The sequence below is a fragment of the Homo sapiens genome, chromosome 11 (assembly GCF_000001405.40).
Source record: "Homo sapiens chromosome 11, GRCh38.p14 Primary Assembly".
NCBI classification, from domain to species: Eukaryota; Metazoa; Chordata; class Mammalia; order Primates; family Hominidae; genus Homo; species Homo sapiens.
Window position 1 is genome coordinate 43,176,903 of NC_000011.10, and position 72,089 is coordinate 43,248,991.

The 72,089-nt window shown below is 39.3% G+C and overlaps 2 annotated features.

The window, feature by feature from the left end:
* Window positions 35,045–35,645: an enhancer, noted in NCBI's record as "H3K27ac-H3K4me1 hESC enhancer chr11:43233497-43234097 (GRCh37/hg19 assembly coordinates)". NCBI's record gives its function as "activates a minimal SCP1, AML or CMV promoter by ChIP-STARR-seq in naive H9 embryonic stem cells {active_cell/tissue: H9 hESC(naive)}" and the evidence as "EXISTENCE:reporter gene assay evidence [ECO:0000049][PMID:30033119]".
* Window positions 35,646–36,245: an enhancer, noted in NCBI's record as "H3K27ac-H3K4me1 hESC enhancer chr11:43234098-43234697 (GRCh37/hg19 assembly coordinates)". NCBI's record gives its function as "activates a minimal SCP1, AML or CMV promoter by ChIP-STARR-seq in naive H9 embryonic stem cells {active_cell/tissue: H9 hESC(naive)}" and the evidence as "EXISTENCE:reporter gene assay evidence [ECO:0000049][PMID:30033119]".

Consider the following 72,089-nt stretch of genomic DNA (forward strand, 5'->3'; position numbering starts at 1 on the left):
CTGTGCATTTATCCAATTTATTGAAGGCTTGAATAGGACAAAAAGGAGGAAGGAAACAAATTCACCCCTTTCACTTCTTGTCTGCCTGTTTAAGCTGGGTTATTGGTCTTCTCGTACCCATGGACTGGGATCTATGTGATAGACCCTCCTAGTTCTCAGGCCTTCAGACTCAGAATGGGATTACACCACTGACTACACTGACTATCCTGTAGCTTGTAGATGGCAGATTATGGGACTTCTCAGCCTCATGTGAGCAAATTCCTCATGATAAATCCATGTGTGTGTCTGTGTGTGTGTGTGTGTGTGTGTGTGTACTCTAAATGCGATTAGAGATAAGGTGGTTTCATCTTGCGATATATGGACAAGGAAAAAAAACCCAGACTTTTCATTAAGCTCACAGTGCACCCTTTGCCCATAGCTCCCTCCTGCCTCCCTTTTTCCATCCTATATCTGTTCCTTCCTTCATCCTTCAACCTCAAAAGATTCTTTCCTGGTCACTCTATGAGCTCATGCATGCTCACTGTCCTCAGGACTCACAAAATCATGGAATGACAAAGTCATATGAGTATTATAAAGGTCATCTAAAGGAAACCACCCATCAGAGATACAATAATGCTCTCTACAAACACCCTTCCTAAGTGCTCATCCAGACTGGCTTACACACAGCGCATGATAAGAAATTCACCTCTCTATTAGGCCTTCCAACTTATCGTTGGTCAGCTCTGTTAGAAACTTACATTTAACCCAGACCTATCTCTCTGTAGCTTCTACCCAGTCCCTGTTTGTAGCTTTGTCTTTTGCAGGCTCACAGTATGAGCTGACTCTCCTTTCAATATCACAAATCTTCAACTTAACTCATTGTGCATGTATATCCTATCCCCACAACCAGATTAAAAGCCGCTAACAAGCAGTCTCCATGTTTCATGTTCTTTGTGCCCAACAGGTGCTTAATAAATACATACCTAATAAATGCTGTAAACACTTCTTTGCTATGTTGGCTGTTTTCTCTTAGTCTAGACTCATCCCATTGGGGCACCTATAAACAATTTCTTCCTCTGTTCAGGTGCTTAACAGCCAACTCACGTAATGCTGAGTAAATAGAAAGAGAAAAGGAAGGAAGAAGAAACATTTTTTAAAATTCCATCTTCAGGTGAACCAGGAGGCAATTTTCTTTTGCAGGCACATTATTTGCAACCCTGACAGTCACACATCAAAGTAAGGAAAAATCTAAGTGCTGTCCATTTCCCTCACAATATGCATGGGAGATCACATTATGTCCTGCGGAGCTATGAACAAATGGGAAGAAGTAGAATATATCCCTAATTGCTGTTTGCTTGGATTATTTTGAAATTGGTCAGAGGGCTTTCCACTTTGCTGAGCGCTTTATACAATACATTTGAATTTTCACTGAATATTTAAATGTCTGGTTCATATTCAAGTGTTTGACAGCTGGTTGAGCTTTTTTTTAAACCAAAGAAGATAAAGAGCCCCACACTTCCTGTAGAGTATTGAAGAAGGAATTGTTTGACTAATTTAATACTGTCTAAGGCAAAGAAATGCAAAACTGGCCAGATTTATAAAATATTCTGATTTTTTAATATAAGAGGGATAAGCATTTTGTTTGTTTTGTATGAGGGTTGGGGAAGTAATGTGATTGGAGACTGTATTCATCAATATTATGCAAATAATAGACATCTGATCATATCACTTTGGAAGAGAATATTAAAATGGCAGTTTTCCTATTGTCTCAGTTTGAACTAAAGCCCCAGATTTAAGAAAAAAGATGCCAGCTACAACCACACTAGAAAGCAAGGTCCTAGGTATGCAAAGAATATAATCCAAAACAAGTCTTGCAAATCTTAACCCAATAGGCTCAATCAGCCAATTGAGGAGTGATTGGGAAACCTTCGGTGGATTCTGTGGCAGTCCCAAGTTCATGGGGAGCTTCAGGAGAAATACTTGGAAAGCTTGGAACTTGTGAGAAAACAAAGATGGTAAACTGAAGCATGCCTAAAAAGAAATCCAAATACAAGAGTCTGGCCAGCCTAATGGCAGAGTGAAGAGTGAGGCTGTTTTGGAAAGAGTTGCACTCTTGAAGTTTGATGAAAGAGGGAGCATGCCTCCTCCTACAGTTTGCCTGATGCCTCCACCAACCCTAAGCTTCCTTTAAAGGGATTTCATCCAAAATAACCATTTGAGGTGTATATTAGTCAGGGTTCTCTAGAGGAACAAAACTAATAGGATAAAGTATAAATATGGGAGTTTATTAAGTATCAACTCACACAATCAAAAGGTCCCACAATAGGCCATCTGCAAGGTGAGGAGCAAGGAGAGCCAGTCCAAGTCCCAAAACTGAAGAATTTGGAGTCCAATGTTTGAGGACAGGAAGCATCCAGCATAGGAGAAACATACAGGCTGGGAGACTAGGCCAGTCTAGTCTTTTCACATTTTTTTTCTGCCTGCTTTATATTCTAGCCATGCTGGCAGCTGATTAGATGGTGCCCACCCAGATTAAGTGTGGGTCTGCCTTTCCCAGCCCACTGACTCAAACATTAATCTCCTTTGGCAACACCCTCACAGACACACCCAGGATCAATAATTTGCATCCTTCAATCCGATCAAGTTGACACTCAGTATTAACCATCACAAGGTGGAAGGTGAGATCAGCAGAAAGGGGCTAACCCTGAACTGGTAGAACTCAGAGTTTGAGGGCAGGGGTTGATCATTGGTGCCCAGCCACAGTAGCACTGCTGGCAAAAAAGAAACGAGGTGCATCAGAGAAATCTTTCCAGATGAGGACAGCCCCATCCTTTCCTGGCCTCCAACCCTGGAGGAGCCAGAGATAGCACGGTTAGTGGGCAAGGGAGAGGAGAAAAGCAATATGAAGAAGTAGATGACCATGCTCCTTCCTTGATGTAAGCTCAAAGCCTGCCTCAGGCCTGAGCTAAGGGAAGAAAATAATTTCATAATCAGATGAAAACGTGAAGTTGATATTAGACTGAACTAGACATTTATAACTGAAAAAAAGAGATAGAACATTTATATCCAAGATGGATGAGAAAGGCAATGCTACCTAGCCAAATCTCATTTGGAATCTTGGAAAAAATGACTCAGTGGAGCAAGTTTAACAGAAACTGGTGAGAAAGAAAAGTTGCTTTCTGCTCGTGACCACCACCAAGTTCAGGGGGGGAAATGTGTTACTTACAAGTGTCTTGCTTTAAAAAACAAATAAATAAAATTAAAATTAAAAACTACATGATTGATTTTAAGATAATCAAATCCTCACAAGGCATGTGTTTGCATATCAGGTCCCTGCCAATCTTGTGAACTCCATCTCAAGCTAACCCCCACCTACACCCACACAATAACTCCAGCCAGGTAGATTTCTGGAAGCTTCTCAAAATATAAGCTGCTTATCACCTCAGGCACATACTTTTCCCTTTGCCTTTGAATTGCTTGCCTCTTCTCATCCTCACATGGCTAATTTCTCCTTATTCTTGGAGTGCTTATAGGCAACAGAAACTAGCAGAAACAAGCAGAAAGTGAATTCATTGGAAGGGTAGAGGGTAGCTCACACAAACAAATACTAAAGAAACAATTCATTTAAAACACAGCTGGAAAAGAACAAAAGCCAAGGGAGTCCAAGGAATTAAGATGGAAGGAAATGATGGACAAGCTCTTCCAGAGGGTGAATCATCTTCAGCTGTTTTCATTTTGCTTGTTCACAGGAGAAGAGTCAGTGCTAGGCTGGGACATAGGCTCACCCCTGACTAGGAGAGGGCTGAGTACTTGCACACAATGCAGAAGCAAAAATTCCTCCCAAGAAAATCGGGACACAATTACTACAATAATGGTAGGCAGGCAAAACAACTGAAATCCACTCCACTTAAGAACGACTTTAAATGTTTCTTCCTTTGCCAGTTAATAGCCAGCAACCTTTGGGTAGATTGCTTACAGTATCTCTGCCTCAGTTTTTAATCTCAAAATGGTAAAAGTACCCACCTCATAGGATAGCTGTGAAGATTAAATTAATAAATACATATAACCCACTGAGCACAACTATTGTACACAGGAAGTATTATCTGTTATTATCTTTTCGGAAAATTTTCTATGATCACCTTGCCAGGTCAATCTGTTATATTTTCTTATCCCATCTTACATTTCTCCTTTGAACACTCAGCATAAGTGAACTTCAGAATTATTTGTGTAAAGGTGTCTATCCCACTAGGCTGTGTATGTATATATGTATTTGTATAATTTTTAACTGTGTATATCTCATTGGCTCTATAAGGGCAGAGGAAATAGTCATCTTTTCCAACTTGTATATGTTTCCAATGCATAGGTCATAGCAGAGTACCGTAGACTGACAATGGACCCCAAAGATATTCAGGTCCTAATTCCTGGAACCTGGGAACATTACCTTAAATGAGAAAAAGGACTTTGAAGGTATGACTAAGTTAAAGATCTTGCGATGGGGAGGTTATCCTGGATTGTCTGAGTGGTCCCTAAATGTAATCACAAATGTCTTTATGAAAAGGAAGTAGAAGGAGATTTGATACAGAAGAAGAGAAGGCAATGAGATGTCAAAAGCAAGAAGTTGGAATGATGTGAAGAAGGAGTCACAGGCCAAGGAATGCAGGCAGCTTCCAGTAGCTAGAAAAAGGCAAGGAAGCCAATTCTCCCCTAGAGCCTCCAAGAAGGAACCAGCCCTGCTGGCACCGTGGTGTTAGCCCAGTTAAACTGATTCTGGACTTTTGACCTCCAGATTTATACAGGAATAAATCTGTGTTGTTTTAAGCTACTAAGTTTGTGGTAATTTATTACAACAGCCATAAGGAACTAATACATAGGCACATAAGAAATATTTGCTGAATAAATATATGAGACTTTGCAAACGGCAAAAAGAAGCCAAGCATGATGGCTCATGCCTGTAATCCCAGCACTTTGAGAGGCCAAGGCGGGCAGACAGCTTGAGCTCAGGAGTTTGAGACCAGCCTGGGAAACATGACAAAACCCTGTCTCTACCAAAAATACAAAAAATTAGCTGGGCATGGTGGCATACACATGTGGTTCCAGCTACTCGGGAAGCTGAGGTGGGAGGAATACTTGAGCCTGGAAGTTTCAAGTGAGCTGCTATCGCACCATTGCCCTCCAACCTGGCCTACAGATGAGACCCCATCTCAAAAAATAAAATAAAGAATAGCAAAACGAGTGGAAATAAAAACCAGCATGGAAGCTGAAGTATGAGAAGTCTTCATGATGTAGATAACTCTGAGCAATTTATTTTGGTCCACACCTCTCAAATGTCATGATAGGTGGATCAGTTAAATACTGCACATCCCTGTGTTTGTCAAAGCTCTTAGTTGCAAGCTGAAGGAGTTACCACTGGCTGATTTAAGCAGGCAAAAGGAATTTATTGAAAATATTGTGTTTATTTCAGATTCACCAGGATAACTGAAGTACTAGTTTCAAGCCTAGCCATGCACCTTGTTCATTGCAACATGACAGCCCTGTAGAAGTCATGCAGTCAGAAGAAACATACTAAACATGCTGCACAATTGGTCTGGGGAAGACACCATTGGCACTGCACCAAACACAGCATTGCATCACAAGCCCAGCTGGCACCCAATACTGGCTGCCACCATTGTTACTGCAGTTTCTCATCTCCCTGCAGCACTGCAGCTGGAGAGTTCCTCAAGAGTCCTAAACTACAAGGAAGTCTAGGAAAGTAAGGACTGGACATTTTTAGTGTTTGTAATAAGAGGCATCTCAAGCACCTAACAAGATGCAAAATGAGGGCAGGGGAGATTCCCCACCGAAAAAAAGATTCAGGTGATGAGGAACCACAACGGAAAGATAAATGGATTCTACCATTCCATATCCAAAGCTTACAGTAAACTTACTTTCAAGCACTGGAATTCACCATGAATTCCCAAAATTAGAATGCGTACTCATGTAGCTAATGACCTTCTGTGTCCAATCACTTTTAAATTCGAATTAAAGCAGGTAACAAAATATTGAAGCTATTGAGGTTAAATATGTCCTCCTCAATTTCTAAATTAAATGAAAACATCTTGAGGAATTTTTAATGATGAATTTCCTTACTCAGATTGCCAAATGACATGATCAACAGAGAAAAGCCTGGTTTTGTTTCTCCATCACACTGCCCTATTAGATTGAATTAGAGCCATATTAACTACTTGTCAAAATGGTAAAAGATAATCTTATTTGGAAGCAATCAAATAACTAGAGTTTGGGTAGATATAAAATGTCACTATAATAAAGGAAGTATGGAAATCCTAGACCTTGGGCTATCAAAGTCTGCTACTTAAAATAGCCATTCAACTAATATTTTGCCTTTTTCCATATCAGAAAACTGGCTAATCACTGGGAATTTTTTTTTCCTGCTTAAGAAGGAATTCCTGAAGGAATGTATATTCTATGGAGGGTTGAAAGGATACTGATATGTAAAAAATGATTATAATAATTATAAGATATAGCGGGTGCCCTAACAGATGTGTTATGGTTTGAATTGTATTCCACCCAAGATTCATGTGCTGAAATTCTAACTCCTGGTGCTTCAGAATGTGACCTTATTTGGAAGTAGGACCATAGCAGATGTCACTAATTAAATTAAAATGAGATCTTACTGAAGTAGAGTTGGCCTCTAATCCAGTTGACTGTCATCCTTATAAAAAGAATGTCATGTGAAGAGACAGGCATGCACATGGGAAGAATGCTATGTGAAGGTTTGAGTTATACTGCAACAAGCCGAGAAACTTCCAGAAGTTAGGACAGAGGCCTAGAACAGATCCTTCCCCATCATCTTTAGAGAGATCATGGCCCTGCCAATACCTGATCTTGGACTGCTAGAACTGTGAGAAAATACATTCCTCTTGTTCTAAATCACTCAGTGTGTGATACTTGTTAATGGTAGCCTTAGAAAACTGATACAAGATGTATGGGTCAAGTGTTCTGTGACCACATGGGAGGGACAGATTCATTATGGCTGAGGATCTGAAAAAAGTGACCTCAGGGAAGGTGCCATCAGTTGCATATATGGAAAAGCGAAAAGGATTTCAACTGGCAGGGAAAATATAGGTTAAGAAAGGAGCGTTATATTAGTCTGTCCTCACACTGCTATAGAGATACTACCTGAGACTGGGTAATTTATGAAGGAAAGAGGTTTAATTGATTCACAACTCTGCATGGCTGGGGAGGCCTCAGGAAACTTACAATCATGGTGGAAGGTGGAAGGAGAAGAGGAAGCAAGGCTCATCTTACATGGCAGCAGGTGAGAAAGAAGAGCACAGGGGGAACTGCCAAACAATTTTTAAAACCATCAGTTTTTGTCAGAACGTCCTCACTATCACGAGAACAGCATGGAGGAAACCATGCCCGTGATCCAATCACCTCCCACCAGGTCCCTCTCTCAACACATGGGAATTACAATTGGAGATGAGATTTGGGTGGGGACACAGAATCAAACCATATCAGGCATCTTTTCTCCTTTCTTAAGGAGAGTCTTTTCACTTTCACAACTCCCAGGAGGACATGGGTTGAAAAGATACGTATTGGGTATTAAGCTCACTACCTGGGTGATGAGATCCATACCCTAAACCTCAGCATCACACAACATACCCATGTAACACAAACCTGGATATGTACCCCCTGAGTGTCAAATAAAATTTGAAATTATTTTTTGAAAAAGACACTCCTTCAGAACAAAACAAATATACAAAAGAATGAAAAGGAATTCCCCAGAAAAATTTTAGAGAACCAACTTAAAATTAACTATGGATATTATGTATCTATTTATTCTTCTCTATGAACTAAAAGCCTAATATTATAGTGCAGGGCCCATTATATTTGATAAACAAATACATGAATAAATGGCACAGAAGCCAAAATATACTTTTATGTGGGATTGGAATAGACATGAACAAATATGAAGGTATATTCTATGTATTAAGTATACAATATCAGTAAAGAGGAAAGTGAAATTTAAAAATTCACTAGTTCAATTTTCTTGAGGGAGGAGTTTTTGTAAATAAATATGAATCCAAAGCATTTAAAATCTTGAGGCATAACTCGTTCTACCACCCTCAACAAATAAGCAGCAATGATATAATAATCACTCAGAAAGGACCACAGGAAATGCAAAATGTTGATTTAGTGCAGCTTTAATAATTACAAATTAGGCATTCTTGCTATGAGACTAGAGTCTCACACTAAATCATGAAGAACATTTTTGTAATTTGGAAAATTTATAGCTAATGGAGTTGAGTTCCCATAACACATTCTGTCTAAGTTACAGAATGCCTAGCACAAATGTCTACAGATGGTCCATTCATTGATTTCACAAATATTTATTGAGAGAAGCTCTGTGTTGGGCATTGACCACAACAACAGATAGTGTTCCTAAAAATATTTCAAAGTAAGAAAGATAAATTAATTATGCGCTAAATGGAAACACTGATGCATTTAGACTACTAGGTAACTACTGAATTCATTTTTTAAAATTAAAGAGTTAGTTCATACCCAAATTAATCTATAAATCCAAAGCATTGCTAATCAAAATCTCACCATTTATTTTTTGTAAAATGGATATGCCAATTCTAAAATCCACACACAAGAGTAAAGAGCCAAGTATAGTGGAGATAAGTTTGAAATAAAGTAGAGACAAAAATGGGAGACTTGCCTTACTAGATATTAAAATACATAAAGCCATAGTTATTAGGGCCTGGTGCGGTGGCTCATGCCTGTAATCCCAGCACTTTGGGAGGCTGAGACAGGTGGATCATAAGGTCAGGAGTTCAAGACCAGCCTGACCAACATGGTGAAACCCCATTTCTACTAAAAATACAAAAATCAGTCGGGCGTGGTGGCGCGTGCCTGTAATCCCAGCTACACAGGAGGCTGAGGCAGAAGAATCGCTTGAACCCGGGAGGCAGAGGTTGCAGTAAGCCAAGATTACACCACTACACTCCAGCCTGGGTGACAGGGCAAGACTCCATCTCAAGAAAAAAAAAAAAAGAAGCCATAGTTATTAAGGTAGTGCAGTTTTGCTTAATAAAGAACCAACATACCAATGGAACAGAATAAAGATGCCAGAAACAGCTGTACACATAAGGAAATTTGACATAAAATAAAACTGGTATTTTTAATTCCTGGGGAAAGGATAGACTATTCAGTAAATTGTGTTGGAACAATTGGTTTTCCATATAAAATAAATTATATCCCTTTATCAGATAATACACAAATTTTTATAAGTTTCAGGATGGATGAAAGACCAAAATATAGAAAGCAAAATTTTACAACTATTAAGGGAAAAAATATAGAAAAATATCTTTATGACTTTAGGGAAGGATTTCTTAGATAACATAAATTTAACCTCACCAAAATCAAAATTTCTGCAAGATCAAAGCCACAATATACAAAATTAAAAGACAACCAACAGATTGGAAAGAGATTTTTGCAACATGTTTGACAGAGAATTGATTATATGAAAAGATACTGTTAAGAAAATCAAGACCTGCCTGAGAAAAACAGGTTTGAGAACTGCACATTCCAGGTGAGAAACCTCCAGCCATCTGGGTTGGTCATTCTCTTCAGAACTTGCAGAGAGGTGCATTTCAACAGAGCTGGCACTGCAGTCACCCCCAAACCTCTGTTAGTTTGCCTTTTTTTTTTGTAAATAGAGACTGTGTCCCTCCTTTCTGCTCTCTCTGAGGGAAGGTGTATTAGCCAAGATTCTCTAGAAGGACAGAACTAATAGGATAGTTATATATGTAAAGGGAGGTTTATTAAGTAGTATTAACTCACATGATCACAAGGTCCCACAATAGGCCATCTGCAAGCTGAGGAGCAAGGAAGACAGTCCGAGTCCCAAAGCTGAAGAACTTGGAGTCTGGCGTTCAAGGACAGGATGCATCCAGCATAAGAAAAGCATGTAGGCTGGAAGGCTAGGCCAGCCTAGGCTTTTCATGTTTTTCTGCCTGCTTTATATCCTGGCTGTTCTGGCAGCTGATTAGATGGTGCCCACCCAGATTAAAGGTGGGTCTGCCTTTCCCAGTCCACTGACTCAAATGTATAATCTCCTTTGGCAACACCCTCACAGACACACTTAGGATCAACACTTTGCATCCTTCAATCCAATCAAGTTGACACTCAGTATGAACCATCACAGAAGGGAAAGAGGAGCTACCACTCTTTCAAAACCTAGGGAGCGAGGACTCAAGACAATGATTAGTGAAGCTGAAAGATGCCTGTAAGAAGATCATATTGATATTTTAATTCCTGGTAGGATATTTACTTGACCACTAAACTTACCAATCTGCTTTGTTACACTCTTTGAGTGGGAAAAGAAAGGACTGAGAGAGAGGGTGTGATGGGATACAGGAGGGCAAAGAGAAGGCCAGGATTCCTGCATTTCCATCTTGAGTTCAGATTTCCAAGAGGACTCAGATTTGGGGTTATGGTCTTGATGGTGACAGTTACATCATGAGGCAGAGGCACATACATTAAAGACATGATCCGTGATCATGCCAATTGAGGGCCAGTGGAAGATGTATTCAATCATTCAAGGAGCATCCAATGCCTTCTAAAGCTGCTTGGGAGTGAGGCCATCATCAGCTCAACCTGCTGGAGTTATTCCTTGCCCTGTGGAGCCCACCTCAAATGCCATTTAGAGCCCAACCAGGAAAAAAAAAAAAACTAAACCTCAACACCTCAGGAGCAGTAGAACAGGGCAGAATCTGCCTCATTTATCACTCCCGTCTGCCCCAACATCCTACAGTGTGTAAAATTAGGCAATGTCTTGCACATACACACCACTCCAAATTCCTAGAGCTGCAAGTCTCATCTATATAGAAGGAAAATATGGAGAATTTTTAAATCAAATAGGAGATTTAGACTTTAAAATACACAGAGATAAATCTCAGAAAATGCAACAAGTCTGTTCTAATAATGGAATATGGCTGAAAAGTAATGAAGATGCCAAGATACTGTCCCAGTGGAAAAGGAGCTTTCAATACAGTACAACTGGTACTAGTTAACAGAAAAAAAGTGAAACCATTTGGGTTTATATCTTGATGAGCTGAAATTCCTCACTAAAACACCAGTACTTGGTGTCTGTGATATATAAAGAATATTTATAATTAATCCAAAAAAATATCTGCAAGAAAAATGGGTGTCTTGATTATCTAAACTTAGTTGCTCCAAGCAATTATCATTGCTTTACTTTTGATTCTGTAGTTTTGGCAGAGCCCAGTGGGGACAGCTTGTGTGTGCCCCATGTGTCATTTGCTGTGGCTGAAGTGCCCAAGGTGGCTTCTTCACTCATATGTCTGGCACTTTAGCTAGGATGGCTGGAACAGGAGGGAGGCTGGAAGGATGTCTCTCTCTGTCTTTCTCTCTCTCCTCATAGCCTCTCCACATGGCTAGCTTGTACTTCCTCACAGCATGGCAGTCTCAGAGTACTTGGATCTCTTACATAGAAACTGGCTTCCTCTAAAGAGCAAAAGTAGAGCTTGCCTTGCTTTCTTAGGCCCAGACTGGCACAGTGTCAATTCTGACACATTCTATTAGTTATTCTAGAGAAATTTGTCCACATTGTGCCAAGACACAAAGATGTTCATCACATTATTGTTTGTAATATCAAAACAAACATTTGGAAACAACCCAAATGTCTAATTATTAGTGTTGAGATGCATAAAATATGTTAAATTTTTATAATGCAGCAAGAGAAAATGAACAAACTGGATCATGATTTATCATCATGAAAACATCTAAAATAATGTTTAGTGAGAAAAGATAGTTGAAAAACCACACACTATGAAACAAACTATGTAATTTTTAAAAATACAAGCTAGGACTACATTTTTTTATATGGATATATTGTGAAAGCATTAAATCACACCAAAATCAAGATAGTGAATGCCTCCATGAAGGGAAGTAGAGGCATTCTGAGAAATGGACAAAGTAGAATTCAACTTTATTTGTAATATTTAAATTATTTTATATTTTAAAGCTGATGTGAATATGATGAAATTTTATTCTTTATTGATAGCTCTTTCCTATATTTGTCTCTGAAATTTTCTGAACTTTAAATCCTCTTCAAAATTTAAATTTAAAAAGTATAAGAGTTCACTTGTCTTACAATTGCTAATCTAGGTGGAGGGCTCAAGATAGTTTAGTTTGGGAATTGTCAACATCTATGAAGGGTCTGAGATGCTTACCCTACTTGTAAGTTAACCAGATAGACTGCCACAGTCTCATGTATGCCAACAGAAGGTGTGTGACTTCTGGGTCAGAAACAAAAGACTTTATTACTCAATGGCAACAGCAGTGGCCAGGGTGTCAGCACTTGTGTCAGTTTCCCAACTTCCAGGGCAATACAAAGAAGGTTGTATTACAGAAGAGGAACACTGGGTTTATGGAACCTAAATCTTTTCTAATGGGTGGTAAGACTGCTTGGTCTATGCTCTGGACACTGTTTTCCAAAGTCATAAGCCAATCTGCCATTGCTCCAGAGGGAGACACCATATCTATCTTCCAAGGCTGGTTGTGACATAAGCATCCTTGGAAATATAGCCTAAGACAAAGTGAGCCAATTCCTTGCTCATAAAGTCTTCAGAAATTCAAGGGACCAATGGAGAATTATCTCTGAACAGAAATTTTTCAATATGTGAAGATTTACCCTGCTATAATAGCAATAACATAGGACTAATTATTAGTCCCATGAAATATGCTATCCTTTACCTAAGTCTGAAGAGAAACATATATCTTGTATACATCTTGTATAAGTTGAACCATTCTAATAATTAGTCCTATGATATTGCTATTATAGTGTTAAAGACTTATATTTAAAGCTTTTACATTTAACATAGTACATTGCTTATTCTAACTACAAACCTCTACAAGCTAAAACCATAAAATCAGAAGAATGAAACTTTAATACAAGCCAGATCAGTAAGATACTAATGATTATGAAAAAAGGCTAGCTTGTAACAGAATAATACAACAGCATTGCACCTCAACTACAATGTTTTTTAAAACATTAAGTGTCATTTTAAAATTTTATCAGGAAGGAAAAAAACAACTACATAAGACCAGAATATTTAAAGATCTTGTAACTCATAAATACACTATACTATAAACAAGGTCCCATGACATAAAATAAAATGAGCTATAGACATGCTTTAGAATTAACTTCAGTACACATTATGATGCATAATAGCTGCTGAGATCTTTAAACAATTCATAATATATGTTTTACTTCTCTATATTAATAAGAATAAATTCAAAATACCATACAAAAATTTTTAAAGGCCTACATTGAAATTCCAAGAAAGCCAACCTGAATTTTGGAGTGAGGATAATGATAATGGACAGTCATATAAAACTATTCAGTCTATAAAACACATAAAGCACTTTTTACATGCAAAATATTAAAATGTTAATTCTTAAACAACTTGGAAGCAAAATATTATTTGAACATATACTAAGTCTCTGTCTAACTACTAAGGGCTTCTTAGTACAGAGTGGGAGCTCATTGAAGTCTGATTCTTGTCACGCCCGAGCCCAGGACAGAAGGTTCAGGCAGTAGAGAAAGAGGGAAATCACAAGCTTTTTTTTTCTTCTTCTTCTTCTTCTTTTATTTTTTTCAATTTCTACTTTTATTTTAGATACAGGGGATACATGTGCAGGTTTGCTACGTGGGTATATTGCAGCCAGATAGTGAGCATAGTACCCAATCGGTAGTTTTCCAAACCACTCCCCACTCCTTTCCCTCTAGTAAACTACAGCTTCTATTGTTCCCATGTTTATATCCATGTGTGCTCAATGTTTAGCTCCCACTTAGAAGTGAGAACTTGTGGTATTTGACTTTCTCTTCCTGCATTAATTTGCTTAGGAGTATAGCCTCCAGCTCCATCCATGTTGCTGCAAAGGACTTGATTTCATTTTTTCTTTCATGTCTGTGTAGTATTCCATGATGTCTATGTAACACATTTTTTCCCTAGTTGTTTTTTCATTTGGTTTTTTTGTTGTTGTTATTGGTTTTTTTTAACTTTTATTTTAATTTCAGGGGTACATGTGCAGATTTGTTATATAGGTAACTTACATGTCACAGGAGTCTGGTGTACAGATTATTTCATCACCCAAGTAATAAGCATAGTACCAATAGATAGTTTTTCATCCTCATCCTCCTCTCGCCCTCCACCCTCAAGTAGGCCCCAGTGTCTGTTTTTCCTTTCTTTGTGTCCATTTGCACTAAGCGTTTAGCTCCCACTGATAAGAGAGAGCATGGGGCATTCAGTTTTCTGTTCCTGCCTTAGTTCACTTAGGATAATGGCCTCCAGCTGCATCCATGTTGCTGCAAAAAACATAATCTCATTCTTTTCATGGCAGTGTAGTGTTCTGTGGTGTATACGTACATTCTTTATCTAGTCTACCATTGATGGGCATTTAGATTGAATCCATGTCTTTGTTATTGTGAATAGTGCTTCAATGAACATATGCATGTATGTGTCTTTACTGTAGAACAATTTATATTCCTTTGAGTATATACCCAATAAAGGGATTTCTGGATCAAATAGTAATTCTGTTTTAAGTTAAAATAACACATTTTGAAGTCCAACTTTTCCAGATTTGAATCCCAACCCCACTACTTTATAGCTCTATGACCCTGAGCAAGTCACAACTTATATAACCCTCAGTTTCCTCACCTGCAAAATAAAAAGGATAATATCTAAATTTTATTTGAAATGGCTAGCACTACATCTGGCATGTAGCAGGCCTCAATATTAGTTCTTTAAGTTCTGAAATATTTCCATTTCATATTTAATCATCCTAATAAGTAAGTGAAACAATACAGATCAGTGTGGCTTGGAGTTTCAGTCTATTACATGCCAGTAGTATTACCCCATGATTATGGTTTAGTAAAAGAGGGACATGGTTGATTGAACTCTGTATCCCTTACCTAACTCTGAAGAGAAATGCCTATCTTGTGTAGGTTGAACCATTTTATCAAACAAATAGAAAGAAAACATGTTGCAATAAATTTTCCATAAAAAGTAAGACAAACCCAGGATATGGCTTTGCTAGTAGGAAGAACTCCAGGCCAGAAGTTAACACAGGGGACCTTTAGTTCCACTTATTCTTCTAACCAGCTGTGTAGTCTTAGGAAAGTCATATACTTTCTGCCCTCTGGCCCTCAGCTTATCTGCTAAAGGGGTTTTATTTATTCCAATATTTATGGAGATTGTTGGGTCAGGCTTAGATATTTTTTGAAAGAAAGGCACAATCCCTACCTGTAACTGACACTATTAGTTTCCTGTCCTATAGCCATTGTGCCTTCTGCCCCAAAGTCTTCGTAGATTTAAAAAAAAAAAAAAAGTATTTTGTTCAGGCTTCAATGTGCCCAGCTCCAAAAGATAAGTCATGATTGCTCTAAATCAATCATGACAACTTCATTCTCCTTTGCCAAATAGTCTCTTTTTCAGCCCCCTTTGCAACTAGAAATGGCTACAAGGCTTGGCTCTGGTTAATAAGGCATAAGGGAACATCTAGTAGGCTTCTGGAACAAATTTTCTTCACTAATAAAAGGAGATCCTTTTCCCACATAATATTCTGCTTACCACTTGGGATGCTAGGGACGCAGTGCCTAGAACTCTGGTAGCCATCTTGTGACCGTGAAGTTACAAACACAAGGAAGGTGAATCAACCCACCTAGAGTGACGGAAAAGTCTTAGTCTTTAATAGCATCATTGAGCCACTGAAAATTGCCTGAGAACGTTTTACTGCATAATACGTATGTCGTTATTAGTTAAGCTACTGTTATTTGGGTATTGATGTGTTGGGTATTATAATGATAATCACAGCAAACTTTTTTTTTTCAAGGTAGAATTTTGCTCTGTCGCCTAGGCTGGAGTGCAGTGGTGCCATCTCTGCTCACTGCGACCTCTGCCCCCCTGGTTCAGGAGATTCTCCTGTTTCAGCCTCCCATGTAGCTGGGATTATAGGCACCTGCCACCACACCTGGCTAATTTTTGTATTTTTAGTAGAGACAGGGTTTAGCCATGTTGGTCAGGCTGGTCACAGACTCCTGACCTCAGGTGATCCACCTGCCTCGACCTCCCAACGTGCTAGGATTACAGGTGTGAGCCACTGTGCCAGGCCACAGCAAATTTTATTGACTGTTTACTTTGGCCTAGGCGTTATTCTAAGGTCTGTGCATCTATCAATTCATTTAGACTTCCAAACAATCTCATGTGGTCAGCTCTATAATTATCCCCATTTTACAGTGGAAGAAAGTGATAGAGAGGCAGCAAAAGTTGCAGATAGTAAAGTAGTTGGTATCTGAATCCAGGCAGTCTTAAGCAAGAATCTACAGGCTCAGTCACCACACTATAACACATTCTGCAAAGCTGTTAAAAATTATTTGTTTCAACCTGACAAAAACAAGAAATGCAGAAAGGATTCCCTATTTAATAAATGGTGCTGGGAAAACTGGCTAGCCATATGTAGAAAGCTGAAACTGGATCCCTTCCTTACACGTTATAGAAAAATTAATTCAAGATGGATTAAAGACTTAAATGTTAGACCTAAAATCATAAAAACCCTAGAAGAAAACCTAGGCAATACCATTCAGGACATAGGCATGGGCAAGGGCTTCATGTCTAAAACACCAAAAGCAATGGCAACAAAAGCCAAAATTGACAAATGGGATCTAATTAAACTAAAGAGCTTCTGCGTGCAAAAGAAACTACCATCAGAGTGAAAAGGCAACCTACAGAATGGGAGAAAATTTTTGCAACCTACTCATCTGACAAAGGGCTAATATCCAGAATCTACAAAGAACTCAAACAAATTTACAAGAAAAAACAAACAACCCCATCAAAAAGTGGGCAAAGGATATGAACAGACACTTCTCAAAAGAAGACATTTATGCAGACAACAGACACATGAAAAAATGCTCATCATCACTGGTCATCAGAGAAATGCAAATCAAAACCACAATGGGATACCATCTCACACCAGTTAGAATGGCAATCATTAAAAAGTCAGGAAACAACAGATGCTGGAGAGGATGTGGAGAAATAGGAATGCTTTTACACTATTGGTGGGAGTGTAAATTAGTTCAACCATTGTGGAAGACAGTGTGGTGATTCCTCAAGGATCTAGAACTAGAAATACCATTTGACCCAGCAATCCCATTACTGAGTATACACCCAAAGGATTATAAACCATGCTACTATAAAGACACATGCACACGTATGTTTATTGTGGCATTATTCACAATAGCAAAGACTTGGAACCAACCCAAATGTCCATCAATGATAGACTGGATTAAGAAAATGTGGCACATATACACCATAGAATACTATGCAGCCATAAAAAAGGAGGAGTTCATGTCCTTTGCAGGGACATGGATGAAGCTGGAAACCATCATTCTCAGCAAACCATCACAAGGACAGAAAACCAAACAATGCATGTTTTCACTCATAGGTGGGAACTGAACAATAAGATCACTTGGACACAGGGTGTGGAACATCACACACCAGGGCCTGTCAGTGGGTGGGGGCCTGGAGGAGGGATAGTATTAGGAGAAATACCTAATGTAAATGATGAGTTGATGGGTACAGCAAACCAACATGGCACATGTATACCTATGTATCAAACCTGCATGTTGTGCCCATGTACCCTAGAACTTAAAGTATAATAAATAAATAAATAAATAAATAAATAAATAAATAAATAAATAAATAAGGGTACAAAAATGGGAAATGGATTCTTAAGAAAATAATTAAGCCAAAAATAAAGAAGATAAAAGAAAAATAAATTATTTCTCACTTATTTAAAAAAAAGAATAAGAATTAACTTCTGATTGTAAGAGTATTCAAGTCCTTTAAGAGATAGTTAATATCAGGGCATCATAGACTCATTGTGTGCTGATAAAATTATTTTGGATAAAACGGTAAAGGATGAGTCATTCTGCCTTTTATTAAAGAAGAAAGAATCCACATACCACGCACTTTATGAGGGAGCAATTAACTACAAGAGAACTAAGTTAATGAGTATAAACCATGTGCCCTCTTCTCCCATGCAATTATCTGTGCAAAGTTTGTATCCTGTTGTAAAAGTCACTGACATCTAGGGCCATCACACATAGCTGCACAAACCCTGTACTACACAGCCCTGGGGGACAACCCTGGAGTTGTGCAGTGTGGCAGCTCTGCTGACATTGCCCTTGTGCCCTCTTGTTATCTTGCTATAGTCCTCATACTTTACTGATACTTTTAAAATAATTGAAGTGCTCAGCCAAGTGACTTGGAAGCAAGATAAAAGCTGAACATAGCATACATAAGGTATGTGCAGGCACACACACACTTGCACACGCAAACTCCCACACACAGGTCCACATGACCACAATGGCACACTGATTTTATCAAAGCATTTTCCCACTTCCTAATGCAAACTCAGTCTATCTGTATAAGAAATGGACCAAAGGCCATCTTCAGTGGCACTACCATCTGAACTCAACCCCAAACAGAGCCATTGACTTTATCTAGAATTTCAAGATTATTCTAGTTTCTTAGCCAGTCAGGACAAGTTCAGAAAGCTTCTCAGGAATATAACCACACAAATTAGTAAAAGTTTTGAATCAGTCTTGTAGCCAATAAATGTGGTATCTCAACCGCCAAGTATTTTGTTTTTATTAAATGTTTACTCTGTATCAGGTATTGTGCGGAATACTTTACCTTTGTTATTTCATTAAATCTTTTCTACGTATGTAACGTGCACATTATACAAATGGAAAATCTGAATCTCAAATAAGCTAGCAAGTTGCAGCATATACTGCTGGTTTCCTGTCCCTTCTTTCTTCCTAAGCGAGCACAAATTTTGTTCAGGTATCCACCCTGCATCAAAAGATTAAGTGTGATACTCATCCCAAGCTCTTAGAGTAGATTTTTTTTCTTCTAAGTTAATCATAATGATCTTGTTTTCCTATTATGATTGATTTATAAATGGACATATTAGCCTATTCTGGTCAGAGAAAAGTGAGAAGAAGTTTGCTGTGGCATTTTTTGAAAAGTTGTGTCACTCCTACAGAAGAGACACAGAAAGAAACTAATCTCTCTTCTTTTCCTCAAGACTTTCTTGCCTGGATGTGGTACCTAGAACTGCTGCTGCCATCTTTCTGCCAACTTAAATATTAAACCAACTTGCTGAAAAAAGCAAAAGAATACGAAAAGAATCACAGAGAGATAGAGTCAGAGCTCTGGCATATTAGACATAGGAAATACTTATTTTCAGTATTTATTGATGTGTGAGAAAATAAGCAATCTTATCCTTAAATGTAACCAGAGTTGAGTTTTCTATTAAGTGTGTTTTTATTAAGTGTTGGACAAAATAAGTGGTAGACCTGGGATTTGAACACAGGTCTGTCTATTGCCAGTACTGGTGCCCTAAACCATAACATACTTCCTGTGAGTGCTCAATGCCTCTATATGGATAAAGTATAGACACAACATTGCCTCACATCCCTCCCAGCACACTCACACACACACACCTTTGCCCAAGCCTGTGAAACTCAGCCTTTGACTTATTTACCCCATCCAGCACTCATCTTACTACTTGAGCTTCTCCAGAAATTTGCCTATTTGGTGGAGACAGAAAATTGGTCTAGCTTTTGATAACCAAGCCCAATTCAAGATTCAAGCCCCATCTAAACTCAGTCACTGGAAAGGCCATTTCTTAGAACCATCACCACCAATACTGCCACCAATGACCGAAAAAAAAGATTACAAATGTACTTACATTGTTAAACATGTTAGATGACATTTAGCATGTATCTACTACCATTGTTTAAAGAATCTGAAATTCCCTACTTTGTTTCAACCTGGATGATCCAGAGCTTTTTCTCAAATAAATTTTTTCCTTCATTACTATATGCTTTCTTTAGAGAGCCCGAATATCAGATCTTAGAGCTTCTGTCATTTGAAACAATGTTAGGAAACTCAATACCAAAAAAAAACCTTAGATTTATAGCTTTGTCATCAAGATCACCAACTTCCTTCTGGAACATTAAGACAGTATCCACTGGTATTCAAAGAAGGAAAAGAAACTAATATTAATTGTGTATCTATGTCAGGTTCTGTGCTAAACATTATATTATCTCACATTATACTCAAAATAACCCTACAATATAGGAATTTCTGTTTCCTCAATTGAAAAATGAACAAATGAAAGTAAGTTTATGTAATTGCCTTTAGGCAATACAGCTAGTAAAATATAAAGCCAGAATTAGAAACCTCTGCAAAGGAAAAGGCCATCCACAGGTACTCTGAAATATCCTGGCCTGCTTTTCTAATTAAATGAGTACACTTATTGGATCTTAGCTTCAGCCTTTGATGTAATTTTCACCAAAGATGGTGTCTATGCTCTCCCTGCCAGACATATTGCCCAGTGCATTGGTGAGGGGGAAGCATAAAAAGAAATTAGATATGACTATTGTAAAAGATTTAATAATAGTCATGACTGCAGAGAAAGAAGTAGTCTGAGTCATTTTCTACCTTAAAAGAAAGTGTGGGTCAGGAAATTGCTAAGGTTAAACTAAGTCTAGGGCTCATCATAATTCAGCACCATGGGCAGCGAAAGAGGGGCAATAAAACTGAAATATGAGACAGACAAGAGATAAAAGAAGAAAGAAAATGTTTAACTCCCAGGTTCTTCCTAAGGAATTTCAAACTGTCCAGGGTTTTATTCACCCTTTCATTCAGCACTATTTATCTTTCTTATGCCATTGAAACTCTTTCCTGCAGAAAAGCCATTCTCCCTCATATCTGACATTGCAAATTACCTCCTCTAAGAGGCCCAAACCAGTTTGTTTAATTTCTACAGTGGATTTACTTGCACAGGTGTCAATCATTTCTCTAAGAAGTACGTTGAGGAGCATGCAGTAGGGGATAATTGCTGTCTTCTGGTAGAGGTCAAGCAGCATCTAAGACCAGGAAGAATGTGGTACTAGATTCATCTGCATGACAGTATGCAAGCCAAAATTATTTTGATTTTACTAATACCACAGGGAATATTTTAAACCTGCAAAGTGGAGGCCCTGATAAAATATCAATTGTGACTCTACATTCTTCATTAAACTACAGAAACAGCCCCAGATTGGTCATCAGGCCTGAGGAAGGGGCATTGGGAATAAAAATGGGGTAAAATAGGAGTATATTGTGATGACAGGCAGTAACGAGGGTTGCCCAGGAGTCTACACTGAAGACAAAGATGAAAATTTCTGGAATAGAATAGTGTATCATATGAAGTCACTAAGTGATTTGTAAGTACATTCAACCTATTATCAAGCCAAACTTCACATTTATAATATACCTAGACCATTTGAAGAGTTTCTCTAGTGCTCACATTCCAACAGATCCTCAGTTCCACTCTGACCAGACCCACTCAGTGAACTTCATTGGATCATCCTGCCCTGTGCTTATACTATTCTTTAAAAAGTAAACGTTAATGGGCAAAGATGTCACAACTTTAACATTCCTAACAAGCTTGTGAAAAACTTCAAATCAAAGTTCCATATTTCAAAAAAAAATGGGGATAAAGATATGTTTGTATTATGGTAGGAAAAGAAAACTACTGTTGTACTGTTTTCTAAGGAAAAGTTTTCCTCTGTCTGAGAAAGTTGTTCTCCTCAGTGGAATAGAAATGTGTGCCTAAAACATTGTAGAGAGAATAGAATATCTACTTAAGCTATCTGATCATCCAAACCAGCCACAGAGGTAGTTATCCATAGGGTAACAGATATGAGATGATACACATCCTTAGGCCCAGAGTTAAATTCCAAGCTTATTTATGAATGTTGGGAGAGCCTAAATTCAACAGATTGGACTAAAAGAGTACTTCCATTGTGGTATACTAACTGATATTACTGAAAGAGGTTCAAAAGTCAACTAAGTTCAGAAAATCCTGGGAACGAATTTTTTACTGAAGCACTTCTCAGGAGACCTTAACCTGTTCATATGCATTGTGGATTTCCAAGAGTCGTCATATATTACACAGAATTTTCCAAGATCTTTGCTACCATGAGGTTCATATGGGCATATTTCTCGATTTTCCAGCCTAGTTTCATGGGAAGTTAGCATACATGATCCAAAGAGAATATTGCCATGTTGAAGCTTGCACTTAACTACCGATGTAATAACCAGATGATAACAGATATCTTAACTGTCAAAAGAAAAACATAAGACAAGGAAGCCAAGTACTTTAATACCTATAATTTCTGTGACTGATAATGTTTGTTGGTGTGTCAAGTGGAGATAGTATAATATTCGAACAGAAGATGATTTAACTGAGAGAACAGACTCAAAGACTGTGACTGTAATGTGAAATTATATGAGGTTGACTAAAACGTGCAAGCAATGATGGCCCTTCATACAGATGAGGAACTGCGATTCCTTTTTTTGTAAAACTCTCTAGAATAAAGACTTCTTCATGGAGACACTGCTGCATGCAGTCCAAGAATCAAACAGAGGATAATATTTATCATAAAGTTAATTTTATGCAAATTATTCTTTTCTGGAGGCAGACTAAAAAGCAATCATGTCTTAAGGTCCCACTTTTCTTTCTTAAAGTCTTAAAATTATACTTCAAAATTGAAGTTATAAAGTTATAAATCTGGCTGACACAGTACCCTATGTGAATGGCCAACTTTGCAGCAATTTAGTATCATTATTATCAGAAAATAACTGTATTCAGATAGTCATATTCAAATTACTTGTTTTTATAAAATTAATGAAATCAAACAATTCATATCTATGTATATCATTCCTATAAATATTTATCTGTTACACATATACACTAGTAGCACAAGAGGAGAGAATTAAATTTTTCCCTAAAAGCCAATTTGGAACAAGTCATGCAACAGATACAAATTTTCTACGAATCCAAAATTAACATTAAATTAGTCTTCAATTACAATTTCTTGTAGAAACGGATCGGTTCTAACTTAGCTTCCTTCTAATGCCCCTTCTCTCTAATACACTGAAATTTCTCTGGAAGAGGTGATCATTCTGCCGCAACTTGCCAAATAAATTTTGAACACCTTGAGCACTTTGTTAATAAAATGACACAGTAAGGCATCTAATGCCTTCAGGCCTAGAATAGACTTTGGGAGAACAGCCCATGATCTCATTCCCATTAAGTCCAAGATAAAATGGCTAGGGGGCAGAAAATGAGTCAATGGAGCCTGAGGTCTCTGCCCTTATGAACCTCATGGTAGCAAAGGCATATGGATCTCATCACTTTTCACTCTGCAAACATAATTAGTGGCTGACATTAATTTGTTCTTGTTGGAAAGAAACATCGTTTCACTTTTGTTTTAATAACAGTTATGCCTCCCTGGAGATTGAGTCTTCTGTCAAGTCTAAAAGCAGCCAAAATGCAGAGTTTTACAGTCATACTCTCCATAATTTCTGCATAACTAGATCTCTAAATCTGAAATTGTAACCTACCCTAGGAGGCCACCCTTAATTCCCAACAGCTTGGTTACTATATACTGTACTTGTCGTTTAGCAGCACCTAGTAGAGTGCCTATCACATAGCAAGTACTCAATATGTTATTTGTTAAATGAAGGACAACACCAGAATTGGGGGTAGTTTTTTTTCTTCTAAAAAAAAAAAACAGGATACATGTGCAGAATGTGCAGGTTTGTTACATAGGAATACGTGTGCTGTGGGGCTTTGCTGCACCCATCGACCCATCCTCTAAGTTCCCTCCCCTCATCCCTCACCTACCCACCAGACCCTGTATGTGTGGTTCCCTTCTCTGTGTCTATGTGTTCTCAATGTTCAACTCCCACTTATGAGTGAGAAAATGCTGTGTTCAGTTTTTTGTTCCTGTATTAGTTTGCTGAAGATAATGGCTTCCAGCTTCATCCATGTCCTTGCAAAGAACATGACTTCATTCCTTTTTATGGCTGCATAGTACTCCATGGTGTATATGTACCACATTTTCTTTATCCAGTCTATCATTGATAAGCATTTCAGTTGGTTCCATGACTTTGCTATTATAAATAGTGCTGCAATAAACATACATGTGCATGTGTGTTTATTGTAGAATGATTTACATTTCTTTCAGTATATACCCAGTAATGGGACTGCTGGGCAAATGGCATTTCTGGTTCTAGATCATTGAGGAATTGCCATACTGTCTTCCACAATGGAGAAGTAATTTACATTCCCACCAACAGTTTAAAAGCATTTCTATTTCTCCACAGCCTTGCCAACATCTATTGTTTCCTGACTTTTTTTTCTTTTATTATACTTTAAGTTTTAGGGTACATGTGCACAACGTGCAGGTTAGTTACATATGTATATATGTGCCATGTTTGTGTGCTGAACCCAGTAACTCATCATTTTAACATTAGGTATATCTCCAAATGCTATCCCTCCCCGCTCCACCCACCCCACAACAGGCCCCAGTGTGTGATGTTCCCCTTCCTGTGTCCATGTGTTCTCATTGTTCAATTCCCATCTATGAGTGAGAACATGCAGTGTTTGGTTTTTTGTCCTTGCAATAGTTTGCTGAGAATGATGGTTTCCAGCTTCAACCATGTCCCTACAAAGGATATGGACTCATCATTCTTTATGGCTGCATAGTATTCCATGGTGTATATGTGCCATATTTTCTTAATCCAATCTATCATTGTTGGGCATTTGGGTTGGTTCCAAGTCTTTGCTATTGTGAATAGTGTCGCAATAAACATACGTGTGCATGTGTCTTTATAGCAGCATGATTTATAATCCTTTGGGTATATACCCAGTAATGGGATGACTGGGTCAAATGGTATTTCTAGTTCTAGATCCCTGAGGAATTGCCACACTGACTTCCACAATGGTTGAACTAGTTTACAGTCCCACCAACAGTGTAAAAGTGTTTCTATTTCTCCACATCCTCTCCAGCACCTGTTGTTTCCTGACTTTTTAATGATTGCCATTCTGACTGGTATGAGATAGTATCTCATTGTCTTTTTGATTTGCATTTCTCTGATGACCACTGATGATGAGCATTTCTTCATGTGTCTTTTGGCTGCATAAATGTCTTCTTTTGAGAAGTGTCTGTTCATGTCCTTTGCCCACTTTTTGATGGGGTTGTTTGTTTCTTTCTTGTAAATTCGTTTGAGTTCATTGTAGATTCTGGATATTAGCCCTTTGTCAGATGAGTAGATTGCAAAAATTTTCTCCCATTCTGTAGCTTGCCTGTTCACTCTGATGGTAGTTTATTTTGCTGTGCAGAAGCTCTTTAGTTTAATTAGATCCCATTTGTCAATTATGGCTTTTGTTGCCATTGCTTTTGATGTTTTAGACATGAAGTCCTTGCCCATGCCTATGTCCTGAATGGTATTGCCTAGGTTTTCCTCTAGGGTTTTGATGGTTTTAGGTCTAACATGTAAGTGTTTAATCCATCTTGAATTAATTTTTGTATAAGGTGTAAGGAAGGGATCCAGTTTCAGCTTTCTACATATGCCTAGCCAGTTTTCCCAGCACCATTTATTAAATAGGGAATCATTTCCCTGTTTCTTGTTTTTGTCAGGTTTGTCAAAGATCACATGGTTTTGGATGTGTGGTATTATTTCTGAGGGCTCTGTTCTGTTCCATTGATCTATATCTCTGTTTTGGTACCAGTACCATGCTGTTTTGGTTACTGTAGCCTTATAGTATAGCTTGAAGTCAGGTAGCGTGATGCCTCCAGCTTTGTTCTTTTGGCTTAGGATTGACTTGGCGAAGCGGTCTCTTTTTTGGTTCCATATGAACTTTAAAGTAGTTTTTTCCAATTCTGTGAAGAAAGTCATTGGTAGCTTGATGGGGATGGCACTGAATCTATAAATTACCTTGGGCAGTATGGCCATTTTCACGATATTGATTCTTCCTACCCATGAGCATGGAATGTTCTTCCATTTGTTTGTATCCTCTTTCATTTCATTGTGCAGTGGTTTCTAGTTCTCCTTGAAGAGGCCCTTCACGTCCCTTGTAAGTTGGGTTCCTAGGTATTTTATTCTCTTTGAAGCAATTGTGAAGGGGAGTTCACTCATGATTTGGCTCTCTGTTTCCCTGTTATAGGTGTATAAGAATACTTGTGATTTTTGCACATTGATTTTGTATCCTGAGACTTTGCTGAAGTTGCCTATCAGCTTAAGGAGATTTTGGGCTGAGATGATGGGGTTTTCTAGATATACAATCATGTCATCTGCAAACAGGGACAATTTGACTTCCTCATTTCCTAGTTGAATACCCTTTATTTCCTTCTCCTGCCTAATTGCCCTGGCCAGAACTTCCAATACTATGTTGAATAGGAGTGGTGAGAGAGGGCATCCCTGTCTTGTGCCAGTTTTCAAAGGGAATGCTTCCAGTTTTTGCCCATTCAGTATGATGTTGGCTGTGGGTTTGTCGTAGATAGCTCTTATTATTTTAAGATATGTCACATCAATACCTAATTTATTGAGAGTTTTTAGTATGAAGCTTTGTTGAATTTTGTCAAATGCCTTTTCTGCATCTATTGAGATAATCATATGGTTTTTGTCATTGGTTCTGTTTATATGCTGGATTATGTTTATTGATTTGCATATGTTGAACCAGCTTTGCATCCCAGGGATGAAGCCCACTTGATCATGGTGTATAAGCTTTTTGATGTGCTGCTGGATTTGGTTTGCCAGTATTTTATTGAGGACTTTTGCATCAATGTTCCTCAGGGATATTGGTCTAAAATTCTCTTTTTTTGCTGTGTCTCTGCCAGGCTTTTGTATCAGGATGATGCTGGCCTCATAAAAAGAGTTAGGGAGGATTTCCTCTTTTTCTATTGATTGGAATAGTTTCAGAAGGAATGGTACCAGTTCCTCCTTGTATCTCTGGTAGAATTCGGCTGTGAATCCATCTCGTCCTGGACTTTTTTTGGTTGGCAAGCTATTAATTATTGCCTCAGTTTCAGAGCCTGTTATTCGTCTATTCAGTGATTCAACTTCTTCCTGGTTTAGTCTTAGGAGGGTGTATGTGTCAAGGAATTTATCCATTTCTTCTAGATTTTCTAGTTTATTTGCGTAGAGGTGTTTATAGTATTCTCTGATGGTAGTTTGTATTTCTGTGGGATCGGTGGTGATATCCCCTTTATCATTTTTTATTGCGTCTATTTGATTCTTCTCTCTTTTCTTCTTTATTAGTCTTGCTAGCAGTCTATCAATTTTGTTGATTTTTTTAGAAAAACAGCTCCTGGATTCATTGATTTTTTGAAGGGCTTTTTGTGTCTCTATTTCCTTCAATTCTGCTCTGATCTTAGTTATTTCTTGCCTTCTGCTAGCTTTTGAATGTGTTTGCTCTTGCTTCTCTAGTTCTTTTAATTGTGATGTTAGGGTGTCAATTTTAGATCTTTCCTGCCTTCTCTTGTGGGCATTTAGTGCTATAAATTTCCCTCTACACACTGCTTTGAATGTGTCCCAGAGATTTTGGTATGTTGTGTCTTTGTTCTCGTTGGTTTCAAAGAACATCTTTATTTCTGCCTTCATTTCATTATGTACCCAGTAGTCATTCAGGAGCAGGTTGTTCAGTTTCCATGTAGTTGAGCGGTTTTGAGTGAGTTTCTTAATCCCGAGTTCTAGTTTGATTGCACTGTGGTCTGAGAGACAGTTTGTTATAATTTCTGTTCTTTTACATTTGCTGAGGAGTGCTTTACTTCCAACTATGTGGTCAATTTTAGAATAAGTGCGGTGTGGTGCTGAGAAGAATGTATATTCTGTTGATTTGGGGTGGAGAGATCTGTAGATGTCTATTAGGTCCACTTGGTGCAGAGCTGAGTTCAATTCCTGGATATCCTTGTTAATTTTGTGCATCGTTGATCTGTCTAATGTTGACAGTGGGGTGTTAAAGTCTCCCATTATTATTGTGTGGGAGTCTAAGTCTCTTTCTAGGTCTCTAAGGACTTGCTTTATGAATCTGGGTGCTCCTGTATCTGGTGCATATATATTTAGGATAGTTAGCTCTTCTTGTTGAATTGATCCCTTTACCATTATGTAATGGCCTACTTTGTCTCTTTTGATCTTTGTTGGTTTAAAGTCTGTTTTGTCAGAGTCTAGGATTGCAGCCCCTGCCTTTTTTTTCTTTCCATTTGCTGTGTAGATCTTCCTCTATCCCTTTGTTTTGAGCCTATGTGTGTCTCTGCACATGGGATGGGTTTCCTGAATACAGCACACTGATGGGCCTTGACTCTTTATCCAATTTGCCAGTCTGTGTCTTTTAACTGGAGCATTTAGCCCATTTACATTTAAGATAAATATTGTAATGTTTGAATTTGATCCTGTCATTATGATGTTAGCTGGTTATTTTGCTCATTAGTTTATGCAGTTTCTTCCTAGCCTTGACGGTCTTTACAATTTGGCATGTTTTTGCAGTGGCTGGTACCGGTTTTTCCTTTCCATGTTTAGTGCTTCCTTCAGGAGCTCTTTTAGGGCAGGCCTGGTGGTGACAAAATCTCTCAGCACTGGCTTGTCTGTAAAGTATTTTATTTCTCCTTCACTTATGAAGCTTAATTTGGCTGGATGTGAAATTCTGGGTTGAAAATTCTTTTTTTAAGAATGTTGAATATTGGCCCCCACTCTCTTCTGGCTTGTAGAGTTTCTGCCAAGAGATCAGCTGTTAGTCTGATTGGCTTCCCTTTGTGGGTAACCCGACCTTTTTCTCTGGATGCCCATAACATTTTTTCCTTCATTTCAACTTTGGTGAATCTGACAATTATGTGTCTTGCAGTTGCTCTTCTTGAGGAGTATCTTTGTGGCATTCTCTGTATTTCCTGAATTTGAATGTTGGCCTGCCTTTCTAGATTGGGGAAGTTCTCCTGGATAATATCCTGCAGAGTGTTTTCCAACTTGGTTCCATTCTCCCCTTCACTTTCAGGTACACCAATCAGACATAGATTTGGTCTTTTCACATAGTCCCATATTTCTTGGAGGCTTTGTTTGTTTCTTTTTATTCTTTTTTCTCTAAACTTCTCTTCTCACTTCATTTCATTCATTTGATCTTCCATCACTCATACCCTTTCTTCCAGTTGATCGAGTCAGCCACTGAGGCTTGTGCATTCATCACATAGTTCTTGTGGCTTGGTTTTCAACTCCATCAGGTCCTTGAAGGACTTCTCTGCATTGGTTATTCTAGTTAACCATTTGTTTAATATTTTTTCAAGGTTTTTTAACTTCTTTGCCATGGGTTCAAACTTCCTCCTTTAGCTCGGAGTAGTTTGATTGTCTGAAGCCTTCTTCTCTCAACTCGTCAAAGTCATTCTCCATCCAACTTTGTTCCATTGCTGGTGAGGAGCTGCGTTCCTTTGGAGGAGGAGAGGCACTCTGATTTTTAGAGTTTCCGGTTTTTCTGCTCTGTTTTTTCCCCATCTTTGTGGTTTTATCTACATTTGGTCTTGGATGAGGGTGACATACAGATGCGGTTTTGGTGTGGATGTCCCTTCTGTTTGTTAGTTTTCCTTCTAACAGTCAGGACCCTCAGCTGCAGGTCTGTTGGAGTTTGCTGGAGGTCCACTCCAGACCCTATTTGCCTGGGTATCAGCAGCAGAGGCTGCAGAACAGTGGATATTGGTGAACAGCATATGTTGCTGCCTGATCGTTCCTCTGGAGGTTTTGTCTCAGAGGAGTACCCAGCCGTGTGAGGTGTCAGTCTGCCCCTACTGGGGGCTGCCTCCCAGTTAGGCTACTTGGGGGTCAGGGACCCACTTGAGGAGGCAGTCTGCCCGTTCTCAGATCTCCAGCTGCATGCTGGGAGAACCACTACTCTCTTCAAAGCTGTCAGACAGGGACATTTAAGTCTGCAGAGGATTCTGCTGCCTTTTGTTTGGCAATGCCCTGCCCCCAGAGGTGGAGTCTACAGAGGCAGGCAGGCCTCCTTGAGCTGCAGTGGGCTCCACCTAGTCTGAGGTTCCTGGCCACTTTGTTTACCTACTCAAGCCTTGGCAATGGCGGGGGGCCCCTCCCCCAGCCTTGCTGCCAGCTTGCAGTTTGATCTCAGACTGCTATTCTAGCAATGAGCAAGGCTCCGTGGGCATAGGACCATCCGAGCCAGGCACAGGATATAATCTCCTGGTGTGCCACTTGCTAAGACCATTGGGAAATGCAGTATTGGGGTGGGAGTGACCCGATTTTCCAGGTGCCATCTGTCACCCCTTTCTTTGACTAGGAAAGGGAATTCCCTGACCCCTTGCACTTCCCAGGTGAGGCAATGCCTCACCCTGCTTTGGCTCATGCTCGGTGCACTGCACCCACTGTCCTGCACCCACTTTCCGACACTCCCCAGTGAGATGAACCCAGTACCTCAGTTGGAAATGCAGAAGTCACCCATCTTCTGCATGGCTCACACTGGGAGCTGTAGACTGGAGCTGTTCCTGTTTGGCTATCTTGGCTCCACCCTCCTGACTTTTTAATAATTGCCATTCTGACTGGCATGAGATGGTATCTCATTGTGGTTTTGATTTGCATTTCTCTGATGATCAGAAATGTTGAGCTTTTTTTCCTATGTTTGTTGGCCACGTAAATGTCTTCTTTTGAGAAATGTCTGTTCATATCCTTTGCCCACTTTTTGATGGGGTTGTTTGTTTTTTCTTGTAAATATGTTTAAGTTCCTTGTAAATTCTGGATATTAGACCTTTGTCAGATGGGTAGATTGCAAAAGTTTTCTCCCATTATGTAGGCTGCCTGTTCACTCTGATGATAGTTTCTTTTGCTGTGCAGAAGCTCTTTAGTTTAATTAGATCCCATTTGTCAATTTTGGTTTTTGTTGCAATTGCTTTTGGCATTTTTGTCATGAAGCTTTTCCTATGCCTATGTCCTGAGTGGTATTGCCTAGGTTTTCTTCTAGAGTTTTTATGATTTTGGGTTTTACATTTAAGTCTTTAATCCATCTTGAGTTAATTTTTGTACATAGTGTAAGGAAGGGGTACAATTTCAGTTTTCTGCATATGGCTAATCAGTTTTCCCAGCACCATTTACTGAATAGGAGATCCTTTCCCCATTGCTTGTTTTTGTCAGGTTTATTGAAGATCAGATGGTTGTAGATGTGTAGTGTTATTTCTGAGGTCTCTGTTCTGCTCCATTGGTCTGTATATTTTGGTACCAGTATCATGCTGTTTTGGTTATTGTAGTCTTGTTGCATAGTTTGATGTCAGGTAGCATTATGCCTCCAGCTTTGTTCTTTTGGCTTGGGATTGTCTTGGCTATATGGGGTCTTCTTCAATTCCATATGAAATTTAAAATAGTTTTTTTCTAATTCTGTGAAGAATGTCAATGGTAGTTTGATAGAAATAGCATCGAATCTATAAATTACTTTGGGCAGTATGGCCATTTTCATGATATTGATTCTTCCTCTCCATGAGGATGGAATGTTTTCCACGTGTTTGTGTCCTCTCTTATTTCCTTGAGCAGTGGTTTGTAGTTCTCCTTGAACAGGTCCTCCACATCTCTTGTTAGCTGTATTCCTCCGTGTTTTTTTCTCTTTGTGTCGATTGTGAATTGAAGTTCTTTCATGATTTGTCTCTCTGCTTGCCTGTTGTTGGTGTAAAGGAATGCTTGTGACTTCTGAACATTGATTTTTTATCCTGAGACTTTGCTGAAGTTGCTTATTATTTCAAGAAGTTTTGGGGCTGAGATCATGGGGTTTTCTAAATATAAAATTATGTTGTCTTCAAACAGAGACAACTTGACTTCCTCTCATCCTATTTGAATATCCTTTATTTCTTTCTCTTGCCTGATTGCCCAGGCCAGAACTTCCAATTCTATGTTGAATAGGAGGTGTGAGAGAGGGCATCCTTGTCTTGTGCTGTTTTTCAAAGGGAATGCTTCCAGCTTTTGCCCATTCAATATGATATTGGCTGTGGGTTTGTCATAAATAGCTCTTATTATTTTCAGATATGTTCCATCAATACCTAGTTTATTTAGAGTTTTTAACATGAAGGGATGTTGAATTTTATCAAAGGGCTTTTCTGCATCTACTGAGATAAGAATGTGGTTTTTGTCATTGGTTCCGTTTATGTGTTGAATTATGTGTACTGATTTGCATATGTTGAACCAGCTGTGCATCCCAGGGATGAAGTGAACTTGATCATGGTGGATTAGTTTTTTGATGTGCTGCTGGATTCAGTTTGCCAGTATTTTACTGAAGATTTTCACCTCAATGTTCATCAGAGATATTGGTCTGAAGTTTTCTTTTTTGTTGTTGTGTCTCTGCCGGCCAGTATCAGGATGATGCTGGCTTCATAAAATGAGTTAGGGAGGAGTCCCTTCTTTTTAGTTGTTTGGAATAGTTTCAGAAAGAAGGGAACCAGCTCCTCTTTGTATTTCTGGTAGAATTCAGCCGTGAATCTATCTGGTCCTGGGCTTTTATTGGTTGGTATGCTATTAAATACTGCCTCAATTTCAGAGCTTGTTATTGGTCTATTCAAGGATTTGACTTCTTCCTGGTTTAGTCTTGGTAGGCTGTATGCATTCAGGAATTTATCCACTTCTTCTAGATTTTTAGTTTATTTTGCGAAGGGTGTTTATAGTATTCTTTGGTCGTAGTTTATATTTCTGTGGGGTCAGTGGCGATATCCTCTTTATCATTTTTTACTGTGTCTATTTGATTCTTTTCTCTTTTCTTATTAGTGTAGCTAGTGGTCTATCTATTTTGTTAATTTTTTCAAAAAACCAGCTCCTGGACTCATTGATTTTTTGGAGGGTTTTTCATGTCTCTGTCTCCTTCAATTCTTCTCTAATCTTAGTTATTTTTTGTCTTCAGCTAGCTTTTGGATTAGTTTGCTCTTGCATCTCTAGCTCTTTTAATTGTGATGTTAGGGTGTCATTTGAGCTCTTTCTAGCTTTCTGATCTGGGCATTTAGTGCTACAAATTTCCGTCTTACCACTGCTTTAGCTGTGTCCCAGAGATTCAGGTACATTGTCTCTTTGTTCTCATTGGTTTCAAAGAACTTCTTGATTTCTTCCTTAATTTCATTATTTACCCAGGAGTCATTCAGGAGCAGGTTGTTCAATTTCCATGAAGTTATGTGGTTTTGAGTGAGTTTCTTAATCCTGAGTTCTAGTCTTATTGCACTGTGGTCTGAGAGACTGTTATGATTTCAGTTCTTTTGCATTTACTGAGGAGCATTTTACTTCCAATTATGTGGTCGATTTTAGAATAAGTGCCATGTGACACTGAGAAAAATGTATATTCTCTTGATTTGGGGTAGAGACTTCTGTAGATGTCTACTAGGTCCACTTGATGCAGAGCTGAGTTCAAGTCTTGAATATCCTTGTTAATTTTATGTCTCATTGAAGGGTCTCGTACTGACAGTGGGATGTTAAAGTCTCCCACTATTATTGTGTGGGAGTCTAAATCTCTTTGAAGGTCTCTAAGAACTTGTTTTGTGAATCTGGGTGATCCTGTATGGGGTGTATATATATTTAGAACAGTTATCTCTTCTTGTTTAATTGTTCCCCTTACCATTATGTAATGCCCTTCTCTTTCTTGATCTTTGTTGGTTTAAAGTCTGTTTTGTCAGAGATGAGGATTGCAACCCCTGCTTTTTTTTTTCTTTCCATTTGCTTGGTAAATTTTGCTCCATCCCCTTATTTTGAGCCTCTGTGTGTCTTTGCATGTAAGATGGGTCTCTTGAATACACAACACCTGCAGTCTTGATTCCTTATCCAATTTGCCAGTCTGTGTCTTTTAATTAGAGTATTTAGCCCATTTACATTTAAGGTTAGTATTTTTATGTGTGAAATTGATTTGTCATTATGATGTTATTTGGTTATTTTGCACACTAGATGATGCAGTTTCTTCATAGTGTCATCGATCTTAATATTTTGGTGTGTTTTTTCAGTGGCTGCTACCTGTTTTTCCTCCCCATATTTCATGCTTCTTTTAGGAGCTCTTGCAGGGCAGGTCTGGTAGCAACGAAATCCCCCAGCATTTGCTTGCCTAGAAAGGATTTTATTTCTCCTTTGCTTATGAAACTTAGTTTGGCTGGGTGTGAAATTCTGGGTTGAAAATTCTTTTCTTTAAGAATGTTGGATATTGGCCCCCACTCTCTTCTGGCTTGTAGAGTTTCTAGTGAGAGATCTGCTGTTAGTCTGATGGGCTTTCCTTTATAGGTGACCTGGCCTTTCTCTCTGGCTGCCCTTAACAGTTTTTCTTTCATTTCAACCTTGGAGAATTTGATGATTATATGTCTTGGGGTTGATCTTCTCATGGAGTATCTTAATGGTGTTGTCTGTATTTCCTGAATTTGCATGTTGACGTGCCTTGCTAGGTTGGGGAAGTTCTCCTGGACAATATCCTGAAGTGTGTTTTCCAGGTCATTTCCATTCTCCCTGTCTCCTTCTGGTACTCCAATCAATCATAGGTCTGGTCTTTTTATGAAGTCCCATATTTCTTGCAAGCTCTGTTCATTCCTTTTCATTCTTTTTTCTCTATTTTTGTATACTTGTCTTATTTCAGTAAGGTAGATGTCAAACTCTGATATTCTTCCTTCCACTTGTCAATTCGACTGTTGATGCTTCTTTCATTGGGTTAAAACATGCTCTTTTAGCTCAGCATAGTTTTTTATTATCCATCTTCTGAAAGCTATTTCTATACATTTGTCCATCTGATCCTCCATCCAGTTCTGCACCCTTGATGGAGAGACGTTGCAATTATTTGGAGGAGAAGAAGTACTTTGACCTTTGGGTTTTCAGCATTTTTTCATTGATTCTTTTTCATCTTCGAGAGTTTGTCTTGTTTCAGTCTTTGAGGCTGCTGATCCTTGGATGTGGTTTTTATGGGGGCCTTTTGTGTTGTTGATGCTGTTGTTGTCACTTTCTGCTTGTTTGTTTTTCTTTCAATAGTCAGGTCCCTTTTCTTTAGGGCTGCTGCAGTTTGCTGAGGGTTCACTTCAGGCCCTATTTATCTGATTTGCTACCGAGCGAGGAGATGTCACTCAAAGAGGCTAGAGAACAGCAAAGATTGGTGCCTGCTCCTTCTGGGACCTCTGACCTCAAGGGGCAACAACCTGATGCCAGTAGGATCACTCCTGTAAAGGGTGTCTGACAACCCCTGTTGGGGGGTCTCACCCAGTTGGGTGACATGGGGAGCAGGACCCGTTTAATGAAGCACTTTGTCCCTTGGTGGAGAAGGTGTGCTTCGCTGGGGGGAATCCCTCTCATCTGGGCTGCCCGGATTCTTCAGAACTGCCAGGAGAAGAGGCCAAGTCCGCTGGTCCAGAGAGACTGCTGCGACACCTCCCCCAATTCCAATTCTGTCCCTGAGCCTCTGGCTGGAGTTATTGGAGATCCTGCAGGGAAGCCCCGCCCAATGAGGAAGGCTGGGTCAGGTTTAGGCCTGAAGAGGCACTCTGGCCACAGAAACTGCCACAGCCAGTGTGTTAGGCTGTGGGGACAAGTCTTGGGACCAAGCTGCCCTGCCTCTCTGGCTCCAGAAGGGGAAAAACACAGCCTGGAGCTATAGAAATGTGTGTCGCCCTTCCCCCGCCCAGGGATCTTAGCGTGCTAGGCAGTTGCGAGTCCCAGTGCTGGCTGCTGTCCCTCCCCCAGGGAGCTCCAATGGCTTAGTCAGCAGGCACCCCCAGTCGGTGCTGGTCGCCCCTCCCCTCCCGAGTTCGGTAGGCTTGAGCAGATTCCAGCTAAGAGGCTGTAAGAATCTGCACATGCCAGAGTTGGGACTCTAGGCCTCGGTGGCATGGGTTCGCGAGTGGGATCTTCCGATCCGTGGGTTGCACAGTTCTGTGGAAAAAGCACAGTTTCCCTGGCTGGGTAGCACACTCACTCGCCACCTCCCTTGGCTAGGGGGAGGAGGTTCCCCTTCCCCGTGTGGCTCTCAAGTGGGCCGCGCACCACACTGTTCTTTCTCTCCGTGAGTCACTCCAGCTTTCTAGTCAACTTTGATGAGAGAACCTGGATACTTTGGTTGCCGGTGAAGGATTCACACGCTAATTTTTTTTTTCGACAGGAGTCTCCGAAAGCTGCTGCTTGTAGTCAGCCATCTTCAGGGGTAGTTTTATCAAGACAGACTAGAATGGTGACAACACTGCACTCATTCCTTCTTTCATTTATGCATTTAAAAAGTACTTATTTCATGCCCGTAATCTCAGCACTTTGGGAGGCTGAGGTGGGTGGATCACCTGAGGTCAGGAGTTCGAGACCAGCCTGACCAACATGGTGAAACCCTGTCTGTACTAAAAATACAAAAATTAGCTGCGCATGGTGCCGGGTGCCTGTAATCCCAGCTACTCAGGAGGCTGAGGCAGAATTGCTTGAACCTGGGAGGCAGAGGTTGCAGTGAGCCGAGATCGTGCCATTGCTCTCCAGCCCGCGTGACAGAGCGAGACTATGTCTCAAAAAAAAAAAACTGCTTATTAATCATGGCACCTCACTAGGCACTAGAAAATAGAGCACTCAAAAAAACCTACTTCCTGCCATCCTGCAGTTCTCAAAGAACTAAAACAAGACCAATGTGTCTGGATTGCCAAGAGTGAAGAGAAGTACCAGAGGCCATATTATTACACTGCCTCATAGGCCATGTTACAACCCTGGCTACTTTTTTTCTGAGGATAAAGGAAATCCATTAAATCATTTTAAATAGGACAAAGAATGTGATATAATTTGTATTTTTCAAAGGTCCCTCTGACTCACTGTGAAAAAAAATGGATTGTAGGAGGCTAAAAAATGCAAGATTTCAGTCATTACTAGACTTTTTCCACAGAATATGAGCTAAAAATATTCTATGTCATAACTGGCATGCTCTTAGCAAGTTCACTGGGTGATTTCATGGGCACAAAGATAATCCTCTTGCCTGGAAAACCTCCTATTCTGTGGTGTCTGTAATCATATTACACAAAAAGGCCTTTCATTCTATAATTCAAGGAAAAGTTTCCAATTCAAACATTCCTGGAAGCGCTGGTTTGATAAAAGAGAGAAAAGAGAATTGAGGAGGCACTAATACTCCACAGGTGAAAAAGAAGGTGAATAAATTTATTAAAACACACTTCTACTACCTCCTGGTTTTACCTAAAACCTACCCTTGTGCCTTTACTCATATTTATTTATCTATCTTAGAAGAAAGTTGCACCAAGAGTGGTCTAAGAACCAAAATCAAGCACCTTAACATGCTGAAACCCCCATCACTTCAAAGGGTCAGACTATGTTTTCTCTGATTCCATTTCTATTTGATTCCTTTGTGAGTTAAGACACTTTCACTGTCTCTGAAATTACATTGTTGTAAACACAGTAAAATGTATTTCTATATGAAGGGAAAATTAATAACCAACTTTCATATAAGTTAATTTCCTCTTTTTCCTGTGGCTTTTCAGTGTTTCTATTGCATTCATAAAATTAATGTAGAGAGCTCTCGAAAGGATAATTAAATAAATTACTTTAGTTTTTACCCAGTGAGTATGTAGCCTACAAAATAATTTCTCTTTAGTAGCTTGTGAGTTACACTGGTCTATTCACTATGTGTTTGGAGTACTACTGATAATCTCTCTTACAAATCTTAAACTACAAAAACATCTTCTCAATATAGGATGATCTATTTGATACAGGCTCAATTAAACCCAGAATTTGTTTTAAATGAGCTACAGGTACTTCAGGCAATTCATCATTTGATTTTTGTTATAATTCAGCAAGTGGCCTATGCTCTTGGCAAAAGAACCAGACTGCTTCAGTACCATGGATAGTGTCTGGTTTCCACCCCCCCACCCCCCGACACCCTTAGTCCCTACCTTTGGGTTGTCTAGTATATGTATCTGCAACTTTCTTGGTCTTCACAATTTCTGGCAATAAATACACAAACTCAATGCTAAGTGTAAGAATAATGTTTATGTGTGAGTCAGCAGTTAAGAATCAAGAAAGTACCTGATTTGTCTTTTTAAATAAAAAATATAACTTTATCAGAAAAGAGACCAAAAGTTGAGTCAGGCATGTTAAAAATGAGAATCTATTCAAATTTTCTTCCTCCATCTACTGTCTTACTGTTCTAAAATTCATGCATATTTCTTAGGATTTCAACTCATCTCAACAGATACTTATTAAGTAACTATGACTAATGTAAAAGGGTCTCTTTTAACTCAGTCAAACTAAATCAGAATTTGAGATATTTTTATCTCATCATAAAAGCTACTAGGTTCTAGGTCTTAAGGTCTTTGTGAAGAATTCTAAGATAGTTCTCAGACTGTGATCATAAATCTTAGTTCAGGCAGTGTAAAAATATCACTTCAAAAATTATTTTTAAAAATCCTAAAGATTATTTTCTCAAAATGACTGTGATATTATAATGTTAACCAGAATAAGCCAATATAAAAATGATATTCCTTCATTCTAAAAGGAAAGAAATGCAGGTCTAAAATCCCTTATCAGAAATTCGTGGAGTCACATATGGTTCAGAATTCAGGATTTTTTTACATTTTAGAAATATATTAAATTGTACATTATGTACCACCCCTTGTAGAGTCTGAGACAACACAAATAATCAAACACTAGTATTAATTCACCAATACCTATTAATATTCACACAGGGTGGAAAAAGACTATAAATAGCTTCACATGTGATGTCGTTTGGCTCAGTGTCTCCACCCAAATCTCACCTTGAATTGGAGTTGCCATAATCCCCTTGTGTTGTGGAAGGGACCTGGTGGGAGGTAATTTAATCATAGGGGCAGTTACCCTCATGCTGTTCTCGTGATAGTGAGTTCTCACGAGATTTGATGGTCTTATAAGGGGCTTTTCCCCCTTTTGCTCAACACTCCTCCTTCCTGCTGCCATGTGAAGAAGGACATGTTTGCTTCCCCTTCCACCATGGTTGTTAAGTTTCCTGAGGCCTCCCCAGCCATGCTGAACTGTGAGTCAATTAAACCTCTTTCCTTTATAAATTACCCAGTCTCAAGTATGTCTTTATTAGCAGTGTGAAAATGAACTAATACAACATGATTAGGAAAAAATTTTCTGCCAAATGAAATCAAATCAGACAGTTCAGGTTTTGCCATCCAAAGGGTTTCAAGGATACAACCTTCACCACTTTTAGATTTCACAATTTTGAAAATTAAATTGTGGACCTAGATTTATTGAGCAGTAGGCATTAACATGCATTAAAATTTAATATTTATAACAAACATCTGAGGGATGTTTTACTAGTTCCATTTTATAGATAAGAATATGTGGACTCAGAGAAATTAAATAACATGGCTAAGGTCACACATCAGTAAGAGGAGTAACTGAAAATCAAAGGAAATCTTTCAGCCTTCACCACCAGTGTTCTTCCTACTGCACCAGCACCCTCAAAGAAGCTCCACCATGACAAGTAGTTGGACAGTCATTACTTCTGTCTACATTCCATTTAGACTCATAGATTAGAGAAGATAAATGCAGTATTATTCTTATGAGCCACAATCAAACTGTAACTGGAGATTTCTTAAATTTCTCTAAATATGTTTGTGACAAGAAACTGTATTTTGTTTTATTCCACCTCAGGCATGAGAAATAGGTTCCAGTCCCTAATATCATGACGTGTTGATGCCTTTGCTAAAAATCAGCTTTCCTTCTGATTTCAGGTTCTCATGAGTATTATCCTCCAATCATCAACTGATGAAGATCACAAAACTTCACTCTCTGCAACTGACAGGAAATGAATTTGCAATATTTTCTGAGATATATCCAATTTTACCACCCTCTTCCTCCAAAAATTGTTTAAAACATGATCCCAGGCACTAAAATTTCTCCTACTGTTGTGATTGATGGAGGATTTTAAGTAATCTGAGAAATGGAAAAGTCACTAGTTATTGGCTAGTGTAACTTATAATGTACAAAGCAAGGGTCTAAGGCCCTGATTCACATTTTCTATCACTTTATAGGGCTTTCACTGCATTTAATTATGACTGAAAACAAATAGAAGTAAACAAATATTTACAAAGTAAACTAATTGTGATGATGTATTTATCCACCACTGCCTAAGGTATTATTCTCAAAAACAATCCCAATTAGCAGAAGTAGACTTTGGAGAACTACAGGTAAAGAAGGAGGTGACCTGAGACACCCCCAGCCAAACAATGCAAACAATTTATCAATATGCATAGACATGACTTCACAGATCACTAGACAATCTTTAAAAGCAGTCAAGTTATCATGTATGGACATCAATTCCATTAGCATCACTGGCTTTTTCAGTTACATTTTTAATCTGGAGAATGTTACTATCCCCAAATTGGCAGCCTATTTGGCAAAGAGAAATTCCATACTGTTAATCTATGTTAAAGACAGATGAAACTGTGTACAAAACCAAACAAGTGCCCTGAACTGAGATGTGCCAGTATGTTAAATACCAATGTATTTGACCCTGTGGGTGAGTCAGCCAAAGGAGACCAATATAGGGAAATGGTTTCGTACAATAGTGGCTGAGAACATAGTTTCTGGGAAAGGCTGAGCCTTAACTCTGCCACCTATCATCAGCATGACCTTGGACAACTTATCTACTATGTCAAAATTTTCCATATTGGACATGTATTACTTTCATGGTAAGAAAATAATTAAATTCGTTAACTGAAAAAAGCTGCCCTTACCATCTAAAACTAAGTTATGCTTCATACACATGTATAGGGCATCCAGAGGTCAGGAAAAATGATCAAACCAATATATGGGAGAAAATTGTGTCAGAGAAAGAACATGAGCTAGCATTGTCCCTTATAAATCTGTCATTACTATGAGTTTCAGTTTCCTCATACTTCCTCATCAGAATATCTACCTAGCAGAATTGCTAAGAGATTTGTACTCTTTAAAAATCCAGCCTTGTGCCAAGTGCATTGTACATGTTCAAAAAATAATAGCTATCATTTTTATGATACATATGATGCCTCTACGTTTTCTTTAAACCCTAAACTAAATAAGTTCACAAAGATTGTTAAGGGAAATGTTTTCTTTTTATGCTAGCTATGAGTTTATTTTCTGAACATATTAAACCCCCAACCCTCTCCTCCTGTAGGGAGAACAGTCTGTTGACTTTGGATCCAATTGAATTGAAACAGCCTGTATCCAGGTGATATCCAGGATGTCTACTCGGGAGGAATCCAGACACCGAGGAAAGCCCAATCTGGTGCTGGGGAATAACTTGGCAGGCACAGAAATATACAGGGAGAGAAAAAGCTGCAGACAAAAGTGTCCAACTAATGGGAAAAGCCACTGAAAGAATAGGAACCAGAATCAGATGATGATGATGATGATGATGATGACGACGACGACGACAACAACGATGACAAAGAAGATGGTGATGAGGAAACTGAATCACAGAGTAGTTAAGGGAATTGGTTATGTTCATACAGCAGGTAAGGGATATAATTTAAATTTGAATCTTAGAAATCTGGCTCCAAAGCTTTTGCTCTTAACCCAAAAACAATGAGCTGTACACAATTCCCAGTCCACACAAAAGTGGAAGGGCAGCCTACTTCACCTCTGTGAGAGCAGATCCAGAAACCTGCCTTATGTCTACCACTCAGAGCTTGGCCTTCACACTCAACTACTATTTCTCACTCCAAACCAGGTTTCCTGACTGCTCAAAGCAACCAGCCCTGTTTGTGATGATATGGGTAAATAAATCCCTGTGGACTCTCTCTCTCTCTTTTCTCTCACTCTCTTGCTCTCTCTCTCTCTCTCTGCTTAATAATGTTCAAATGTCTCCTGTCATCCTATCATGCTCCTGGGAGCCTTTCACTTTTTACAATAGATCCATTCATTGGCTGTCATCTGCCAGAGAGCAGAGTCTTCATCTTTGTAAGTAATGACTCAAAACTTCTATCCTGGATTGACCTTTCCCACTGGTAGTGTTGGCAGTGACTTCCATGGCATGATACATAGGACTCCAAGAAGGTCTTTGCAACAAAATTTTCTTCCTAGTTATCATCTGAAATGCCATTATTAACATTTTACTTCTTTAAGTTTAACATTTTCTTCTCCCTGCTACTCCAACAAAGATAATAGTTATGTTCCCCAAGATATCTGCACAGCTCTCTTCTTTACTTTCTTCTGATCTTTGCTCAAATGTCAGCAATTCCTTCCATGATGGCCCTACTGAAATTTCAACCCCACCACCATCCCTCCTCTTTCCAGCTTTATTTTTTTCCATAGCATTACCACCATCTGACACATATGTCCCTTATTTCTATATTTATTTATTTTACCTCCATTCCAACTTGAATGTAAATTCCATGAAAGCAGACATTTTATATATAGAATTTTGTCCACAGCTGTAATCTTGGAACTAGAACAGTGCCTAAGATGTAGTAAGTGCTCAATAGTGTTTGCTGAATGAGTAAATTAATCAGCAATCAATGAATAAATGAATTAATTGTATGGTAGTCCCCCCTTATCCGTGGGACATATGTTTGAAAACCCCCAGTAGATGCCTGAAACCATAGGTAGTACCAAATCCTATAAAAACTGGGTTTTTTTTTCTATCCATACATACCCATGATGCAGCTTAATTTATAAATGAGGCACGGAAAGAGATTAACAACAACAATAATAAAATGTAACAATTACAGCAATATGTCAGCATCAGTACCCTTGCACTTTGGGGCCATTATGGAATCAAATAAGGGTGACAAACACGAGCACTGCAATACCATCACAGTCGATCTGATAACCGAGCTGGCTACTCATTGAGTAAAGGGTGGGGAGTGTAGGCAGTGTGAATATGCTGGACAAGGGGATGATTCCCATCCTAGGTGGAACAGCAGGACTGGGTGAGACCCTGGGTGCCCAGAATGTTACACAATTTAAAATTCATTGATTGTTTACTTCTGGAATTTTTCATTTAATATTGTCAGACCACGGTTGATCATGGGTAACTGAAACCTCAAAAAGCAAAACTGTGGACAAGGAGGGACTACTGTATATTCTGTGTAAATTGGTTCTCAGGATTGTTTTCTTTAACAGAGATGATCAAGCAGGATAAGAGCCTGGAAATCTGGGAGAAGTCATGTGAAAAATAATGTGGAAAGTAGAAAAGAGAACTAAAGAGTCCTACTCACATTGTGTTCATCCATTTTCATGCTGCTAATAAAGACATGACCAAGACTGGGTAATTTACAAAGGAAAGAGGTTTAATTGACTCAGAGTTCCACATGGCTGGGGAGGCCTCACAATCATGGTGGAAGGTGAATGAGGAGCAAAGTCACGTCTTACATGGCAGCAGGCAAGAGAATGTGTGCAGGGGAACTCCCCTTTATAAAACCATCAGATCTCATGAGACTTATTCACTATCACAAGGACAGCACAAGAAAGACCTGCCCCCATGATTCAATTATCTCCCACTGTGTGTCTCCCATGACATGTGGGAATTGTGGGAGTTACAATTCAAGATTAGATTTGGTTGGGGACACAGCCAAACCATATCACACATCTTTGGGGAACATTTTTCCAATATTCCATAGTATCACCTTAAAAATTACTTTTTAAAAGTCAGGGAAAATATATGATTTCATGATGCTCATTATAATTTAATTGTCCCCCATTGAATGTAGGTTCTGGTGAATATATTTTTACATTTCTTCCTTCAATGATGCACGTATTAATTATTACATTTCCCCACTACTTTCTGTACATTTGTATGTGTGACCATGAATGTGTCCCCTTGCTCATTTCAGCTTGCATTTTTATTTCTTTTATTTCTTTCTTCTACTTTTCTGTATCTTCCCCACAACCTCTGAAGCCAAAGCAATTCATCCAGACCCAAAATTCAGGAGGCTCCACAAGGACCATAAACAGCAGGACCTGTAAATAAAAGTTTGTCTATTCTCTCTTATGGACTATTGAGAAGAGAGTTTGTCAGAAGAAGAAAAATTCTTTAAGACATTATTTTCAGCAAAGCTGTCACTGTTTTGAAATTATTAGGCCCAAAGTTAAATGTAAAAGCACTGAATACTTTCCATGGTTTTATATAAATGAATATTATCTAGGTCAGCTTTTAAGTTTTAATAGTATAATTAATACATCTCCTTTGTGTGTGTGTGTTTTTTAAGTTTTCCATCCTATTTAATGTGACTTTATTACACCTTGAAACCATGTGTTCCCTAGAGTGTTCCCGGCTCCAGACTGGGCCCTCTTCTCCTTTCTGTTTATAATAGGGGGATTCCCAGTGCACTAGAAAACATGTATATGCTGATAATTTTCTAACATTTCTCTCTAGTCTTTATCTCTCCCCTGAGGGCCAGACTCGTAGATCCACTTGCTCCCTGGATACCTCCATTCAAATACATAATCCACAACTCAAACATGACAGGTCTAAAATGGAACTTTTGATTTCTACCCAGAATTAAACAGTTTAGAAGGTGCATTAAACACAACATTTCTATGAGCCTTTCATAGGCCGGTGCATGTTGTTAATTTCCAACAGTTTCCCAGACTTGAGAAGTGCTGTTCTGGAACACCCTTTGGAAATACTGTTCTGGAACCAAAGAGCTTTGAAATAAAACCTATGGTTTTCTGCTAGAACCAAGCTAATGGAGTGAAGCATGCTGCTCTGGAGCAATGGCACTCCTAGAAGCATCAGGGTGCAGAGAAAGGCTGGACTGCCTACATACAGCTGATCATCTGATTCGTTGGAGCAGCTATGATGTAACTGACTTCAACTCACAATAATAACAATAATAATAATAAAGAGATGTGTTAGGAAGAGTCTGACCTGATGCCTTCATTTGAGAAAATCTCCAAGGACTTGCAAAATCATCCAAACCCAATTCTGGGTCAAGAGAGAAGAGGAGCCAGGCGCAGTGGCTCACGCCTGTAATCCCAGCACCTTGGGAGACTGAGGTGGGCAGATCATGAGGTCAGGAGATCCAGACGATCCTGGCCAACATGGCGAAACCATATGTCTACCAAAAAAAACAAAAATACAAAAAATAACTGGGTGTGGTGGCATGTAACTGTAATCCCAGCTACTCAGGAGGCTGAGGCAGGAGAATCACCTGAACCAGGGAGTCGGAGGTTGCAGTGAGCCAAGATCATGCCACTGCACTCCAGCCTGGCAACAGAACGAGACTCCATCTCAAAAAAAAAAAAAGAGAGAGAGAGAAGAGGTTGTCAGTCTGGCCACAGCCTATGTCTGAGAGTTTTTAAAAGACACTGACATTGGCCAAACTTTTAATGACGTACATTCTTCCAATTTAGCATTCAGTTTTAATATATGTAATTTTCAAACTGCATCCTTTCAAGATTGGCAGAAAAGCTTTTTTCCTGAATCTCTCCACCCACCTCATGCCCCCCACTATGTCTGTGCCTTTCCCCTAGGTCTGTGCAATGTCTACCATTCCAATCCCATGTGAGTTTTTAAAAGATGACTTCCATTTTGTATCTATGTCATGAAATCATAAAGATGAGGAGATGAGGGGATAAATTGCCCTGCTTCTTCCAGGAAAAAGTAAGTGCATTCCTACAAAATGATGGTGGCAGTGACTCAGCAGTCAGAGGCCATTATCATACTAAGAATTCTATTGTAGTAGAAAAAGAACTGGTTCTGGAGTCAGGCTGACTTTAGTTCCCACTCTGGTTTAGCCACACAGTTATTCTGTGCTCTTCTAAGTTAATTAACTGCTAAGAGCTTTAGTTACTTCATAAATGAAACAAGCACCACCAAACCCAACTTGAAGGGTCACGGTGAGAATTATTTATTTTTGTATTTATGCATTTAATGTACCTAGGCAGTGCCTGTCTCATAGGAGGCCCTTATTATTAGAGAATTAACTCTTCAGCCCCACAGTACAATTTTAAAGCATTACCATTTTAATATTTACTACATTTTAAGTCCTGCAGGAAGCTGCTTCTAAAAAAGAGAAGATTTATAATCTGAATAGATTAGAGTTTCATAAAGCACAATGAAGCATGCAACAGGCTCTATAAAAAACCATAAATAAGGTACCATGCATGCATTATGCCGTCAACTGTCGATTATTCTGTAAGGAAGGAAAGCAGATGGGGTCAGTCCAAAAGAGTAAGTAATCAAAAAAAAAAAAGGCAACTCTTAGATTTGTCTCGACATTTGCATTGAACTCAGATGTATGTGATGTGATGTTCAGGGAAAGTTTTTAATGTGTTTTCCATAAGAAATCCTGACTTCGGACAATCGGCCTGGTCACAGCACTTTCCTACATCTGCTCCCACACAGGCACCAGGCAGCTCCTCAAGCAGGCTGATCCAAAAAAAAAGCAGTGTGAGCCGAGGTTTCACTCACTCAAACCTCCCCAGCCATGGAGACAGCTCCATTCCTTGGATAATATCTGCATGTGCAATAAGTACACATGGAATGAATATGGAAATACCAACAGAGCAAGTGATTAGGAATCACCACAGATAAAGCAAAACATATGTAATTAGATTATAGAAATTTGGGTGTGCTGTCCTTTGGCAATAGTTTATCATATTAGTTTGGGCATGACAGAAAACCAGCAGCAGAGATGATGTTAGTGTGGTGTAGGTACTAAAGTGAACATCCGTAGGAACACAGCCCCATTGAGCACTTGTGTTGAGCTTGGCATTGGTAATTAGAGACAAAGACGGCACTTCAGTCCCATGGAGACTGTCAAACTGTAGGCCTATATTTTGAAACTCCTTAAAAATGCAATCTCAGCTCTATAGAAAATAAGCCTCCATTGGCTTAAAAAGCTATCCCAAGTGAGCAAAAGTCTCCTCCAGGCCAAAAGAAAAAAAAAAAAAACCTACGTATATAGACATCACTGTTTGAAAAAAAAAAATGGTCTCATTCATGCCCCTCCTGGTATCCAAATCACTAGTAATGTGACTATGCAGATTCTCCCACAAAGAGGTGGAGTTTATTTCTTCACCCCTCCAATCAGGATTGGCCTTGGGGCTTGCTTGCTTAACAGAATGTGGCAATAGGGAATGTGTGTGAGTTTCTGAGCATGGGCCTTAAGAAACCTTGCAGCTTCCACATCCACACTCCCTCAGAATCTTGCCCAGTGGCCATAGGGACAAGTCTGGGCTAACCAGCTGTTGGATGACCTCCCATATGGAACAAAGATAACCTATCTCCACTGAAGCCAACCAAACCAACCAGCTGCAAGACTGCCTGGCAGTTGACAGAAGATGAATAAATGAATCCAGTGCAAACTAGAAAAGCCAATTAGCTGAACCCAGCTCACATTTCTAACCAACAGAATTTTAAGGTAAATAAATGGTTACTTCTTAAACCACTATGTTTTGGGGTGATGTGTTATACAGCAAATCTAACTAATACACCATTCCAAGAAGAGATGTTTGAAAAACAAGCTTCAACATCCAACATGGATGATCCTGGGTGTGGGAAGAGGATTTCTGGGTGAAGGATGATTACTGAGATTAGAGCAAAGAAACTCTGAAGGTGGGGTGCGGCTCATCACTTCATGAGCCTCTACATAGCATTTTGCTTCAGTTGTAGTAATCAGCAGAAGGGGCTAAATTTCTATGGTTTCCTTACATTTGTTAAATAGCTACAATGAACAACTTATTGTGATTTTACCAAGAGATAAAGGCCAAATTCTGTGATCTCCAGCAAAATGGTTTCTTCCAGTTCAACAATGTTTCACATGTGTTAGAACTTGCCCAAAGACAAACCTGACTGAAGGCCTCTGAGTCTCTCATATTGAGACTACTTTCCCTGTTTTTTAGATTTAATGGCAACAATTTCTGGGAAATATCTGAGGGCCTAGAATTGCCTTTGGGAACTGGTCTAAAAAGACTCAACTGCATTCATCTTTACTTAAATCTTCTTCTGTGGATTCCCCCAAGAGAATGAAATTTAGTTTGACAAGAGTGTGCTTCACAAGGCCATTTGTTAAAGCAATTTATTTCAGTCATTTAAGTTACAATTTAAAAAGAACCATCATAAGCCTTCACAACCTTTTATAGGTGACAGACCACACAAATTATAGCACATTGTCCCTGTTTCTTTAAAAAGCAAATTACTCTGGACCCATAGAGAATGCTAGGTTTAATGTTCAGTAACAGGACTTGGGCATAAACTAGACCAGCTGACATCTGCAAAGCAGGCACCGGTTAGGCTGGGAGGAAAGAGAAGAAATTCACTTACACTTAGAAGTCTTCCTTGTGGTGGGGAGAAAGGAAAGTTTGGGGTAAAGTTTTAAATGTAGCAAACGCTCAAGAGAAGATGCTTAGGGTGGACAAAAAGAACATAAGAACATGTAGGATGAGGTATAATTATTGGAACAAAAGTCAGTTCAGACAGAAGCTCTGGGTTGACATTTACTCCTCTATAAGATTAATGAGAGGAAAAAATGGGTAGCTAGACGAAGAGGTAAAACTCTTACTCTTTTAGTCCTCAATAAAGGGTGCTAAATCCCCTTACCCATGGCAGTGTTTAGGGCTTTGCCCCCCTCTCTCTGATGCTTACTTTTCAAAGGCAATAAACTGACAAAAGCTGCCATTTCCAAGTACCTGTAACTGCCCAGCCCTCTCTAATCCTGGCCCTTTCAGGACAGGAAGAGCTGGGGCTAATGGCTCTTGTATAAAAGCAGTTTGATGGAAGGAAAGAAACAACAAGGGAGCTCTGCAGTCAATATCAGGCTCTCTGAGACAGGAGGACAATGAGCATTTGACCTTTCGGGTGTGTGGCTGCCTCACCATTCATGTCTCATCTGAGCACCGAGTCTCACCTGCTCTCTCAGAGTCAATGTATCACAAGAGCTCTCTGTTCAGGCAGACAGAATAAAAATAGTCATCTCCTCTTGACAGGATTCTTCACTACCTTGTGCTGTTCTTTCAGTATTCTCCCTGCCTGTGCTCCTCTTGTGCTCAAGATTTTAATTCTTAGGGCCTGAATGGAGAAATTGCAATTTTATGGAAATACACACACACACGGCAATAAAACACATGCCATGGCCAGTCAGTTCTGTTGGTTAACTCTACAGTTACATTCAGGAAAAAATGAGGCCAAGAGATAAAGAGTGATTCTCCAGACAGGCAGCCAAACACCATCATCCCAACATCTACCTCGGGAGTGTTAAGGTAGAAAGCTCAGTACTGATCCAACCCAACAGTGATAAAATGAATCAACCACCATAGCCAAGGATTGCAGGTCAAGAGTGCCATTATCTTAAACAAAGAACAACTCATTACAAAGCATCATATCTCTTTTCCCCATTCAGAAATCATACCCTTTTCCACCCATGGGGAAATTGTAAGACTTTACCCAATTGGAATGCTGGTTTCCTTCTTCTCATTACTTTCTAAAAATCACCTCTAGAAGACTTGAGAACATGTCACTACAAAGAGCAAACCTTCAAAATAGTCAAGAGGTACTGACCTCATTTACAAGTTTTTTTGAAGCCAACATAAAAGACCTATGAAAACAGATGTCCTTGGAGACATTCCCTCAGCAGTAATATTAAAGAAACTGCCTCAGCTCCCTTCCTTCCAAAGTAAGCCACATGGGCACGGCAACTGAACTCAATGCCCAGGTGCACGGATGTGGATGTGTTTTTGAGATGAAATGCTGCCAATACGATAGATCTTTTTTCAAAAGTCCACAGTTGTATGTCCATTGACTACTTGTCAAACTTTCCTCATGGTGTTTTCACATTGCACAAGTCAGCAGCAATTTTCTTTGGTACTACTCCATGGTTGTTGCATACTGCCAGACCTGCCAGCTACCATCTCATTATCTAACAGCTCCCATTATGTAGCACTTACTGTATACCTGGTACTGCACAAAAGACTTCACATACAGTAGCTCATTTAATTCACAAGTATATATATTTGTATATAGCATATATAATTATCCACTTTTGACAGGTCATAAAATAGCTTAGAGAAGATGAGTGGCTTGCCTAAGGTTATAAAAAAAAATAACAGAGATCAGGACTCAAAACTTTGTCTAACTGGCTCCAGAGCCCAAGTTCTTAATGACTATCCTTAATTGTCCTTTAGTTAATTCTTTCACCTGATAATGGAATCTACCATGTCCTGGAAGGCTTCCTGAATTAATTGCCTGCCTCTATCTGGACTGACTATTGTCATCCCAGGCAATCAAGCTAGAATCACTTACCAAAATGTGTAACCTCTTCCTGCTCAAGGTCCCATGAGCTATTCTGACCTCTAAGTCTGGGAACAGCATTCAAATGTATTCTGTCGTCCTAATACCCAGCACTCTCCTATGAGACTGCTACCAACAGGTACTTCAATTAAAGTGTGGGTAATTCAGTGGTCAGGGGTGCCTGTCTGGAGTTAGTCACCTCTGGATTAGAATAGTAGCTCCATTATTTACTACCAGTGTGGCTTTGGGCAAGTTCCTTCACCTCACATATTTCAGTTTCCTCATACGTAAAAGAAGAAAAATCCCATTGTCTCACCTCCTATATGACAGTTTGGATAATTACACAGTATAGATGAAGTGTTAGTTGGCATAACACCTGACACTCTATTAAAGGCTTAGCAGATGGAACTCAGGTATGTTGATATTGGGGATATGGGTCACCATTTTTACAAAGATCAAATCATATGTGCAGGAAAAAAAAAAACATTGGTTTGTTTTATTGAATATTAAGTAGTCTCACCTCAGGTGATCCCATGCCATTGGTGATTGGAGGATAGTGGAGTGGAGGAGACTTTTTCCTCTCTGCTCTCTCCCCTCTAATCTCTACCAGAAAAGCTTCTCCTCCTCTTCCTGCTGATAAGAATTACCTGCATGTCATACCTTCTTTCATCCCTATTTGTGAACATTGCTCTTCCATGCAGCACATGCTCTCTTCTCTCCTGTAACTCTAGCTCGTGGCTTAGCCTAAATGACAGGCAGGGTGTAGGATGAGAAGTTGATCTATTAATAAGGTCATCAAGTTAAAAGAATGCTTCATAAATAACCTCCTTCATTTAAGAAATTTTATGTTTAAAAAGCAATGACATCCATTTCATATCTACCAGATTTTCAAAATTAGAAAGTCTGGGTAACACCAGCCTTATGGAGGATGTGGGGAAATAGAACATCCTTTACATAGCTGAAAAAAAACTACAAATTGGTTATAATCACCTTGAAGAACAATCCTCATCATGTGACTCTTTTTTAAAATAAATTTTATTGAGGCTGGGCACGGTGGCTCACCCCTGTAATCCCAGCACTTTGGAAGGCCCAGGCAGGCAGATTGCTGGAGCCCAGGAGTTCAAGGCCAGCCTGGGTAACATGGCAAAACCCTGTTCTTACCAAAAAACAAGCAAACAAACAAACATTAGCCAGGTGTGGTGGCACGCACCTATAGTCCCAACTACTTGGAAGGCTAAGGTGGAAGGATCACCTGAGCTTAGGAGGTCGAGGATGCAGTGAGCCAAGATTGCACCACTGCACTCTAGCCTGGATGACAGAGTAAGACCCTGTCTCCCATAAATAAATGTTATTGTGTATATTTAAGGCATGCAACATGATATTATAGGATACATATGTGTAGTAAATGGTTATGATGATGAAACAAATTGACATTTCTATGATTTCACAGTTACCCATTTTTTCCCTGTAGCAAGAGGAGCTACAATCTACTCATTTAGCAAAAGTCCTGATATAATACGCTATTAATAACTATATTCCTCATATTGTACATTTGATCTTCAAACTTATTTATCATACATATCTGCTACTTTGTATACTTTGACCTACTCCATCCTGTTCCCTCCCCCACTCTCTGACCCTGGTAACCACTGTTTCATGCTATATATTTGACCCTTTTTAAAAATTCCATGTATAAGTGAGATCATGCAATATTTTTTTCTGATTTAAGTTATTTCACTTAACATAGTGTCACCCAGGTCCATCCATGTTGTGGCAAATGTCAGGATTCATTCAAACAGGTAAGGAAGCAGAGGTGTATATATACAGCATGTGATTCTTCTTTTTTTTAACTGGTGGCAATTTTCTTTTTCTTTCCAACTTTTATTTTAGGTTCAGAGGGTGTATATGCAGTTTTGTTATATGTGTAAATTGCATGTCATGGGGGTTTAGTGTACAGATTATTTCATCACCCACATAATGAGCATAATAACTGATAGGAAGTTTTTCAATCCTTATCCTCCTCTCAGCCTTCACCCTCAAGCAGGCAAGTTTCCATTGCCCCCTTCTTTGTGTCCATGTGTACTCACTGTTTAGCTCCAATTTATAAGTGAGAACATGTGGTATTTGGTTTTCTGTTTCTGCGTTAATTCACTTAGGATAATGGCCTCCAGTTCCATCCATGTTGCTGCAAAGAACATGATTTTATTCTTTTTACGGCTGTGTAGTATTCCATGGTATATATGTACCACATTTTCTTTATCCAGTCTGCCATTGATTGACATCTAGGTTGATTCCACCTCTTTGAATGGTACTGCAATGTGCATATGCCTGCATGTGTCTTCATGGTAGAACAGTTTCTTTTCCTTTGGGTATATACCCAGTAATGAGATTGCCAGGTCGAATGTCAGTTCTATTTTAGGTTATTTGAGAAATCTCCAAATTGCATTCCACAGTGGCTGAACTAATTTGCATTCCCACCAGCAGTGTATAAGTGTTCCCTTTTCTCCACAGCCTTGCCAGCATATGTTATTTTTTTACTTTCGGACCTGGACAGAGCAGGGCCATCTTGCCTGTGGGATGGGGTCAGTTTAATCTGAGCACCCTCCAGTCTGCTGGCCTCTCCCAGGGTCCCCGCCTGGCCATGCCCACTTATACCATGTGATTCTGATTCACCTCTTCCCCTCCTCTGTTTGAGAATCAAAGCTCTTCAATACTTAGAATGTACCTGGAGATGTTCTATTTTAGAATTCTTATTCATTAATATTACACTTAATCTTTTCCATTTAATTCATTAGAAGTTTGATGTTTAATTTTTTAATATAAGAATGATTCAACTTTTTAGAAATAACTTCTAATACATATGAGGATTCAAAATAGATGAACTAATTTCTTAACATGATGCCTATATTTTCTCATATAGTTCATCATACTTTCACCTATAAGAAACTCCATACATTTGAAAAAGTTCACAAATAACTCTCCTCTTTAGTTCTTTGTTGAATGTTAGTGTTATAGGCAGAGTGATAACTTCAGTATAGTCAGGACTTGCTAAATTTTGTAAAACAGAGTTGATGAAGTGATATTCCATTAAAAGAAACTACTTTACCATCCTTTTCCAGACTCAAGGAAACCAGGCAATAGAGTTATCATTTAATATGAAACGACAAAATGAGCAATACCAAATACCTTTTTTCACCCAGGAAGTATATCATAATGTTTAAGAGAGTGAGCTCTGGAGTCAGACTGCCTGTGTTCAAATGCTGACTACACTGCTTACTAGCTGTGTGAGCCTGGGTAAGTTGCTTAATTTCTCTGTGCTTCAGTTTCTCAAAATGGAGATATTAATGGTACCTGCCTCACAGGATCCTTTTGAGGATTAATCAAGATAACCTGGAAAGCACTGACTGACTCTCATTTGTTGAGTCAGTCAGTGGCTGACTCTCAATAAATGGCAGCTATTTTTATTATCATAACTTCTTCCTGCCTTTTTTCCAGGGAAGGGGCTGCTTATAAAACAGTCTAGCTTCACATAAAAACCTATAGAAGTGAAAGAGCTCAACACTTGCTTAAGAAGTTTCGGGCGCGGTGGCTCACGCCTGTAATCCCAGCACTTTGGGAGGCCGAGGCGGGTGGATCACGAGCTCAGGAGATCGAGACCATCCTGGCTAACACAGTGAAACCCCGTCTCTGCTAAAAATACAAAAAATTAGCCGGGTGTGGTGGTGGCTGAAGCAGGAGAATGGCTTGAACCTGGGAGGCGGAGCTTGCAGTGAGCAGAGATCGCGCCACTGCACTCCAGCCTGGGCCACAGAGCGAGATTCCATCTCAAAAAAAAAAAAAAGAAAGAAAAGAAAAGTTTCAGGAAACATAGGGCTGCAAATAAAGTGGGCACCGACAGTCATTTGAATCATTAATCTATACATGTCATATAGTTTAATATACTGACAATTAAAGTCAAGTAAAGGCAAAATTCTGGAATATTGTTCCAGTTTGCACAACCCTAGGGAAGTGTTCCAGGACTCTAAATGTAGTCAGAGTAGAATGAACACTGAACTAAGCACTCAAGAAACAATATTCTTTTCTCCAGATCTACCTTTAACTTTTGTATGACCTTGATTAAACTGCCTTACCTTTTGGAATCTTAGCTTAGGACAGAAGAATAATAATAATTCATGCACCACATACTGTACAAGGTTGTTGTGCAAATAAGAGTATTGTGTGCAAAAGCTAAGTATATTGTAAAATACTAAGCCAATTTGAGTTATTCATTATTATTATGCTTAGAATCTTTCTTTGCCTGAGTCACCCCCTGAAAAAGAACCTGATGCAAATGTTTAAAAGTGTGCATAATTCATCTGGAGACATTATCCCTGAAAGTAGGAATTAGTAAAGGACAGGGGAAGGGAAATAGGAAAGAAAGGAAGGTCAACACAAGGATGTGCTACTGAGATGGTCACTACTAGGGGCTCCTGGTTCCTTGATTCCCCAGAACCTTCCTGGACGCCCACTATAGTGCATCTCTGAGCCACCCACTAGGGAAATAAAGAAGGAGCATTTTATTTATCAGTTTGTCTCTCCCATTGGCCATGGGTGATACCATGGGGCATTGGCTCTTTTGCATTTGAGGGTTGTGGCTATTCCCATAGGTGGCCAACATCATGAGGTCAGATAGGTCCATGGCAAGAAGTAAGAGAAGAGCACTTGGATTGCCCCTACTTGAAGCTAGTATAAGCCTCAAGTTGCCAAAGTGGCTGGAATAAAAGGCCTGAGATCATTTGGAGTGGTTATTACATAAGAGATGTCCAGCAGAGCCCTACTGAGAGATCATAACCTCTATTATCCCTTTCTTGGGATAACAAAGGCAAGCATGGAATTATTACAATTTGAAGGACAGATTTCCAAATTATTTTTATTTCTTGTCTTGCAATCAAACAGATGGTAACCTGAATCTTATTTTTCCAGCACATCTGGAATGCAGAAAAACCTAGACCTTTTTTTTTTTTTTAACCTCTGTTTGGTAAACCTCACTCCTTCCTGTTCCCACTGCCTTACCCTAAAGCTACAAGATGTAGCTTTAATGTAAAATCCACAATTCAGAGATTTTTCAAGAGAGCTCCAGTGGCTCTGCGTGTGTGTGTAACGACGTTTAAAAGAATACATAACTGGAAGGCTTGATGGCTGCCTGGGCACAATCTCTTGTCTTCCCAACAGTGTTGGGAAGGTATTTCCACCATTTTGAACTGCCACACTGATGCAGTCAGCCCTGATCTGTAATCAGATAAGCAATGTACAAATTAGCCATGGGATGGCTTTCTTAGCCACATTTGAGAAAAAAGTTCAACGGACACTGTTTCAAAAAGGAAAAGGAAATACCAAATGCCTTTGGTGTCAGATACACATGGATTTCATTCCTTGCTGTGGCACATGTGGTTGAGTGATCTTAATCCCTCTAAACCTACACTTTCTCATCTGTAAAAAGAGAGTGTTGAAACCTATGTCACAGAGTCATCGTGAAGATTCAGAATTAGAGATTATATGCATTCCCAACTAAGAGGATGCCTAGAAAGTATGAGGCATTCACTAAATAGCTGCTATTATCATTATCACCATCATCATCATCAATAACACTATTAGTGTTATTAACCCATAAATTTGTGATGCTTCTTACAGAAAATGCAAGCTAATGTTTCCAGCTCAAAATATGAGAGAAGTGGCAAGCCAGAGAGAAAAATCAGATCCACTAGAGACCCTCCACCTCGGTACCACAGCCTTATGTCTGTTAAAGTAGATTTTTTTCACCAACACCTGAACTCCTTTTCTGTAATTGAGGAATCTACCACTATATGAGAGAGGGCAGATCTGTCCTCCAGCTTTAGATCTTTCTATCTTTCAAATCTTTCTATCTAGGATTTTGAAGCTGGTGTAAGTAGCACCAGAATTACCTTCTTCCAGCGCCCAGTGGGGATAGTGGAAGGGACAGCATCCAGTGTCCAGCAGTGGCCAAGGGACAAGCCAAAGGATAGTGCAAGGGACAGCATTTGTGTCCAAAGGAAGTGGCCAGGTGTCCAGGGTTGCACCAACATGTCCTTGACGGACTTTTCATGTGACATGACCTTGGCTATGATTCCAGCTATGCAGTTTCCTTTGCTTCCCATCTATGTTTTAAAACTTGTTGACCCAGGCTTCTCATCAGTTTTGAGAGCCATTTGATACCTTCCCAATATTTTTCTCTATAAGTTAGCCAGAGTTTATTTTCTCTTGCTTGCAACTAAAAACCTCAGCTGGTCACTGGCTAACTGAAGCAGAAAGAGGATTTACTGTGAGGGTATGAGGTGGCTCACAGAATCAAGGCAACAGCTGAGAACCAGACTCAGAAGGTCCAGGAGCCAGGGACTCCAGAGGACAGGAGCTGATGAAAAGTTCTGGTAGGGCAGAGCTGCAAGGGTAAATGAGCTAACACCTGGATTGTCCATCTTTTCTTAAAGGCTCAAATTCAGCTGGGCACGGTGGCTCACGCCTGTAATCCCAGCTCTTTGAGAGGCCAAGGCGGGCGGATCATGAGGTCAAGAGATGGAGACCATCCTGGCCAACATAGCGAAACCCCATCTCTATTAAAAAAAAATACAAAAAAAATTAGCCAGGCATGGTGGCAAGCACCTGTGGTCCCAGCTACTTGGGAGGCTGAGGCAGGAGAATCGCTTGAACCCAGTAGGCAGAAGTTACAGTGAGCTGAGATCACGCCACTGCACTCCAGCCTCACAACAAAGTGAGACTCCGTCTCAAAAAAAAAAAAAAACGGCTCAAATTCACCAAAGAGGGTTCAATGAGCCAACTTGGATCACAGGCCTACCACTTAGTTAAGAGTCACAGGCACTTTGATGGAAAATCCTGTCAAACCATCATAAATGACAAAAAACTAATGCCCCAAAAGAAAGCAAGCATTATCAAGGAAGTAAAAATAGATGCAGAGTGACAAATAAATAAGTATTTTTTTTAATCCAGCAAATGTTCACAATACTGATTCAGGTATGTTTGCCATAGGTTCAGGAGAGGATAGTGGGTCCATTCCCCCTCTAAACAGTGCACCCCATGATTCTTCCCTACATTCTCTTTACACCACGTTCTTCATTCCTGTCTCCACCCTCCAAACCCTCTTGTCCTTCAAATCCAGTCACATTCTACGTCACCCATGAAGTCATCCCATGGCGTCTCCACTTCATCCATCCCTGCCCTTCCTCTGAACTTGGAAAGTATATTATCTATAAAATAGTATAGGTTTTCTTCTGTAAAATTCTTGTCTTGTCTTTTCATATCAAGTGTAAGCTCCTTCAAGGAAAGGTAACTTCATATATCCCCCACAGCACATAGAAATGTTTCCTGAATATCAGTCATTTACAAACTATCTTATGAATTTCTGCCATAGTTCAGTCTCATCTCTACAATTTGTCTTTAAACTTACCGTATTTTAATTGTGTATTTTAGTTGCATTCTAAGAAATTACCATTGAAAATTATGAGTTTAATATAGTTATACATCTTTCCAATACAGTCTATACCCTGTTAATAAATAATGTTCAACCTTGCGATATGTTGAGAGAGAGAAAGATTAAAAACCATGTATCTTGAATGATTGACCGAGTACTTTGCAAAGCACACAAACTTGCAGATTGGAAAACAGGTGAATAAACGAGTGAGTCAATCAATCAATCACCCCTGAGATTGACTCACTGACTCTAATAAGAACCCAGCTGAGAGACACTGGGTCTCAGGTTGACTTCTGTAATTCCTTCCTGAGCTAATTAGTGCTCATTAAATCAATCAATCAATCAATACAATGCCTATATCTGGATCAAGCTAAAAGGAAAGAATGGAACCGGCTTCTGAAATTCCTGACTTCATCACACAGACAAAGTGTTCTGAAAGTAAGGCACATTTGTAACCCCCAGACAACAGTTTAAGAGCACATTCTTTGGCTGTATCTATAGTTGCATAAACATCCTTCCCCTCATAGTCCATTAGCTTCCAGGAAATGAGCAAAGGATCTGGCAACTGTCTTTCACTTGATCTTTGCTTCCCTCATATAAAGGAAAGTGCTTTTAGGCTGAGCTCTAATGGAATTGGAACGCATCTGTGCTTTGCTTATTTTAGTTAACGTTCCTTAACCCTCCCAAATCCAACTACTGCCTGAGCTCTGGGCTGAGCATTTATATGAGAGGAGGGGAGTGGCAATAAAGAACAAAGAGGGCATTTGGATTTATTTCTTCCTGCACAACGCATTCCGTGTCTTGTATACCCCAAGTCTCAGGGCTAAATTTAAATGGTCCATTTTTTTTTCTTTTGCTCACAATGTATCTTTAGTCAGAGCCAGACTCAAAAGCTATATGTTTTGGAAGAGTGGAAATATCATAACTGTTGGAGTCAGAGAAACCCCGAATTTTAACGTACATTTTGTCATTTACTTTTTGTGGGAACTTCGGTAAATGAACTTGTATGTGCTTCAATTTTTGTTCCATGGAAGAAGCATAGCAAGATACAGTCACCCAGCCTCTTCCAATATGAAAACCTCATACGAAATATGGAGATTTTCCTTCTTTATTTTAGTGTCATTAATAGTGACAGAGCCCATTCAAGAGAGAAAGACAACCCACTCCTTCCTCCAACTCTTCCCCATCCTCTGTAGGAAGAAATAAATATTTTCCACTAGGAGAGATGAGAAAAGTCCTAGGCTTTTTGTTGTTGTTTTTGTTGTCATTGTTATTGTTGCATAAAGAGGGTTTCCTCCCAGGTGCTAATGATTTAAGATGTTCACATTTGTGCATAAAATTGGAAGAGAGAGACTGTGTGTGTGATTTTCCAGTTGGAGGATGGTGAGGACTTGGAGGGAGATAAGGGAAGAAACACACTGGATCTGGCATGGTTTTCTGTAGTTTGACCTGATACTGGAGAGTTTTTCAATAAGCATTTCCTCCGTTCCCGCTGCACACCCCAATGCATATGCTGCAAAGGTGCAAGGGGTGTGGTCTGTGAGCCCGGGGAACAACGTTGAACAAAAGTCTTTGCCAGGCAACTGCCTCGCTTCTACTCAACAGAGAACTTCTCAATATAGGCACGTAAGTCCAACCATTAAAACCAGTCTCTAAGTAGAAGAAACTTTGCTCCATCTGTGGCAGCCCCTTGCCTGGTGACCACCCAATAAGAATGATGAATGACTGGTTCCACAAAAATTTAATCTGTTGGCGTCCAGACATCCTATGCATGTAGGTGGCTCCCCACCAAGTCCTAATACAGGCATACCTCATTTTATTGTGCTCCATTTTATTGTGCTTTGCAGATAACGCATTTTTTACAAATTGAATGTATGTGGCAACCCTGTGTCAAGCAAGTCTATTGGCAATTTTCCAACAGTATGTGCTCACTTCATATCTCTGGGTCACATTTTGGCAATTTTCACAATATTTCAAACTGTTTCATTATTATTATATGGTTTTCTCTGTTATGATGCTCTGTAATCACTGATCTTCAATGTTACTACTGTAATTGTTTTGGGGCATCACAAACTACACCCAGGTAAGATGGCAAACATAATCAAAAACTGTGAGTGTTCTGACTGTTCCATCCACCGACTGTCCCCCTGTTTCTCTCACTCTCCTCGGCCTCCCAATTCCTGAGACACAATAATATTAAAATTAGGCCAGTTAATAACCCTATGATGCCATCTACGTGATCGAGGGAAAGGAAGAGTTGCATGTCTCTCACTTTAAATCAAAAGCTAGAAATGGTTGAGCTTAGTGACGAAAGCATGTTGAACCCAAGATTGGACAAAAGGTAGGCCTCTTGAGCCAAACAGTTAGCCAAGTCATGAATGGGAAGGAAATTAAAAGTCCTACTCCAGTGACCACACAAAAGATAAGAAAGCAAAATAGTCTTATTGCTGATATGGAGAAAGTTTTAATGGTCTGGATAGAGCAAACCACCTTCAACATTCCCTTAAGACAGAGACTAATCCAGGCCAGGCCCTAACTCTCTTCGATTCTATAAAGGCTGAGAGAGGTGAAGAAGCTGCAGAAGAAAATTTTGAAGCTAGTAGAGGTTGGTTCATGAGGTTTAAGGAAAGAAGCCATCTCTATAAAACAAAAGTGCAAGGTCCGAAGCAGCGAGTGGTGATGTAGAAGCTGCAGTAACTTATGCAGAAGATCTAGCAAATGTCATTGATGAAAGTGGCTCAATTAAATGATATATTTTTAATATAGATAAAACAGCCTTCTATCAGAAGAAGATGCCATTTGGGACTTTGATAGCTAGTGAGAAGTCAATGCCTGGCTTCAAAACTTCAAAGACAGGCTGGCTCCCTTGTTAGGGGCTAATGCAGCTGGTGATATTAAGTCGATGTCAATGCTTATTTATCATTCCAGCAATCCTACAGACCTTAAGAATTACACTAAGTCTGCTCTGCCTGTTCTCTATAAATGCAACAACAAAGCCTGGATGACAGCACATCTGTTTACAGCATGGTTTACAAATATTTTAATCCCACTGTTGAGACCTACTGCTCAGAAAAAAAAAAAGATTCCTTTCAAAATATTACTGCTAATTGACAATGCACTAGTCACAAGAGCTCTGATGAAGATGTACAAGAATATTAATGTTGTTTTCATCCCTGCTAAAACAACATGCATTCTGTAGCCCATGGGTAAAGGAGTCATTTTGACTTCCAAGTCTTATTATTTAAGAAATACATTTCATAAGGCTATATCTCCCATAGATAGTGAGTCCTCTGATGGATCTGGGCAAAGTAATTGAAAATCTTCTGGAAAGAGTTCACTACTCTAGATGCCTTAAAAACATTCACAACTTATAGTAGGAGGTCAAAATATCAACATTAACAAGAGTTTGGAAGAAGTTAATTTCAACCTTCATAGATGACTTTGAGAGGTTCAAGATTTCAGTGGAGGAAGTAACTGCAGATATAGAGGAAATACCAAGAGAACTAAAATTAGAAGTGGAGCCTGAAGATATGATTGAATTGCTGCAATCTCAGGATCCAACTTTAAAGGATGAGGAGTTGCTTCTTGTGGAAGAGCAAAGAAAGTGGTTTCTTGAGATGGAATCTACTCCTGGTGAAGATGCTGTGAACATTGTTGAAAGGACAACAAAGGATTTAGAATATTATATAAACTTAGTTAATAAAGCATCAGCAGGGTTTGAGAGGATTGACTCCAATTTTGAAATTCTACCATGGGGAAAATGCTATCAAACAGCATTGCATGCTACAGAGAAATCCTTTGTGAAAGGAGGCATCAATTGATACAGCAAACTTCATTGTTGTCTTATATTAAGAAATTCCCACAACCACCCCAAACTTCTGCAACAACCACCCTGATCAGTCAGCAGCCATCAACCTCAAGGCATAATCCTCCACCAGCAAAAAGATTAGGACTTGCTGAAGGCTTAGATGATCATTAGCATTGTTTAGCAACAAAGCACTTTTTAACATTTTCTTGGTACATAATAGTTGTGCATATGTATCAGTCACGTGATATTTTGATATATGCGTACAATGGTGTAATGATCAAATCGGAGTATTTAGGATATTCATCATCTCAAATATTTAATGTTTTTTGTGTGTTGGGAACATTTCAGATCTTCCCTTATAGCTGTTTTAAAATATACAGTAAATTATTGCTAACTATAGTCACCCTACTGTGCTAGAATGTATTCTATCTATCTAACTGTATGTTTGTGCCCATTTTCCAAACTTTCTTCATTCCCCCATCCCCTTCCTAGCCTCTGGTAATATTGTTCTACTCTCTGCCTTCATGAGATCACTACTTTAAGCTTCCACAAATGAATAAGAACTTCCAATATTTGTCTTTCTCTTCCTGGCCTATTCCATTTAACATAATGACTTCCAGTTTCATCCATGTTGCTGCAAATGATAGGATCGCATTCTTTTTACGGATGAATAATATCTTATTGTGTATATATACATCTCATTTTCTTTATCCATTCATCCTTTGAGGGACACTTAGATTGATTCCATATCTTGGCTATTATGAATAGTGCCGCAATAACGTGGCATTAACCTCATGTAGCATAATGTTTACTAACCATTCCCATAACTCAGGCAAGTTTTCCTTCTAGAATAGTTGGCTGTAAAGTAATACCTCCAAGATATTGTGGATACAGTTCCAGACCACTGCAATAAAGTGAATATTGCAGTGAAGCAAGTAACACACATTTTTTGTTTTCCCAGTGCATGTAAAAGTTACATTTACACTATACTGCAGTCTAGTATAGACTACATGGGGGTGGAGGGTATGTCTTTGAAAGATTGATTTATTTTCCTTTGCATAAATATCCTGTAATGGGATTGCTGGATTGCATGGTAGATCTCTTTTTTTTTTTTAAGATTTTGAGAAATCTCCACACTTTTTTGCATAATGGTTCTACTAATTTACATCTCCACCAACAGTGTATGAGAGTTCCTATTTCTCCACCTCCTCATCGATATTTGTTATTTTTGTCTTTTTAATAATAGCCATTCTGAGGTAAGATAATATCTCATTGTGGCTTTGATTTTCATTCCCCTGATAATTAGTGTTTTGAGTATTTTTTCATATACCTGTTGGCCATTTGTATGTCTTCTTTTGAGAAATATCTATTCAGACCCTTTGCCCACTTTTTAATAAGAGCAAAGTATTTCCTAATTAAGGTGTATGCATTGGGTTTTTTTAGACATAATACTATTAAAAACTTAATAGACTACAGTACAGTACAGTAACTTATATGCACTGGGAAAACAAAAAAATTGTGTGACTTGCTTCATTGCAGTATTCACTTTATTGCTGTGGTCTGGAACTGAATCCACAATATCTCTGAGGTATCACTTACAGCCAACTACTCTAAAAGGAAAACTTGCCTGAGTTATGGGAATGGTTTGTAAACATTATGCTACATGAGGTTAATGCCAAGTGTCTCACGGGGTCTTTTAAGATTTAAATAAGCCAATGAATAAAGAGTACTGCATCTGTTTGCTCGTTCATCTTCTTCCTTTTACTTGCACATCGATCCTACCCTGAGTTTTGCCATGGCCAAGGAAACTATTTAATTCAACAGACCTATACCCCAATATTAAGTGATGCCATATGTAAGTAAATCAATACATGTTTCTCTTTTAATTGAAGAAAAGCCAACCATAGTTATCCCAGGAGTAAAACTTCAGTGTAATTTGTTTACAAAGTTGAAAGTAAAATATGCCCAAAGCATCTTTTTTTCATTTTTGATCCTTTTATTAGGAAATATTAGCAACACTTGAAACTGTGTTGATGTTAGTACTGAGAGCATATTTAAGAAGGAAAAAGAGAACTAAGTTTAAATGTTCATTGAAATCTTCCTAACCTACCCTTGACTTTCTTCACTTTCATGAGGTTGAGGGAAGGGTAGGAGTTTCAGAGATGGCTCAAACGAGAAAAACTGCACCACAGACTCTGGAAATTTCTGAATTTAATATTTGAGGGCAATATAGAAGGGCCAGACTATGAAGTAACTCTTAAGACCATTCAGCAAGAATCTGAATCATGGGTCACAAAGCTAGTGTCCTGGAGCAAGTCATTTAGTGGGTGAGTTTAATTGATCATCTAGTCTCTCAAGGATATGATTTCTACTCTGTATTCAATGACTTTCATGGAGTTATAAGAGAAAATTGTTGCTTGGTGACAAGAAAGCCAACTTCTAGTTCTGATATTGAAAGCAGAGAGGTATAAGAAAGCAATGACTTATTCAGAAAACACAACTTGTGGATACATTAAAGAATAGGGAGTGCATAGGGATAGCTGGTATCAGCTGCAAACCAGAACTTCAGGTATGCTAGAAATGTGATTGTAAACTTAACTTCTATTTCAGTCCCCCATTCCAACTAGTGATATAAAATTAATCTCATAATATTTTCAGTATATTGGGTTAAGTAAAAATGTATTATTAAAATTAATTTCACCCATCTCTTTTTATATTTTTTATGTGGCTGCTAGAAAATTTAAAATTACATATGTGGCTTATATTATATCTCTGTTGGACAGTTCTGGTCTATGTTATTTAGAATACTTTATTGCTGGAGTACGCAAATGAATTATTCAGTGGACTATAAAAACTGGTCAGCTGTAAGATGTTTTAGTTGATGCCAAACTTTTTTTTTTTTTTTTGGATACAGGGTCTAGTTCAGTCACCCAGGCTGGAATGCAGTGGTTTGATCATAACTCACTAAACCTAGGCTCAAGCAATCCTCCTGCCTCAGCCTCCCCAGTAACTGGGATCACAGGCATACGTCACCACACTCAGCTATTTTTTTTAATATTTTGTATAGATGAGGTCTCACTATGTTGTCCAGGCTGGTCTGGAACTTCTGGGCCCAAGCAATCCTCCTGCCTTAGCCTTCCAAAGTGCTGGGATTACAGATGTGAGCCACAATGCCTGGCATATGTCAAAGTTTAAAAAAAAAAAAATAGGCTGGGTGCAGTGGCTCACACCTGTAATCCTAGCACTTTGGGAGGCCAAGGCGGGCCGATTACTTGAGGCCTGGAGTTTGAGACCAGCCTGGCCAACATGGCAAATCCCTGTCTCTACTAAAAATACAAAAAAATTAACCAGGCATGGTGGCACACGCCTGCAATCCCAGCTACTCAGGAGGCTGAGACACAAGAATCATTTGAACCCAAGAGGCGGAGGTTGCAGTGAGGTGAGATTGCACTACTGCACTCCAGCCTAGGAAACAGAGCAAGACTTTGTCTCAAAAAAATAAAAAAATAATAATAAAAAAAAATTAAAAACTTAATCTCAACGAGTTTGGCTATGTGCCCTCAAACCCCATCCACCTGTGATACACACATCCTCTTTTCTAGAGATCATGTGTAAGTTCCAGAAGATTTTCATGGCACCAAAGCTTTGGAGAAAGAAGACAACTAGCCTTTGCTTGTCATACAGTAATGCAAGTATGCATCGTGACCATCCATCATTCCATGTGATCCTCAGCCCTTAAGCCGTTGGGTTATTGCCAGGTTATAACCATTTGATGGCCCCTTCAGGTATGTCTCTTTCTGTTACACCTATGCCATGGCCAATGTCATAGGAAATATTCCCATGGGATATGAGTACATTGTGAGGCTAGCTAAAGCCCAGCTACCTTCTAGACAAATTACACAAATATTTGCTCCCATGATATGCTGAAGTCTTGCCACCTTTTATGGTTCTACTGAGAAAAGTTGTTACAATAAGTTGCATGTTTGGTCCAATTCTTTGTATCTTCCTCTACCCACAGCTTTTGCCATGTGACTTTGCAGTTCCTCCCACTAAAGGGATAGATTCTATTTCTCTGTTTCTTGACTTTGAATTTTGCCTCATGACTGGCCTTGGCTAATCAAATGAGATTAAAGGAACAGTGTGCCAGCTCCATGCATAGGCCTTGAGAGGCTTTGCTTGTTTCCATTCACTCTCTTGCACCTCTGCTATAGCAAAGAGAAGAATATGCTGAGGCTATCTCACTGGTCTAAGGATGAGAAACATGTGGAGCAGAGCCAAGCTTCTCTAGTGAGTCCAAGCTAAATCATCTGATCACCAGCCAACACAGAGACATGTGAACAAGCCCAGCTGAACTAAGCAGAGTTCAAACCAAGCTCAAACCAATCAATCTCAGACATCCCCATCCAATCCACAGATGCAGGAGTTAAGTAAATGCTCATTGTTGGGCATGTTTCGTATGTAACAGTAATTAACCAGTATAACACCAGAGTTCCAACTTCCTGACAAAAGCTCAAACTTATCTATTGGATTTTTTTTTTCCCAGAGATAAGCAAATGGTAGACAAGATATAGAGCCCAAAGAAATGTCATTTTCTACATTTTCCTCTTTCCTCTTCATTTCTCCTCCTCTCTCCAGTTCCAGAGGTCTTGTCCAGGTTGTAGTTAGAAGCTTTGCCCCCACTCATTATTTAGTCTCTTTGAGACACAGATTATTTGTTTTAACCGCATTCTATTGTGTCAGTCCTTCTATAAGACAGTAAGCTTGAAATTCCTTATCTGAGTGAATGGAGGCTAAAAGTATAAGGAATGGGAGGTGAAGGAGGAAATGTCCCTTAATATTACAAAATAGTATCCAATCATATTTGCTAGGGCAGAATTTGCTAATATGGGAGTTTTATAATGGCTTAGAACCCTCAAAGTGTCAATGCATATAGGGCTCCCGAAAGGAAGTTCCCTCTTTCATACCAGGTACATTTGGAGGGTGTGTCATTAAAAAAAGTTTCCCCCCTTCGCCCTGAGGCAGAGTAGGAAATAGCAGAGATTTGTCTCAGGGGTACTGGAGGGATCCTCAGTCCACAAATGTCTTCCCTGCTTGCATGTATTTGAAATTCAAAATTCCTCATTTCGATTTTGTCCTTTTGCATACCTATTTTGTTCTTCAAGATTCCCAGATGATGATAATATCCCAAGTTTTTAGCAGGGAATAATCCCCCCTTGAGTAATGGAAACAGCATCATCTGAGATCAAAACACTCCATCCTGGGTCTGCCACTGGCCAGCTGGTCAATTTGTTAAAGTCAGTCCATCTTTAGGTGTCAGATTCCCTATCTATAAAATAAAAGGTCTGGACTGCTGCTCTTTATGACCCCAAAATCCCAGAGTCCTAAAACACTGTGCCCTATAATACAACTGAGAGATTGTTCTAGAGAAAAGAAGATAAGACAGATTGAAAAGAGGATGGAGAAGGAGTGAGTGTGGGGACAAGAGAAGGCAGGATTCAAGAAGGGTTTGGTTAAAAGGGAGGCTAGAGGGCCTCCACATTCAAGCTTTGCCTATTTTCTTATTTTATCCCCAGCTGCTTCACCTCTCCCCACTCCATCCCCTTGTCTCCAGCTGCAAAGACAGGTGTGCAACCCAGAGACCCAGATGGATAAGTTTACACAAGCCACCTATTATGATGGCAGCTCCAACTTCCCTCCCCACACCTTTTTACCCCACCCAGACCACTCTCCATCCTTTGTGGCCTGTATATCATCTTTATAGGCTCGGGTACTAAAAACCAGGAAATTATTAAAACCAGGTCTGGTAATTCCACTGAACTTGACAGCTCATTAAGAAGATTCATTCTAAATACATTCCGATCAGCTCTGGCTCCTTCCCCGGGCCTGAAAGATAGCAGCTAGTCACACAAAGAAGAGAAAAACCTGGCTTTGTTATATCAGCCCCCTCAGCCTACCTCTAAGGCTGCCAGGGACTCCTATTGAGTTTCTTTGGTATACAACCCTCAGAGGAGGAGCTGGAATTGTAAATCCCAGTAGCCAGTCCTCTCACCTTGCAACATCTCTTCTTTAAAAGATACTTTTGAAGAGTTGTGTGTAACTTACATATGGCTTGCTTATTTCTTGCATGTAATTGACTAATTTTCTGTCAGTTCTTAGTCACTTCTCAAATTGATGTTTTAGCACTATTTTTCCTTTGAGGGTTGTGTGTCTTGATTTTATTTCTTAGAGTCTATGTATTATAAATGACCATAAGCTTCTTCACATCAAATGTAAAGAGCAGAAGTCAAGAAGATAAAGAAAGCCAATCGATGTTTAAGGCCACCTATCTAGTGGTGTTCTAACTGGTATATAGTAAGGCACTTGATTTTTTTTTTTTAATGAGTGAATGAATGAACAAACCCTCACTACAAGTAAGATCCTAACTAGAAGTTTGTACTGATCAGTTGCTGCTGCATTACAAACAATCACAAACACCATAGTGTCATACAATATTCAATGTTTATTATTAACGTATGTCTGGCTATGCCTCATGTGTCTCATTCTGGGGATGAGGCTGGAGGAGCAGCAGCTACCTAAACATGTTCTTCTTGGGATCGAGTTCAGAAGCTCCCTGCGGGGTGAGTAGAAAGAGCAATACCTCTTCAAGGCTGAGGCTCAGAAGTGGTACCTTGTCACTTCAACCCACATTCCATTGGCCAAAGCAAACTGTACAGCCAAGTCGAATATCAATGTGTGGGAAATTCTTCTCCTCCCATGGAAGACGTGGGGGGAAGGGAATGAATATGTGCCCCAAAATAAGCTAATCTATCAAATACTCCAAATATAAAATGGAAGCGACTGCAGCTGCCCTGGTTGATGGTTGAGACAAGCCAGCCCAGAATCATCCCCCAAATCTCGTTTGTCTCTCCTGCCTCCTATGGTGGTTCCTGGGCTACTTCATCAGAAACTAGTGCTCCAAAGGACACAACTTTACAATAAAAGCAAGTACTTACATTTTCCCTGGATATGATACTGCAAGTACCAGGTTCACAAGTGGGGATTGAATTCTAGGCTGAGATAACATAATAAACAAAAGATGTTTTTAAAACATTTTCTCCCTAGCTCTAAGTACCATTCTTGGCACATTGTAAGTAGGTGACAATTAATGTTTCCAAAAAGGTGAATAAAAATCATAGTGAAAACATAAACTTAACAGTCACTTGGCTAAAGAGTCTATAAAACTTTCAGCTAGTTTTACAGTTTAAATTTATCACAAACACCATTGGTACTTATAAAGTATACGGATAAAGTTCAAGAGAGCTTGTGTGCTTCTTGGAGCCCTGCCACCGCCATGTGAACAAGCTCAGGCCAGGCTGCTGGAAAATGAAAGACCACGTGGCTGAGTGTCTAACCAAGGCCACTCTAGACCAGCAACTATAGCTGGTTTACTTCCAAACGTCTAAGAAAGCAATGCCAAGATCTACAGAGCTGCCTACCTGGCCCACAGCTAACCATGGATGCATCAGTGTATCCAGTTGAGACCAAAGGAACTATTCAGCTGACTCATAGACCCATGAGCAGTAATAAATGCATACTATTTTAAGACACTGGGTTTGGGGTGATTGGTTGCCTTAGCAATAGACAGTGGATGCAGCTATAGCTGTTTTCTTACTATCTTTATGTAGGTGCTGGGATTGGTTATAAAGAAAGACAAAGGAAGTGATAAGAATATAAAACGAAGTTAAACTGGAAGTTTTAATTGAGGTAGTGAGAAAAGATAGCCCTCAGCTACCAAAAGAGGCTGTGATATATACTAACAAGTAAATAGTTCAAAGTAGAGGTCCTAGAAACTCCTTAGATATCACCAGATAGAGGGCATAAAAGAGTGCTGAATAGAGATGGAGAAATATTTTTGTGAGAATTATTTTCTTAGAGCATGTTCTCCAAGGGCTATAGTGGATTGCCTGCTTCTGTCCTCCAATACAGTGTGAGGAACGTGAATTGGACCGTTTGGAGGCGTGACACATTGAAAACATGGCGGATTAGTGTCCACCTCAGTCTTACCCAGGAAATCCAGAGTGCAAGAGTTGAGTTGGTGAGTGCTATGGTATTGTAGCCTGGAGACTTGCTGTATTTTGTGATTGGCATATACTCTTAATTTTTCTTTTAAGAAAAAACATGTGGGAGTGTTTCCCCCCATGGACTTGATGTGGGTTCTGCATGTAGGATAGCCAGTGTAGGGGTCATCTTAGATCTATTCAAAAAGGGCTCCCTAGAGGGCAACTGCACCCCAATAGACAGCATCTGGAAGCAGATACTAGATTCATGGGATAGCAGAGGGAGTAAGCAACTACTGAAATAGAATATATTTGCCTTGATCAGTGGTTCTCAGCCATGGGGAATTTCACCCCTCAGGAGACATATAGCTATGATTGGAGACATTTTTGGTTGTTACAACTGGAGAGGTTCTGCTAGCATCTAGTGGGTGTAGGGCAAGGATGCTGCTAAACATTTTCCAGTGCATTGGACAACTCTCCACAACAAAGAATTATCCAGCCCCGACTATCGATAGCACCAAGGTGGAGAACACTGGCTTAGGTAAAGGTGGTGTTTGGGATCACCAAAGAATGCACAAATAGGTCCCATGAGAGAGTCAGCTTTAAACCTGCCAAGCTCAGAGAGCACAGAGCCATCCTAGGTGCATGCCAATCATAGAGGGATATTCCTAACCTCTTTACCTCTTCTAGCTGCCCTGCTCCTACCCTTTATTTTCCAACCCTTTCACACCACGGTGGTAGAACAAAAAAACGTAACTACAGTATCAAGAAGGGAAGGAGGCATGGTGGTGCATGCCTATAATCCCAGATACTTGGGTAGCTGAGGCAGTATGATCCCTTGAGTCCAGGAGTTTGAGACCAGCCTGGGCAACATAGCAAGACCCCTTTTCAAAAAGAAGGAGAAAACACCAGGATTTAGCTGCCTGGATGGCCTTGAGGCAATCTTTTGTGGTGTTTCGCGGCATTGGGGAAAGGAATAAAAACAAAAAAAGAAGGGAGGGAAGATGGAAGTGTAGTGTGTAGAAGGGGATAAAGAAGACAACACCCTTATCCATGAAAAGTGACTAGTTTGCAACAGGCCCCAGCTGGAGAAGGAGAGATTTATTGTGAAATTGGTTTTGGAATTTGAAATATTCTACAGGACTGATCATTAGAATTATTGAGTTGAGACTGTGTTTATGGCTTAACATAACCCTAGGTCTCCCTAGAGTGAACAGAAATGTTTTTGGAATTTACTTGAAATTTTATCTAGAGCCTTCTAAAGGGATATTGAGATGAAATAAGGTTGCTGATGGTACCCCCTGGGTCCTGTTTGTTTTATATACTCATTACCTTAACAGTTGCTGAATAGCCACTGTGAAAGCTGGGAGCCGTCACATATATCATCTCACTTAATCATCAGAATTGAGGAGCACATGTATTTTTCTCTTAGTATTTGAAGAGGCACCATTATTCTTACTTTACAGGGAGAAAACCAAGGCTTAGAAATGTGAACTAACTTGACCAGATGGCACTTCAGGGAAGGGCTGGGTAGTGGTGCTGCTGGTGGGGAAGTACGGGAGGTTGTTTCAGTGATATTCATTTTGTTAAAGCACATTCATTTTCAGAATCCTGGAATCCTACAGATAGGCATTTCATAATATATTACACTCTTGTGTCAGTGTGATCAGCTAAGAGAGAGAGACAGTAAGAGTTTTTAATGTGCTGCACATCAACTGACTCCAAGAAATTATTTAGAGCCAATATTTTCAAGGTATGGGCAAGTAGAGAGAGGAATCCAGGGCCAAGTCCTGCTCCTTAATGACCCAAATTAATCTTTCTGCAGCCAGTTGAGTTAGTCAGACAGATGTGTGTCCTCTTTCCCTGTGGGCTGACTGAAGACTTTTTCATGGCACTTTATATAAACCTATGTTACAGTCCTTGTCACATTGTTTTATAATAATTATTTTTCAATTTTCTTTTGGCCAGGTAGGCAAGCTCCTCAGATCTGAGGGTTTTTTCACTTTATTCATTTTTTATCTTGTTGCACCTAATACATAGTAGATATTAAATAAGCACAGAATAATTTATTGAGCTAAAATCCTTGTCTTTGGTCAGACCCAGTGGCTCATGCCTGTAATCCCTGCACTTTGGGAGGCAGAGGCAGATCACCTGAGGTCAGGAGTTTGAGACCAGCCTGGCCAATATGGCGAAACCCCTTCTCTACTAAAAATACAAAAATTAGCCAGACATGGCGGCTCACACCTGTAATCCCAGCTACTCAGGAAGCTGAGGCAGGAGAATCACCTGAACCTGGGAGGTAGAGGTTGCAGTGAGCCGAGATCACACCACTGCACTCCAGCCTGGGCGACAGAGTGACTCTGTCTCAAAAAAATAAAAATAAAAATAAATAAAATCCCTGTCTTCAAGGAGCTTACACTGTACATGTGGAAGCATGTAAAAAGGAAGTTGTAAAATAGTATAAATGGCATAATTTCTGTTTAGAGATACATATATGTTAGTATAGAGAGCAAAAATAATATCTGAAAGATTCTGCACCAAATGATTAACAGTGGTTACCTTTGTGAGGTCAAATTATAGACTCTTTCTCTTTCTTTAGAACATATTTCTAGAAGGGTTTATAATACGTAGAATTATTTTAGTT